Source organism: Nuphar pumila, chromosome 3 (genome assembly GCF_984573655.1).
Source record: "Nuphar pumila chromosome 3, dmNupPumi1.hap1.1, whole genome shotgun sequence".
Classification (NCBI taxonomy): domain Eukaryota; kingdom Viridiplantae; phylum Streptophyta; class Magnoliopsida; order Nymphaeales; family Nymphaeaceae; genus Nuphar; species Nuphar pumila.
The window spans coordinates 40,266,200-40,338,288 of NC_143251.1; the positions used below are offsets into that span (position 1 = coordinate 40,266,200).

At 37.0% G+C, this 72,089-nt stretch overlaps 1 protein-coding gene and 2 pseudogenes across 2 annotated transcripts; 1 reads left to right on the forward strand and 2 right to left on the reverse strand.

Moving 5' to 3' along the window:
• Positions 1 to 23,173: 23,173 nt before the first annotated feature.
• On the reverse strand, positions 23,174 to 54,090 carry LOC149842668 (protein DETOXIFICATION 49-like). Its single transcript, XM_090000716.1, has 8 exons — positions 53,900 to 54,090; positions 53,760 to 53,855; positions 53,443 to 53,621; positions 52,045 to 52,268; positions 49,555 to 51,177; positions 37,548 to 37,598; positions 23,395 to 23,548; positions 23,174 to 23,328 (listed from the first exon to the last, which is right to left on the reverse strand). The coding sequence occupies exons 1-8, from the start codon at positions 54,088 to 54,090 to the stop codon at positions 23,174 to 23,176; spliced, it is 2,673 nt and encodes an 890-aa protein (XP_089856842.1).
• Positions 25,200 to 25,343, reverse strand: LOC149842669 (5.8S ribosomal RNA; annotated as a pseudogene).
• A 6,686-nt stretch (positions 54,091 to 60,776) lies between the features above and the next one.
• On the forward strand, positions 60,777 to 64,787 carry LOC149842670 (uncharacterized; annotated as a pseudogene). Its single transcript, XR_016430977.1, has 6 exons — positions 60,777 to 61,589; positions 61,711 to 61,796; positions 63,341 to 63,481; positions 63,584 to 63,722; positions 64,029 to 64,087; positions 64,192 to 64,787. The product of XR_016430977.1 is annotated as an uncharacterized LOC149842670 (transcript).
• Positions 64,788 to 72,089: the final 7,302 nt, after the last annotated feature.

The window sequence follows — 72,089 nt, forward strand, 5'->3', positions numbered from 1 at the left end:
GTTTTTGGTGCATGGCTGCTTTCTCTTTTGACCTCTTTGTCATTTAAAAATCAAGCCTTCAATGGAATTTCCGCATTGTCATCCGCTCTTTGGTGTTTTATTCAAGTTTTGTCTCTAACTCGAAATTTACATCACTCTTATTTACAGCTGGTGCTTTAGCTAACAAGGCTTGATGACTGGAGATTCTCATTAATAACGTAAACATTATAAGTGTTTTTTTTCTTCATTCACAGAAAACAAAACTGTTAAAAGCCTGAAAATAGGCACACGCGGCTCTATGCGTTACTAAAGGAATAACGCTCCTTGCTTGAAATATCTCATTTGGCAACCAACAACGGGTCGGGTACCCGATCCATTAGGGTGTACCCGAACCGTCCCAAATAATAATTTATCGGGTTCGGTTCAGGTTTGGGTTTTTCCGGGGCACTAAAATGAAATCCCAAACCCGGATCTATATAATTTCAGAAGTCTACTATTATTAAAATTACATGTAAATCCCTCGGATCGAGTCCGGTACCCAACAAAAAGATCAGGTTGGGTCGGGTATCCAGCTAAAATCATAACCAAACCTGGCCCACATATGGCTCGGGGTTCGGGTTCGGTACGGTTCAACTTGAATACTATTTGGGTCAACACTTTTTATGCCCATACCTTGTAATCGGTCGGGTCGAGTACCAGTACAAGCTCAACCCATTGACAGTGCTACTGCCAGTAGGTCGAGTTTGTCTCACGTACTCCGACTAGACCCAAACCGGTCAGGATATGGACATGAAAGACAACAACTCAAATGTAATTTGGGTCAGCCCCAACCCAGTCCAAGTAACATGTGGTGTGGGTTTGGTTTGAGCTATGATTTTTTTCACTGAATATCTGACCTAGGGGTGTAGTTGGTTTGGTATAGTTTGGGGCGGACATCTAACCAATTTCGAGTTTGTTTAATCGGGTCCAGTGAGCAGAATCAGATCTGAGTTGGACTCTGACTTGGATTCGATTGTAGCATTCTCATATATGAGTCAGAATCCAAGTCCGAGCCAAACTTAAAGTCCGACAAGATCAGGCCCGATTATATGTATACATCTGATCTTTAAGAGATACACTTTGATCGGATATGGGTTTGGTACTAGTTTTATGTATTCAAGTCGAAATACAACTACGAACTTAATTATCTTACATTCCATAAGATCCAACACAAGTCCAACTTGTTTGCATTGTTGAAGAAAAGAAGAAGTCAAAGAAACAGTTCTGCTACTAAGGGTGTCAATGGGCCTGGTTTACCGGGACTCTACCTGAACCAAACCCTATAGGGTCTGGGTATAGTGATAAATAAGAAGACCTGATTAAGACCCAGGTCCAGACCCGATGATCCGATTAATACATGGACCCGTGTATAGTTTGTGAAATTCTATACCACCCCACCTGAGTTCCAATTAAGACCCACAAATTTTCAATATAAAAAATGATAAAAAAATATGGTTTTATCAGGTATGGTCCTTGTTTGGTTCATGTAGTTTTTATCGGGTTTGGGTATAGTTTTTCTTATAATGGACCCAATTAAACCTGGGTCTGGACCTGATACCATACCCAAAAATCTAATCCAAGTCTAGTTCCACCTAGATTCTAACCAAATCGACATGTTGACACCCCCTTAGATACTATTGTGGCAAGACTAACCACTTTATAATTGTACGGAACTAAGCACCATGCAAGTTGCAACTTCCAGTTTTCAAAATGATTTAGAGAATCGACTCATATGAATCTTGAATAAGATGGAGACTAATCTACCATTTAGAAATTCATTAAAAATCAAGAAAATTATTCATAAAGTAAGAACATATTATAAAAATATTGAAATATTTTTAAAACAATATTAAAATATTAAGCATCAGCCTCAATTTTTGGGCCAATACATCATGAATAAACTGATTCACAATGATATTGACAACATGGTGCAGTTGGAGGGGCCTTGGCCACTAGACATGTGTTGAGAGTTCTATTCTCATGAATGTCAAACCCTTTGCATTAACGAGGGCAAGGGATAAGGTAATAAGAGATGGAAGATGGAGAGGAGGAAGGCGGGCAGGAAGTACAGTGAAACTCCATGAAAGGCTTCAGCCATTGAAAGCAAGGGAGGGAGCCACAGATAGAGGCACGAAGGTGATGGTGGAAGTAGAAAGTGTAGAGAGTCCAAAAGATAGGGCAAGGCCTTCTTGGGCAGAGATGGTTGGGAACACGACAGAAACACAGAGGGAAGGGGTGAGCCCAGTTCGAATAGCAGAGAGAGTTGGGAAAATCAAAGGTGATTATTTGGACGAGTCGGTATGATCAGCTCATCCAGTCAATGAGGTGGACGATGATCACTGGTTTCCCTGGGGACCTTGCTTCAGGCCTATGGAATATGATTTCATGTTTTAATATGGACTCTGATGTTGTGACTATTGCTAGCACCCATATGGAAACGATTATGCAGAGGGGCTAGTGGAATATAGCAGGAAGGATGGTGGTGGTGAATTCTTGAAAGGCCTTTAAAGTTGGAGTGGAAGTTGATGGTGCTCATATGGATTAGACACCCAAAACTTTCCCCTGAACTATGGTCATTGCAGAGGCCCTGGGAGGTGGATTACTACACCTGCTCAAAGGTGTATCGTCTGTTTGCGAGAGTAAAACTGAAGTGCCATTGGATTTCTCCCCCCTCATATATTGAAATCAAAATCAAGGAAAACAGAACTATAGATCAGAAGTCATATACAAATCTTCTATCATGCATTATGGTATTTATGGAGTCATCAACCACACAGCTAATAGGTATAGGCTAAAACCCTCTCAGGCTTGCTTAGAATCCACAAGAAGAAATCAATGGAGGATGGCAACAAGTGAAGATGGCGAGGAAACTACGAAAGAGGGAGTCAGCCATCAAGGACCCATTAGGTGCTAAAAGCGCCATTCGAATTGATGTAGTGTTTTTGCTTTTGACGAAAATTACAGGGGTCATCCTACCTAATCTTAAGAGAGAATTCAACAATTTTGAGTTGCCAAGCAATTTTGCTTGCTCAAGCATAGCAGGATTCTATTCATATGGGACCCTAGCAAGATTTTTGTGGAAATGATGTTGGTTACTGAATAGAGTGTGACAGTTGACAGTGTTAATTGATGGGGAGGGAGAAACATTGATGGCGATGGGAGTCTATGTTGTGGAAGCCCATAGACACTCTCTCCTTTGGGACTTCTTTGGCAACCACCTCAAAGATGCCTTTGACTCCTTTTGGGGGATTGGAACACTTCTTGATCTTTAGTATCTTAAATTTTTTTATAATTATTCAATAAATAAAGATGAATTTTATGTCTCAAATTTGAATTTGAGTTTGAATTTCAATGTGAAGTTGAATTTCATTTGAAATTTAATTTTAATTTGAGATTTAATTAAATTAAAATTTGAATAGAATGTGATTTTCAATTCTGAATATAATTTAAATTTGGATTTGAATTAAACATAAATTTGAATTTGAGATTTAATTGAATTTAAAATTTAATTCAATTTGGATTGGATTTAAATTTAAAATTAATTTAGGATGAAGTTGAATTTAAAATTTATTTAAACTATGTTTAAAGAAAACTTAATCCTAGAGGGTGGGATGCCCCCCCATGTGGGCCCCTCCTAATTACCTAAAACTCTCTAATTAGGCTTAAAGTCAAAACTATCCAATAGTTTCATATTTCATAATTAAATCAAGTTAGCTAAGGTGTTAATAACTTCTCTAAATGGTGTAAAAATCTTAATTAGCCTAGGATTTCACAAATTTGCATTAAAGGTAATTAAAGCTAAATGAAATTAGTTAGAATTTATATAGTTTTAAGAAAATTCTAAATTACCTAAGAGTCTTGGAGGTTTCCATATTGATTTGGGATACCTTTTGAGAAAAGGTATATAGATAGAGGCCTTCCTCCCCACACATTTTGCACCCTCCCCAATCCCTTCTCTCTATTTTCTTCATTCTTTCTCTCTTTTCCTACCTCTCTCTCTCTCTCTCTCTCTCTCTCTCTCTCTCTCTCTCTCTCTCTCTCTCTCTCTCTCTCTCTCTTCCTTCTTCTTTCCATACACCCTCCTTGGTGAAGAAGGGTTGGTCTGGTGTGGCTGCTCTATTGAAGTGGTGAGGCTGCATCTTGGTGGTGCACATACGTAGGATAATGATCGATTCATGTTTACGCTTGTGGCAGGGCCTTTTTTTTGGGTTATTTTTTTATTTTGAAGAACATACAATAACCTTACATGTGTTTATGGAGCTAGATACATGAACATGCTATGGATAATTCTCATATGTATATCAACATGCATATTAGCTCAGATCCATCTAGGAACTAATATGAGTTGGATCATAGAGGTTTTTATAAACTCAAATTTTTGTTTAAAATTAGTTTTTGAGAAAAAACATATTTTCTTATGTATAAATATTGAATCTTGTGTTTGATTCATGCAATGAATTTGATTTCTGTGTTTTCAGCATGTTTAGATAAATATATGCATGTATATGATGTGTTATGATGAATCCAAAATCATTGGATGCATGCTCTTGTTATTTTTTTATTAAAAACATAAAGTTTTTGATGTATTTCTTAAAAAATGCATGTTGTTATGCATTTTTTATTCCTACCAGCTTTAAAAATAAATCTGATTCTCTAAAATGGTGAACTCATAAATCTTGAACTTTTTTGAGGATGTTCGAGATATATGGAAGTAATCTCATAAAAAAATTATAAAATTCATTGCTTCAAAAATATCTGAGATTTATGACAGATTTTTATTTATACTAATTGGTATATTGAGGAATACATGATAAAAAATGTGTATGCTTTAAAAATTAAAAATCATGAAAGTTCGATCCAGAACCTGAAATTTTTGAAACAGAATCTGTCAAAGAACATAAATAGACTTATTGCATGATTTTTATTTCTATGTTAAAAAAAGTTTAGTTTTGATATTTTTTTGGATCTTATAACATACACACTAAGCTAACTACAATAAAAATGCTAAAATTTATTTTATTATGTGCAATACATGACTAGTAGTTCTTCGAAAATACTGAATCAAACAAAACTATTTTATGAACAAAAAACAGATTGCACTTGTAGAATTTTTAATCTCTAATCAGTAATGAGTTTGAGTCTAGGTTTTCTTCTATAGATAGCTAACACATGTGTATATCTACTATAAAAATCTTAAATTTAAATTCATTTATTCAAGTTATGGCAAAATTTCTACTGATTGAAAATTTTTATCCATACAATTCTTAATTTAGAACTTATGTTTTCTTGCATGTCATGGTTCTAGAAGTGAACTAGTTGGACATGAATTGGTTTCAAAGCTGAACTAGATGGATACACGACTTGTTAGAGTATAGTGTGTGGGCCTAATGAGACTATATGGTTGTACCCTCACTTGTGAACATGTTTTAATTTCTATGCTAAAGTTTTTTGTTACAATGCTAAAATTGACTGCATGTTATGTTAATGTGTTTGCATGATGTTATTGTCTATAACATGCTATTGTATGATATTGTTATGTGCTATAAAATATGAAATGTATGCATGTACATGTGAATGCTCAAGAATGAACTTATAATTTAAGAAATCAATATGGTGTCATAAGTGCACGAATATAATATGTTGCATATGATTATGTTATGATATGCTGCAATGCATGAAATGTGTGCATACACATTGATGAATGTGTTTGTTGTTCAAGGAATCAATGTGATGCCATGAGTGCACAAATATGCTATGTGGTGTGTGATGTGCTACAAGACATGAAAAACATGCATGCATATAGGATTGCTCATGATTGAGCAAGAAGTTAAAAGAACCCATTATGTGCTAAAAGTATACAAAGTTGTTAAATGAATATACATACACACATAATATAAAAATACCTTAAAGCGGATGCGTTGGTATGATTGCTTAAAGTCACTTCAGAACAGAGGCAAAGTGTGTACTGAGAGCATTCTAAATAAGTTATTAACATAAATGAGCAAATCAAAATGTGTAAAGATACCTTGGAACGATAAGCAAGGGTATACTAAAATACTACCTCATGGCAGTATGCAGAGGTATGATGCTCATGCCATAAAAGGTAACACCCTAGAGCGGTAAGCAAGGGTATACTAAAAAACTACTTTAGAGTAGTATGCAAAGGTAAGATGCTCATGCCATAAAAGACATTACTCTTTAGTGGTAAACAAGGGTATACTAAAAACTACCTTAGAGTGGTATGCAGGGAGTATGATATTTATATCGGAAAAGATAATGCTAAAAAGTTATCTAAAATGGTAGGTGAGAGTACTTGAACTATTGGCTAAGAAGGGCCAAATGCTTAATAGCACATGTGATAAAATGCAATGAACCTTGCTATTAATAAAGAGGGTTCAATAACTCATTTAGTCTAGGTTTATCTTAGATAGGGTAAGAAAGAGAAACATAAACCTTATATTTGAGCACATTTATTTTGTGTGAAAACTTGTATTGAAAAGATGCCATAATAATTCAAATGCATATTTATGGATATATCATGTTTTGAAATATACTGCTATTGTGTCCAATTGAAATGCATTATGAATAGCATTGCACCTGCACTGAAGATATATGCTTCATGTATGTTTGTTTCTGTAAATATATGCAATGTTATTGTGTTTCTACTGAGACTTGATGATTCAGTCTCTATATTACCGATATTCAAGTAATGAGTAAGAAGCTGAAGCGATAGCGGAATGCAGTGGGTGGTGCCAAGAAACAATTCTTAGATATGAGAATTGTTTTGAAAACCATTCATGATTTGTTAAGACTTGTTCTTTTATTTAATTATATTTTCAAACAATTAAATTAAATTCATGAATGATATTGTCTTATTGCCATCAGATTTCTGAGTTGAAACCGAAATGAGAGTTGAACCTGATCTCAAGTCCAATGGGAATTGGATCTAGTCCCATACTGAGTTATCATACATGTAACCTGTCTAAAATTTTTAACTAAAATAAAAAATAATTGTTTTTGTTGTATTTTTGTTTTCTTGATAAAGAGTTTTTGTCCTTTGTTGTCTCTTTCTCGAACCTAGTTTTAGTGGGCTATTAAATGCTAGCGCTTGCGCATAAGCTGATCCTTTAGTACTAAATTTGGTTAAAGCAGTGCTATCAATAAGGCTTTGCATAAAAAAATTTATGCATTTTCAAGTTAAAATTTTAAGGTGTTACACGATCCCTCTTAAAGAGAAAGGAATCAATGATTGAACATATAGTTATCAATTCAATAGAATGATAAATGATTGCAAGTTGATGAAAATTAACAACCCAAGTCTGAGGTTCACCTGGCATAACAATTAGGATAGGGCCCTTCACAAAGCCAAGAACCTGGATCATGTGCTTGCTAATGATCTCTTGGTATCACTCTTCCCTAATATCTCAACCGCCATTCTACTAAGACCATTTTGGATCACAATGCTTTGGTGGTCTCTAATGTTTCAGGTTTGCACAAAAAACCCTCTTTTAAATGTTTTAAATATTGGTCTACGCATGGGGAATGTGAATCAGTGGGGAAAGAGGGATGGAGGAAACCAGGGACTGCAAGATGTTTAAATTAGTACCTTGATTAGATGTGGTCAAAGAGACACCAAATGAATGAGTTAGGGGGGGGGGGATTGGGCTAATTCCTGCCTGAACCAAATGTATCAAGGAGGTCAGTCCCAAGCTGAGAAAGTAGAATATGTTGATGTCAACATAGAACTTTTCATTCGAGAGGGGCTTCATATCCTCCAGATCATAAAAGAGGCAAAAATTCCGTATGAAATGGGTTAAAGGAGACATAAACTTCGCATTTTTCACTCTCAATTCAAAAAGAATATTCAGTCAAAAAAAACATTATAAGGTTTGAAGAACCAACTGCCCAAAATCTTAAAAAAATTTCAAAGCTCAAAATATTATTCATTTCACCTAAAGAACATGATCTAGGTGTTGATTCTTTTTAAGTCTACCATGCCAAACACATCTTCAACGTTAGAATTATGAAAAAAAATATCCAAAAACTCAAAAAACCCATTCAACATGACCATCTTATATATATAGTGAAAGAGAAAGAGAGATGAGTAGTTGCTAAATAGTTTGTCATACACTGTCTTAAACGCTTCTAAAAAATATAGTTGGATGTGTTTTTTCTTATGCGCTTCACCAACGGGAGCTTCGCTTGTTTGACAAGAGCAGTTAGTGCACTTCACCATGTGATGTAACTCTGCAAGTTCCATACCCAAGGGTATATAGGTGGTTTTGTAACCATTGTAAAAGGAAGAAGCCTTAATTCTCTTAGCTTTATGGAAACAAAAACTTGTATTCCTTCATTATTACTTGGTCACTCAAAATCATGCTTTAGAGTGAGTCAATTTGACGAGAAACCTTGGTTTTTGTTTATCCAAGCTATACCATTGATTTTTCAATCACTTTAAATATGTATCTAGAAAAATGCCTAATTTAATACATGTTTTCTACTAAGTTATACAAAATACGCTTGAGTTTAGGTCAAACAAACAACTAATTAAAATTTTGATGAAGTTGTTTAGGATGGTTTAGAAGATAATACAGTTTAGAAGCTACTTTGAGAGAGAGAGAGATCTTCCAACTTATCACTAGAGTGAGTGCATTTATAATGAATGTCGTGTTTGGATGGTAACACCACTCATAAGTTGCCAATCTTATGTCACTCAAAATCATGCTTTAGATTGAGTCAATTTGATGAGAAACCGTGATTTCTGTTTCCCCAAGTTGTACCATTGATTTTTCAATCACTCTAAATATGTATCTAGAAAAATGTTTAATTTAATACATGTTTTCTACTAAGTTATACAAAATAGGCCTATGAGTTTAGGTCAAACAAACAACTATTTAAAAACTTTGATGAAGTTGTTTAGGATGGTTTAGAAGATAATACAGTTTAGAAGCTACTTTGAGAGAAAGAGAGAGAGAGATATCTTCAACTTATCACTAGAGTGAGTGCATTTATAATGAATGTCTTGTTTGGATGGTAACACCACTCACAAACTGCCAATCTTATGCCACGTACGCAAAAATATAATGATTTCAATTGTCCTCAGAGACCACCTAACACCAAAACAATATGTATTTCTGTGGTAAAGTCACCAAATGATTGAGAAGTCGCTAAAAACTCTAGCTATTTCGCAGTCCTCACAACCAACCAATGAACCTATGAACTTTGGGCACATCAGGTCATATTGTATATAACCGATCATTGGTTATATTCAACCCTTACTACACATCTATGTCACACGAACTCGGCTAGGAGGTCGACACACCCGTGTCAACACGCTCCGACACGGATGCGGCTTCAGACACGGGGCAGACTCGGTCAACAAGTGTCGAACTCGGTCAACACATTGGGGCCGAGTCTGTCCACTTTATAAACTCGGTCAACTTTGACCGAGCCAATTGTTGTCCATATTTAAAATTTATTTTAGACTCGGGTCGGGTCCGGATCCGAACCCGACCCGGATCCAAAATGTTTATCGAGGTCGGGGCTGAACCCTAAAGAGGCTACGCAGGGGGAGGGGCTTACGACAGACCCCTCCCCGCCGATTTTTCCCTCTCCCCCAGTCGTCCCTCGCTCGTCGTCCTCTTTAGTCTCGTCGGCAACCCAGACCCTGGCGACCGCAGGCGACGCCAATCACCGGTCCTCCCAGGTATGCCTTCATCCCTCTTCCGTTCTTCCTCTTCGTCCGGCAGGGGGTGGAGCCCTCTGCCTCGTTCATGTTTTTCGGTAGGGGGCAAAAGCCCCTGCTTGAGTTTATTTTTTGACAGGGGGCTCTCGTGCCTCAGATTTGTTTTTTGGCAGGGGGCTGCCCTCTGCGTCAGATCTATTTTTCGGTAGGGGGCTCTGCCCCCTTGCCTCAGTTTATTTTTTGGCAGGGGGAGGAGCCCCCTGCCTCGTTCGTGCCACCCCCTGCCACAGTTTATTTTTTGGCAGGGGGCTTCTCTGCCTCAGATCTGTTTTTCGACAAGGGGCTGCCCCCTACGTCAAATCTGTTTTTCGATAGGGGCTCCACCCTCTGCTTCAGTTTATTTTTTGACAGGAGGCGAAGCCCCTGCCTCGTTCATGTTTTTCGACAGGGGGCGGAGGCCCCTTCCTCAGTTTATTTTTCGACAGGGGGCTCCCTGCCTCAGATCTGTTTTTTCATAGGGGGTTGTACCCTGCGTCAAATATGTTTTTCGGCAGGGGCGGAGGCCCCTACCTTAGTTTAGTTTTCGACAGGGGGCTCCTCTTCCTCAGATCTATTTTCCAGTAGAAGGCTGCCCCTTGCCTCAGATCTGTTTTTCGGCTGGGGGCTCCACCCCCTACCTCGGTCATAGGTTTTCGGCAAGGGGCGGAGCCTGCCTCAGATCTGTTTTCTGATATGGGGCACTCCCCCATGCTTCAATTTATTTTTCCGGTAGGAGGCTACCCCTTGCCTCAGTCGCAGTTTTTTGGCAGGGGGTAGAGCCCCCTGCCGCTGTTATTTTCTTCCAGACACATAGTTAGAGGGTTAGAGCTCTTATTATTGCTTTTTTGAAGTGTTTATTAACTTTATTTACATATTTTCTTTTCAGTTTTTACTTTTCAGATATAATGACGAGTTCTAGTGACAATGTCAATACAGTTGGTTCAAGTTCTAACTCTGAATTAGAAGTTTCTCAACCACTTTAGAGGCTTGTGACAAAAGGGATAAAAGCTAGTGGTGGTGGTGAGAATGTGCAGTTTCATTGTAATCTATGTACATCTGTTTTCATGGGTTCTTATACGCGTCTGAAAGCACATCTTTTGCATATTCGTGGTCAAGGAATTAGGCTATATTTTGGGGTTGACAAAGACTTGTTAAAGTAATTAAAGAAAGAATAAGAGGAAGCTAAAAAGAAGAAAATTACAAAAATGAGAAGCGATTCGATTAATCTATCTTTTTCTATTGCTAGTGATAAACAAGAAGAACTTTTGAAGAAAAGAAAGATGAAATGCAATAAAACAATACAAGGATCATTCAAAAACATGGCAAGAGAAGAAATTGATAAAAAGATTGGCCGATTCTTTTACTCAAGCTTAATTCCTTTTAATGTAGCTAGAACTCCATACTGAAAAGATATGATTACATCTTTGGCTAATTATAATTTGAGTGGTCATCTGCCTCCTAGTTCAGAAAAACTAAGAACAGTCGTTCTTGCAGAGGAAAAAAATAGAATTGAAGACTTGTTAGAGACTAAAAAATTTGCATGAAAATGACATGGATTGTCTATTGTTTCTGATGGGTGGACTAATATACAAAGGCGACCACTGATAAACTTCATTGCTTACTCACTTAATGTGCCAATCTTTTTTAAGATTGTTGACGCATCTAGGAAGTATAAAGATGTTGAATATTTAAAGAGATTATTTGTTGAAGTGATAAAAAAAGTGGGTGAAGAAAGTGTGGTGCAAATCATTACTGACAACACTCCAGTTTGCAGTCATACAAGAATGAATTTGGCAAGTGAAGATACGTTTTTACATATTTTTTGGTCTCCTTGTGCAACACACAGTTTAAATTTGGCACTTAAGAGTATATGTAATCCATCAAAAGATGATGCACATGCATATGAAATGTATTTATGGATTGAGAAAATAGAGCATGATGTTCGAAATATTAGAAATTTTGTTCTAAACCATCATCATGCCCTTTCTATATTTAATAGGTATTCTGATCTCAAGTTATTGAAAGTTGCTGAAACTCGTTTTGCTTCTCTCATTGTTATGATAAAAAGAATTAAGCAACTCAAGAATGCATTGATGATAATGGTGGCTGATAAAGATTGTGATTTTTATCGTATTGAAGATGATGTTAAGGCTCAAGTTATCAAAAAATGCATCAGTGATAATTTTTTGTGGGATAAAATTATATATTTTATTGAATTTATAAAGCCTATTTGGGAAATGTTGAGAGAAGTTGACAGAGATGTACCCATGCTTCATAGAATTTATGAAATGTGGGACAATATGATTAAAAAAGTTCAAAGTATCATTTTTAAACATGAGAAGAAAGACATTGCACTTGATGATTCAGAATTTTACAATCATATACATTCAATTTTAGTGAGAAGTTGGGATAAAAGCAACACACATTTGCATTGCATGGCACACTCTCTCAATCCAAAATATTATACAAAAAAATGGTTGACAACAAGTGTTGGTCGTGTTTCTCCAAATGAAGATCCTGAGATATCAAGGAACATAATGATATATTTGGGAAGACTTTTTAATGATTCTCATATGTTTAAGATTATAAATAGTGAGTGTGAAAAGTTCTCTACTGGGAGATTTGATTCTTTAGCAGCACTCGTGACAAGGGACGAGGAAGATTCCCTAAATTGGTGGGCAACATATGGATCAGAGACACCAAATCTGCAACGTTTTGCAATGAAGTTGTTATCTCAACCTGCTACATCATCGTGTTGTGAAAGAAATTGGAGTACATATGCTCAAATTCACAACATTAAAAGAAACAAACTCACTAGTAAAAGAGCAGAGAATTTGATTTATGTTCACTATAATCTACGATTAATTTCTCTCTGCACAAAAGATGAGTATATATACTTTTTTTTTCTTTTGTACACTATAAGAAAAATGTTAATTAACGATAACAATTTGTGATAAAAATAATTCATTGCAATTTTATGGCGAATTAACGAGAAAAAAATAGTCATCCCTAAAATTGGAATTAGTTGTAGAATTAGCGACGAAAAAATCTGTCTTTAAAAAATTAGAGACAGATTAGCGACGAAAACGTTCTGTCTTAAACTCCATCGCAACTTTGCAACGGATGAGCAATAGAATTTTTTCGTCGCTATTTAGCGATGAATTTTAACACAGATTTTTTTCGTCGCTAATCCATCATTAATTTTTGATGTAAAAAAGTTCATCTAGGGCACAAAATTAACTCTGGGAACCTGCTCTCTCTCTCTCTCTCTCTCTCTTCCCTCTTCCCTCTTTTGCTGACCGCCCCCGCACTGCTCGCCATCTCCGCTTTCCAGCGACCCACCAACAGCTCTCTCTGGAGACCTCGTCGGCCACCTCCCGTTCTCCTCCCGTTCACTATGAAAGTTTTTTGACAACCTTAGAACACATATGCATGATTGAATCACTATGACAGTTTTTTGATAACCTAAGAAGACATATAAGCATGATTTCATCACTATGAAATTTTTTGACTTCATGTATGATTGAATCACTACAAATTTTTTTGACTGCCTTATAACACATATATGCATTATTGAATCACTATAAAAGTTTTTTGACAACCTTAGAACACATATGAGCATGATTTCATTACTATAAAAGTTTTTTGACTGCCTTATAACACATATACACATGATTGAATCACTATGAAAGTTTTTTTACAGCCTTAGAACACATATAAGCATGATTTCATCTCTATGAAAATTTTTGACTACCTTTTAACATATATATGCATGATTGAATCACTATGAAAGTTTTTTGACAACCTTAGAACACATATATGCATGATTGAATCACTATGAAAGTTTTTTGACAACCTAAGAACGCATATAAGCATGATTTCATCACTATGAAATTTTTTGACTACCTTATAGCACATATATGCATGATTGAATCACTATGAAAGTTTTTTGACAACCTTAGAACACATATAAGCATGATTTCATTACTATGATTTTTTTTGACTGCCTTATAACACATATATGCATGATTGAATCACTATGAAAGTTTTTTAACAACCTTAGAATACATATATGCATGATTGAATCACTATGAAAGTTTTTTGACAACCTTAAAACACATATAAGCATGATTTCATTACTATGAAATTTTGTGATTGCCTTATAACACATATATGCATGATTGAATCACTATGAAAGTTTTTTGACAACCTTATAACACATATAAGCATGATTTCATTATTACGATTTTTTTTGACTGCCTTATAACACATATATGCATGATTGAATCACTATGAAGTTTTTTAACAATCTTAGAACACATATTAGCATGATTTCATCACTATGAAAGTTTTTTTACTGCCTTATAACACATATATGCATGATTGAATCACTATAAAAGTTTTTTGACAACCTTAGAACACATATGAGCATGATTTCATCACTATGAAAGTTTTTTTACTGCCTTAGAACACATATACGCGTGATTGAATCACTATAAAAGTTTTTTGATAACCTTAGAATACATATAAGCATGATTTCATCACTGTGATTTTTTTTTACTGCCTTTTAACACATATATGCATGATTGAATCACTATGAAAGTTTTTTGACAACCTTAGAACACATATATGCATGATTGAATCACTATGAAAGTTTTTTGACAACCTTAGAATATATATAAGCATGATTTCATCACTATGAAAGTTTTTTTATTGCCTTATAACATATATATGCATGATTGTGATATATAACACATTTATTTGACAACCTTATAAACCATATATGCATGCTTGAATCACTATAACAATTTTTTTGACAACCTTAGAACACATATTTGCATGATTGAATCACTATGAATTTTTTTGTCAGCCTTAGAACACATATTTGAATTCTGTTAATGTCCTTCACTTTATTGCTAGTATATGTGTTATTCAGCCATGCTACTTTGATTGCCTTAGATTAGGTGCATTGCATATAATTTATTTCATTATATTTTATTTATCAATACTAACATTTTAGTTCTCTTATAGGATGCTGGAGATGATCAACGTAGAGGAGCTGATGGAAGCATGGATGGAGGGGTTGATCCAGACAATGAAGAAGATGATGCTCTGAATCTTGGTGAGGATTAGCTTCATGTGTTGAATTTGTTTCACATACTTGTTTCAAACAAAACTCTTTGTATATGTACACTTGTAACTAATTAGAACCTGTCGAGGATTATACTGGGTTGTTAAATTTGTTTCACTTATATCTTGTGTTAAATTTGTTACACTTGCTTTGTATATATATATTTTTATGTGTACTTTATTTTTTTTACACAGGTTATATAAATTATATAACAAGATTTTTTTTTGATATTTATTATATTTTAAATAATTTTTTTTATTTTATTTAAATTTTGTGATGGATTAGCAACAGATAATATCCATCGCTAATTTAGCGACGAATTATCTGTCTCAAAAACTGAATTAGCCAATGTTTTACAATAGAATGTAATTCATCGCTAATCCGTCGCTAAATTGGTGATAGATATTAGAGATGGATACGTATTCATCGTTAAATTTTAGCGACAGATTAGCAATGAATATGTATCTGTCATAAAACTAAACAAGTCTTTATTTAGCGACGGAGCATGACATTCACTAATCTGTCGCTAATTAGCGATGAAAGTTGTGACAGATCATATCTGTCGCTAATTAGCAACTAGAAAATTGTGACAGATGCTATCCATCATTAAGCCATCGCCAATCCATCGCTAAACAGATTAGCGATGAATTATCGTCGGATAGCGTCCATCGCTAATCCACATAATTCTTGTAGTGGTATTCAAAGTTCGTATTTAAATATTTGTATTCAAAGTTTAAAGTTAGATACTAAGTTAGTCATATTTTGATGCAGTTGTAGACCATCCAAGTATTGGGATGTAAATCTAGAAGATTTTGACTTGGAGGGAGAACATGATTTGCATACTCTCGACATGGACTACCTCGATCATATTCTTCCATCTACATCATTTTCTGGTAAGTTCGTGTTGTTACTTCAATAGAATTACTTTTTTATTTTTGCTTTAAAATTTACAATCTTATTATTAATTTATTGTTATATATATATATATATACCGTGTCCAAAAATTTTGAAATTGTGTTGCACTGTGTCACACCCGTACCCGTACCGAAACCCATGTGACATAGCTGCACATCCAACCTAGGAACCATGCATTTCACTTGGGAACTACGAGAGTGAGACAAGTAAGATGTGTAGTGGGGATTGAATATAACTGTTGAATTTATGACCTTATATGCCTTATGGTTTATAAGGCAAGTCATCAAGTAGTGACTTAGGCTGAACAGGGATCCAGAGAGAGAGCGAGTAAGTGCCATGACTATTCGACGCAGCCAATCACATGACAGCATTTCATGTGGGGCCAGCACTTTGTAGTTGTGGGCCCCATACAATGTTGTCATGTGATTGTCTGCATTCATGGCACTTACCCGCTCCTTTGATCTCACTCTGATGAGGCATGGTTAAGTGATCAGCCTGAGTAGGGGCACACAAAACACAGAAAATTGCTACTACATGGCGGTTTTATGTGTAAAACACAAACACAAAATCTTTAGGTGTTCAGAGATTTTTTTGTGTAAAATACAAAATATAGAAAATTGCTACAGGTACAGCAATTTTCTGTATTCTATATGGCCCGAGTAATTTGTAAAATACTCGGTCTTGATCACAAAATCTGCTCCACTGATTTCCTCATCAGCTGCACATAGCACCAAGGGTGACATGGTTGATTTTTTTTTACTAGGCCAAGGGTGACATGGTTGTAAGCCGTTGATTTCTAAACCTCCAAAAGATCAGATATGCACATCAGGAAACCAATCATGTGAAACACATCTGGAGGGTCAGATCGATGTGCAAAAAGAATAAAAAAAATACAAATTTTCACTAGAAGGTTCCTTATCCAGGAGGATAGCAAAGATTACCCCATTATAATATGCCTATTACTTTTTTTGTTGGTTTTACAAAGGAATAACTTTTCTTGTGTGATATAGCGTCACTTTGCTCTCTCTCTCTCTCTCTCTCTCTCCAGAAAAGAGAAAGAAAGCCAATAAACCAATCTTATTAATTATCATAATTCAATAAAGTAACATGATTTCTTCGCAATACTTTCGAATGCAGATACATTCTCATCTTCTCATGAAAGCTTTGGCCTTTCTCAAGGGGTTTTGAGCCTCTTTATACAAAGTCTTTGTGTCACTAGTTCAATGAAATATGGTTAATGTATCAAAATGCTGATATATAAAGAGAATGAATATGGATCGAGATACAATACACATTCATTACATTAAATAGTCTACATTGCTTGTAGTTATTGTCAGCGAAAAACAGCATGGAGAACGAAAACATACTGGAAGCCTCCATAAGCATGCATAGATGCGGGTGCTCAACGTTCTCCTCAGCCTATCGACACCCACAATGAGCTATTAAGTCAAAAAGTGAGCCTGAACCCAAATGAGAGGGAGAGCTCCTTGGTTGCTCTCATCAAGCAATCATGCCGCTTTTTATATAGGAGGGAAAGAGTGAGGGTTACATTCATGGCATTTATGCATGTGAACCCTTCACGTGCCCTTATTAAATGTGAACTATTCACATTCACGTAACCCTCTCCCCCACTTATGCTTATCATTGAGTGTGCCTTGTGACAAACCGAGTCACTTCGGGTTGGACCTGATCCAAAAATGTCCAACAATTATAACTTATGTCACCCATGGCTCATTGGCAGGCTTCCACTTGGTAAAAGTGGTCGAGGTCCTCTGCCATAAAACCTATTGAGGAGGTTCCAAACGATTTACTCTGGTCAGTGCCATGAGGTATCTCAAACTACTGATCCCTCTATTGACTTCCTTAGTCTTCATAATCTACCAAACAAACTTTATGCACTGAACTCACTGGTCCAGTGAGTTGCTCTCATATAGGGCAAGTGTATGGAGTGGTAAACTTCAGCACATGAATGTTTAGTGAGGTTGCAAAGCGGCTCACTAAAGACACTCAAATGCTCTGGTTTGTATGGTGTCTCGAGCAATGTTGTCAATATCGGTGCTTATGGTATCGGCAGAAAATCGCATCACCCCTAATCAGCTATTTTTTGATAAATATAAAAATACTATTTTTTAAATATTATTTTAATGGTTTTAACACGTGTCACGTTCTGATTGACATGTAATGTTTTTTAATTGTTTTTTGGGTGATACACAACGATTCACTTGAGTATCGGTATCGGCCGATACGGCTGAATAGTTGGCCAAACGATTCAGAGCATATACCGATACTGACAACATTGGTCTCGAGTCCACTTCATGAACTGAAAATTCAGATTGCCAAACTCTTAATCTGGTGACTAATCATAAAGTGAAATCACCTCTGATTTCATATACAGTTCACACTGGGCGATGAATTGCTGTGAAAATTAAGTCGATAATCAGTTTGACAAGCTTTGTTTAGTTACACAATTTCACCAATTTTTTTCGGAAAATGTGAGATGAGATTTTTGTTGTAATTTATGTGAATCTGTGAAATGTTTTTAGCACCAAGTTTTCAAGCTTTCCAGTGTCTTTCTTTTAATGAAAGTTAGGGCGCGACTATACAAAATTTGTATTAATTAATTGGTAAAAAATATAGCTTTGATAGTTTTATATATAAAAATTTATTTATCGTTACTAAAAGTATTAAAAGTTATAAAATGATATTTGCACATATCATAGTATGTCACATGGTGTGTCCACGTGTCTTGTGCCGCTAGACACGGGAACCTAAATGCCGTGTCTTTGTGACATATGCCACTGTCACTGGCAGACATGCACTTGGGTATGGGGCTTGATCACCTGATCTGATTTCGACAATTAGATTGGATTTAGTTAAACCTATATTTAAACTGAATTCAAAACATTTGTTTTGATATTTAACAAGGGAAAACCCTGGTTCAGGTGGTGGGGGCCACGTAGATTGATGCCATCGTATGGCCAGTAGTGAAGCCAGGAGTCTAAATTAGGGTGGACACAAAATCAAAACACCTAAATGCTAATTGAAAAAAAAAGTGCAAAATACCTTCAAACCTAATTAAATGCTCATGCTATTCAAAAAATCTAAATCCTAAGTCCTAACAAACATCTTTCGGATATATGCTAATTAAAAAAATAATTGTCCTAAATTCTAATTTTTTAACTAAAATCAAGGACGTGGAATCAAGTTTAATGTTGATTAAGAATAAAAATACTTTCATGAAAGTCAACGAATCATCATACATATCTATGAAATCACCAGCCTCTTGAAGGTACACCACATAATCAGGATGTATAGCAGATCTCTTAATCATTGTGGATCTCAAAATAGATTGTTCTTCAAGCTCAAATTGAACCTAATCATCATGTTCGTGCTCTTATGCATTATCCACAATAGGTTCACTTTGGATTTGTGCATTAACAACCGAATGATCAACCACATCATCATTAGGAATAATAATGTGGTATCTTTCAATGTTTTCCTTAACAGGTGATGAAACTGCATCATGTACTTCCTCAAAACCAAGGCTCTGAAGTACACTTAATCCTACTGAATCATCTTTTAGGAATTATGCCTTATCCGTTTCAATAATCTGTGGTGAGTGAGATGGGCAATAAAACATGTACCCTTTTGATCTTTCTGGATAATCAATGAAATATCCACTGATTGTTCTTGAATCAAAGGTTTTAATGTGGGGGTTATACAACTTAGCCTCTACAGGATATCCCCATATGTGCATATAAGACAGTGATAATTTCCTACTTATCCACAACTCATAAGGAGTTTTAGGCACATATTTCGTAAGAACTGTATTCAAAATATGCACAGCAGTCCTTAAGGCTTCACCCCACAACTTTATGGGAAGTGTTGAATAATTCAACATAGCTCTGACCATTTTCTTAAGCGTACAATTTCTCCTTTCAGCTACATCATTCTGATAGGCACTATCAGGCATGGTATATTGAGGCACAATGCCTTCCTCTTTGAGAAATCACGCTAATGGTCATTCCCTTTGTCTCATCTCAGTAAATCTACCATAATATTCACCACCTCTATCAGACCTAACTATCTTAATAACATTATCGGTTTGTTTCTCTACTTCTTTCTTAAATTTCTTAAACATCTGAAAAACATCAAATTTTTTAAAGATCAAGTAGAGATACATATACCGAGAATAGTCATCAATAAATGTGACAAAATATTTTTTGCCTGTGTAACAAGGGAAAAATGGTTCACATACATCCGTATGGACTATCTCTAATATCTCACTGTTGCGTTTGACACCCTCTTTATATGTGTTTGTATGCTTAGCCTTTATGCAATCAACACATGGGTCATTGTCGATAAAATCTAGAGATCTCAAGATCCCTTCATTTATGAGTCTCTTTATTCTCTTTTCAGAGATATGACCCAACCTTCGATGCCAAAGCATGTAAGATTTATCATTTATCAAGCTACGTTTATTTCCAACCAATGCGTATTCAAAAGTCAGAGACTCCTAAGTTTGGATCTTCACATTCAATCTATATAAACCATCATAAACTGATGCAAAACCAATTTCAATTGAATTTCTATAAATGAACAATTTGAAAATTTCAAACTTAAAACAATATCCAAATTTATCCAACTTCGAAATTGAAATTAAGTTTCTACTATATGATGAAATATAAAAGACATCATGAAGATCTAAAACTACACCTGTATCTAGATTAATCATGCAGGTTCCAACACCCTTCACATGTGAACACATCTTGTTTCCTGAATAGATGCTCTTCTCATGCATTGTTGCTTTCCTTTTGCTCAGGAACATCTGTATAGAGTTGAAAATATGAAAAGTAGCACTAGAATCAATCCACCAATTATTTTTAGAAATTTGTAATAAATTACATTCATGATAAACAAATGACAAATTACCTCTCTTTTTCAACCACTTTTTGTGTTTTATGCAATTTGCCTTTCTGTGTCCTTTCTTCTTGCAAAAGAAGCACCTTATGGGAGTAGAGTCAGATTGCTTGTCTTGGGATGACTTATCCCCAGTTGAATTCTTCTTAGCATTTCTCTTAAATGCATTCTTCCTCGGTCCTACCTTGGATGTATGAGAAGCCATATGTGTGCTCTGCACCTTCTCTCTTTTCAACCTCTCTTCTTCTTCAACACACTTGGACATAAGTTCATTGAATGTCCCTTCATCATTATGTGTATTTTTAGAGATTTTGAAAGGTCCGTATTCCAAAGGTAAGGACGTTAGAACTAAATGCACTAGGAAAGAAACAAAGATGGTGAGCTTCATGTAATTTAGCTGAGACGTTATGTTTCTCATCTCCAAAATGTGCTGGCGAATGTTTTCCCCTCCAGAATATTTCATATATATGAGTTTTTACATTAGGGTACTGGCTCTGGTCTTGTTTGAACTCACAAATTGTGCCTCAATGGCACTCAAGAATTCTCTCACTGTTCTGCATTGTGGGATAGCACTGCGAATATTCTTAGCCACTTTAGATTGCAAAAGCAACAAGCTAAACCTATTTGAGCGCTCCCACTTCTCAAAAGCAATCTTTTGATCAACAGTGCTTTGATCAGTGAAGGCAGTGGGTTTATCTATCCTTAGGGCCAGATCTAAATTCATATACCCTAATGTAAAAAGAACAATTTCTTTCCAATCACTAAAGTTAGATCCATCAAAAAAAAATATAGAGCTAGAGCCATCTAAAATCATAGAACTAGAAACTATACTATAAAAGACACGTATCAAGAAGCATTCGTACGAGACAAACTTTAGTGAAAAAAGCAAAAGAATAAAGACCCTTAATATGCTTATTTTCAGGCAAGTGAAGGGAGTCATCATAGTCCTACTTTGGTAAGAGCTCCGACACGCGAAACCACTTTGCCTACCGACCATATTTGGTAAAACTAAGGTTCTTGTGAAGTTAGACCATCGACACAAGCTACCTTTGGATACACATGTGTGATGTATCTCGACGCATTTACCTTATTCTACCCTACTTAAATTCCAAACACAATAAAACTACCTTTGGATCATTTATTGTTTCATAAATATAAGTACAACAGTAATATTGGCTAAAACCATATGATAGTATAATATTTTGACAACATATGTGTATTCAGTCACTTTGGTGACATGAATTCACTAAGTTATCTAGCTATCCATAATGCCAATACTATACACACATCATTCGCGCATAATTACAAATAAATGCATAAAAATAACCCAAGTCAAGCTTAAATGGGTAAAACCCTGGGTCCTCAAGAAGGAACCAGTTTGAAAGCACTCTGAACCAGCCTGAAATAGCCCCGAACCGGTCATCCAAGGGTCTAAACCAGTTCTAAACTTTATGAACCGATGTCAAGTATGAACAAAAGTCCATAAAAACCCTATAAATGTATGCCAAAATCAATGTATTTTCTTATATTTAAGAAAACATGGTCTTAGCATCTCAGAACCGGTGAGAAATTAGAAGAAACCGGTTAAAAATGGCTCTGAACCGGTTTCGAAAAGGAGCCAAATCAATCCCTGATCCAGTTCAGGCCAAATAGTGCCTGGACCCTACTGGATCCGAGTCGGACCTGGCTGTAAACTAGATTCGGGTCGGACCCGGTACAAACTGGATCCGGGTCAGACCCAGTATGAACTAGATCTGGGTCAGACCCGGTATGAACCGGATCCGGGTCAGACCCGCCATTAACTGGATCCGGGTCGAGCCCGATTTTAACTGGATCTGGGTCGGACCCGATATAAGCTAGAGTCGGGTCAAACCCGGTACAAACCGAATCTGTGTCAGACCCGATATTAACCAGATCCGGGTCTGACCCGGGGTTTAACCGGATCTGGGTCTGACCCGGGGTTTAACTGGAACCGGGCCAGACCAGAGTGGGTCCCCACCTGAATCCCGGATTCGATCCAGAGGAGCCTTATGGATCAGTTTGAGTGGGGCTGGTCCGGATCCAAACCAGGACCTGAAAATCCAAAACATGTTTAAAAGAACCTGAAACACAAAATAGGGTTTCAGAAAACCCTATTTTGCTCTTTCTCCTCCAGGTGCAGATGAAGATGGCGGTCGTCGACCGCGACGATCCAACAATCCAACGATTGTCGGCGGTCTGAAGACAAGGGTGGGGCTGCTGCCATCGTCAATGACCCAATGTCACTAGCTTTCGATGGTGGGGCGAAACTAGCCATTACAGACCCCGCTGTCATGCTTCGACGACTCGACAGTCACCGACGATAGCATCATCGGCTCTGCAGAAACCCTAATGGCGGAGAAAAATAGCAGGAGCAGCCGGCATGCCGTTTCTGATTGAAAATCCCCAAACCTGGAGGTAAGCCGATCATTTTTTTTTTGGTCCTGTCACCCAACGACGACAGTCGCCGGCTGCCAGCGACCAGCTGCAGTGTTGCCCCAGGGCGACCTGCATTGCTGGACGACTGGAAAACACACCCCGCAGTGAAAGTGGGGTGTGGGCCCATAACCCATTGTTGGGTCAGTTTCCGGGATCGCCTCTTCTGTGACAGGGAAAAACCAAAAACTGTTATTTAAAACAGTAAATCACATAGGAGAGAACTGCTTACTTGAGGCAGTCATTGGCGCACTGCTATGGTCACCGGAGATGGAGGTCACTGGAGGTTCTCTGCTCAGCCGGGCTGCAACTACCACAAGCGCAAGCTTCCTCAGGCAGCCGGTGAGTAGACTTGTATTCCACGTCGCAGGGTCACTCATGATACCCTATATTTATAAAGCATAGGGTGGGAACAGTTTGCGTAATCGTTCCCCCTTATCGTATGCTTATTTATCGGATGGATCATCTTTGATGTGGGGATGTATCCACATAGTGGATAACCACCACGTCAATCATGGTGATTAATCCAACATTTAGTGCACCAAACAACTTAAGGGATGTACTGCAAAAGTTTATCTTTGTTTGGCGTTGCTTCATACTCGTCCGATGGTGTCTCATTTGGTTGTAGTGAAACCATAAAGTACACACAGAAGGATATCATCACCACAGCATAATCTCCAAGACAACTCATCCTGAAATGCCTACTAGATGCAAATTCAAATGGTTAGATTCGAATGCTCAGTTTTTACCGGACCTTCGGTCCCTCTAATCTTTTTCGAGTGATACCTCGTCACTCCCTGTTATAATTCTTGCTATCTATGAATACAAGTTAATATTTTTCCTTAAAAAAAATAAATTTGCTTCTTGGCATAACATCACATGGTTAGTGTAGTTGCAAAATTATCATATATGCTTAAAAGTCCAGGAAAAAATTCTTTTGGACACAATAATCCTAGAAATTCTGTCATTCTGCTTATTCAACTGAAAATTATTCATGCAATAAATTTGCATGTATGTACCTACCAACAAATTATGAGCAAAGTATATTCTGTTGCATCTACCTCATTGCCTCCTATTAAGATAGTGCTTTAGAATTTGAAGAAGCGGCATAAATCTAGGAAGAAATAAGTAGAAATGTTGAACGCCAGCCGAATGGGGAGCTTGCAGGCTGGTGCCACAGGCACGCAGGTGTTGCGAACAACCTGCCACAAGGGTGTTTGTCGTGCATCCTTAGTCGCGGTGATGATGGTCCACAACCATAACAACCACCTGGGCTTCAGCCACCGCCGCAACCCACACTGATCCATGCCTCGAGCTGATCGGCGGTCCAGCTGAGAGACATTCCACATACGACCGAGGCGCATGGCCGACCCCCATCAGCTTTGCTTGTAATTTCAAGCACTCTTTGACTCTCTTTTCAAAGTCCTTTTCATCTTTTCCTCACGGTACTTGTTCGCTATTGGTCTCCCACTCGTATTTAGCCTTGGACGAAATTTACCGTCTGATTAGGGTTGCATTCCCAAACAACATGACTCATTGACAACACCTCGTGGTGTGACAGGGTCTGGACACGACGAGGCTATCATCCTCTCTGGCGCCCCCTTCCAGGGGACTTGGGTCCAGTCCGTCATTGAAGACACTTCTCCATACTATAATTCAGAAGGTGAAGCCGATTCTCATGCTGGGCTATTCCCAGTTCGCTCGCTGTTACTAGGAGAATCCTTGCTTCTTTTCCTCTGCTTATTGATATACTTAAACTCAGTGAGTGGCCTCACCTGACCTGGGGTCGCTAAGCTGAGACAAGATATCGCTTTTAGAGTTCCAACAAGCTTCCAACACTTCATGCGAGGTGCAACAATTCACTGCACACAAAGTGCATGGGTGGACGGCTATGGTAATCCACCTCTTGCCGCACCACATCGTGCCTTAAGCCAACATTTCAGCCGATGGCACCATAAAAAGGCACCAAAGACCAATCCTCCACTCCTCCTTCATCCATTACGAACTCGGAGAGGGGAGCGGGAGCGACACATAGTGTGATGCCTAAGCAGATGTGCCCTCAGCCAAATGGCCTCAGGCGCAACTTACGATGATTCACAGGATTCTGCAATTCACATCAAGTATCGCATTTTGCTACGTTCTTCATCATGGTGGGAGCCAAGATATCCATCGCCGAGAGTTGTTTTGTCAAAGGCAAAGGGTCATCCCCACTATTCATCGCAGCAGGGTGCCCATTCCTCTACTTAAGTTCCTTGATGCATGCAGTGCCATTTTGTGCTGTTTCAGCCACAAGTAATTTTGCTCAAGGAATTGTGGGCAGGCCGTTTAAATGGCATCTTGATACATTTTTTATGAATCTTAGGCTAATTGGGTGATTGTTAGCCCCTTGATCGGTGTAAAAACAGTCTTTAATAAAATTTTCTTTCATTAAAAAATCACAGAATAATTTTCAGGAAAAAAAAAACTCCCTCTACTAACAAGTGAACATCTACAAATCATCTAATAATACACTAATATGGCATGCCATTTTTTAGCAGTCCTTTTCTGCTTCATTTTGAAAAGTTTGTGAATCAAGAGTTTTCAAACAATGAATCTTTAGCTTGGAAAACTTGCTAGAGTATAACATAGTTTATTAGTGTGGCATGACCGGGACCATACACTTTTCTAAATAGCAAACTTGATCTAATGTGTTGTACTTTTGAGTTTCATTTTTGGGACCATATATACTTTTGATTTTCTTACTTCAATTATTCTATTGTTCTTTTTGAATTCAATAAAGTTATGAGCCAATTGCTGCACTCAACTACCATCTCATTTACGTCACGCAAATCCTATTCCCTTATGGTATTGTGCTCATTTTCTTCATGTTTTTATTGGATTGACTTCATACATGACAATAGCTAGCACCATTGTTGAAGATGAAGGTGGGTAAATATGCTTTTCAGCAGCCAATATGCCATCCATTGAAAAGATAGACTTATTTTCTAGGTGGCAAAAGAAAAGAAGGTATTCTTGCAGAAATTCTAGAAAGAAAACAACTAGATAATACTCTTATGATTTTTTGTCAGAGTTTGGGATATTGGATCTTCCTAGTGTGAAAAATTTGTGCAAATGACTAACAAATTGTAGGCAATTTGAAATGGTGCTTTAAGCTTGTGTAGAATTTGTTTGAGTATTGACCCATGGGGTTTTGCCTAGTGGGATGGGGCCTAGACCGTTTGACTGACAGTCTAAGTTCAAATCCCATGAGTGTCACCCCCTTGTGTAAGCGGACGACTCCCTTGGGTTGAGGGGTAAGCCCTTGGAGTTTTAAGCTCAGGACAACAACTGTAAGTATACAGCAGGCTGAGCCAGTGTGGCTAGCTCTCTGTGCTTGGGGCGGTTCTCCGAGTAAAAAAATAATTGTATGAGCATTTTTCTAGTTATTTTCTAATGATGCATTAATTATATTCTAAGGACCCATTAACACTTGGTACCATTAATGTGACAATTTGCCCTCATTTGATGTACTTGGCAATTCATATTGATCAATTCAAGAATCTAACATTCTTTTATATCCAATTCTAAAAGAATTCATATTATAGTTCAACCTTGATCCGCTAGTTCCCTTTTTAGACTAGACTCTTCAAGGACCCTAGCAGTTTTTCTCTTACTCCAATGGATACATGTAGCATATGTCCAAACAAACACAACATAGTTACTTACTTGTATTATTATTATTTATAACGAACTTGGCTCACCCAATACGTCCTATTTAAACATCACCAAGCTGAAGAGACCTCATGAGTTTTTTTTTTCCAAAATTTGTCAGAGTTAGTGAGGTGGTTTCAATTAGTTGTCCAAAAAAAAGTGTCCCCAACCACTAAAAGGATACTTTTCCATCCATGAGATCTTTGTGAATCTGACCACACAAATTGCAAAGTGGGTGAGGCAGAAAAGTACTTGCAATAAAATAAGCAAATCCATAGCCTTGGTAAGGAATCTAGCAGCATTAAAAATGCCTTATTTATGATGGTATCCAAACATGCTTCACACAAAATACTCCAATTAGTTTACTTTAGATAGAGGACCGTCCAAAGTGATCAAAAAAAGAGAAAGTATAAGCACAAGACAAACTAGAAATATTATAAATATTGCATGCGAAAAGGATTTCCACCACTGTTATGATATGGCTTTGAAAGCGACCAGATAGCTAATTGACAACATTGTTAGCTATAGCAATTAAGCAGTAAGTGTTGCCAAAAATGAACGTCATGGATGCATTCATCTGCAATAAGTTCAGGCTTTCTGCATCAGCTTACGTCTAATCCTGCAGCTTTTTTTCTCCTTCTAGTTTGTGAACAAGAGGCGTGCAAGCTTCACATCCATTTCTCTATCCAATAATAAATTAACTATTAATGTGTTTGTTAAGCAAAGTTTTAGCATGCGTGCATGAGTATGATCTATGTTGCATATCTTGTGCCTTTAGCATGATCCTACTTTTTTGACCAGCTTAGTAAACTATAGTTAAAGATTAAGCTAATTAACAAAACCATTGGCCATCTTACAATGTATTATCTCATCATGTGCATGAAGTCAAGAAGGTTACATCGATTCACCTCGATTATCGTTCTCAACAACCAATAGGTGCATTTGAATGTTGTGGATCTCAGATCTATGTATTGAATGTGGCAAGAGGTCTATGCTAAGATTCAAATAAACACCTGATCAGAAATTCATACTTCAATAGAGATTCATGGTATACTTGCCCATGTCAAATATATGTGTTTCTAATACTTGGATCTCAAGTCTGAGTTTGAGATATGAGCAATCAAACACGTCGTAAATGTTTCTCTAAATGGCCATTGGGCTAAATCTTTCAAAGGTGATCATATATGATCAAGACCAAATCCATTCAATTTCTAAAAATGATTACTAATCTTTAAACTTTTCTTTTGTTCCATTGGGCTAATCTTTAAAAATTATTACTAATCTTTAAAAATGATTACAAATCCATTGGGCTAAGTCTCTCCTCCGAAATTCGTTCCAAGTGGCACAAACAGCATTGGAAAAATGGAATGTTGTCTCAACTTTATCTCCCCATGTGATTTGATGCAACTCTTTGGAGGAATAGACACCTTTTATAGAACTGTAATGAATTGGCTCTGTCACATGAGTCTTGCACAGCCCTAGATGACACTCAAATTTTCACATCATCTTTTCTTTTAAGCATATTCAATCCATTTGTCTCCAACTTGGGGGTAGTTCCCCATTCTTCTTCGTAATGGGTGCTTTTGACTTTCGCATGGAGAAACCGCCGCTATAGTTCAGTATCGATGAGTATAGTGCTGTATGGGCCGATACGTTAGTATCATCAGAAAATTGATATGCATCACCCCTGAATCAGCTATTTTTTAATAAATATAAAAAATATACCAAAAATAATTTTTTATTATTTTTAAATATTATATTAATAGTTTAACAGGTGTCACGTTCTGATTGATACATAATTTTTTTTATTATTCCAAACCGTTTCAATTCCTAGTTGGTACCACCAAATCGAGATTAACAAGATCTTATATATTTCGAATATGGACTTAATCTAGACCTAATTTTATGTGTCAAATGAACCAATATGATTGGCATGATTAGGATTTAGGGGTACGTGAGCTCGTTTGAACTCCTGAAATAGGCTCAGCAACTGAACATGAACAATGAGTGTTTGGCCAAGCTCGACTCATATACACTCGTTAACTTGTAATACATGTATTTCACATATCATAGAATATAGATGGTTGAAGTGTTTGGCTTGCAAGCAATAAGTTTAGTGTTCAAATCCTCTTGCTTACAGCTTTAAAACAATGTATTTATTTTATAAATGAGTTAGTTTGAGTTTGGTTTGGTTTATAGTCAAAACTCTATTATTTTCAATTTTAAAAATGATTTTTTTTTTCTGTAAACAAGCGAGCTCTAGCTGGGCTTATTTAACATGGGGTTGCCATGAGGTTTGAGCTCAACTCAGCTCATGAGTTTACCGCAACAATGATATGAGCTTGAACACCCTCTGGTCAGTTCGTTTGACTTGTTTATGAATTCTGGGCATCATTATCACTCTTTTTCTTTTCTTTTCTTTTCTTTTTGGCTGGATTCGAATCTCAAAGCCCCATACTAAACCTGACAGCCTACTACCAAAGGGACTTTCCAACTCAACTCTCCTATCTGACCCAAAGTCCATGCAATTGACATCCCCAATTGGGCACTTAAGTTGTTAAAGAAGGCATGGCTCAAGGAATATTTAAAAAGAAGGGTTCTCATAGTCAAGGACACATAGGAGATGGCTCAATTTAGACTCATTAGGGTCCACAATAGTTGAGAGCAGTCCAATGTGGTTCGAGTAGTAAGGTGTTGGATCAGTTGTGTTTAGGAGTGTAAGTCAACTCTTTTACTTAATTTGTTATGCTTGTGTAAACTATGATTATACCAGCGGTTTTCTATGAGAGGAGATTTTTTTGGGGCTAATCAAGATTAGTCATAACCCTTGAGTCTTGCCCTTCAAACCTTGTGTTTAACCATATATGGTCAAAGCTTAGAATTTCAAGGATTGACCGGTCAAGGCTTATACAAGAATTGTCCGGGCTTCAATGGACAATAGAAAACCGTTGGGAAATCCTAGAGCCAGCAAGATTTGTTTAAATTGTTTAGTTAACCAATGCATAAGGTAAAACACTTCTTTTTGTATTTATTAATATTTGCTAGAGTTTTTTTATTGAAGGGAATGTCATGTAATTGCTTGCTTATTTTAAACATGCATGTGTGCCCTATTCTTTTGTTAAATTGGCATGCTTGCTTGCATTGTGAGAGATTTGGCTCTAGAATATTTTCAAGAAGCCAAAATTTCAAGAAAATGTAGTGCTCCCATACTAAATAGAGTTTTTTTTGGAAAAAAACTATTTGTTTTTTTAATAATTTATACTTGAATAGGGTTAAAATAATGCTTAATTACCTAGGGATCAGTTATATCGGATCATGTTTTTTTTTAGGTTCTTGGATTCTATCTATAGATCTAATGAATTAGGTATGCACCTTGCACAGTCAATGTCTTAAAACAAACAATCCTTACTTTGGTCCAAACACATAGACCTAGCAGCTAGAACCAATCAAATTGGTTTATCTTTCAAGTCTTCAGCTTTGATTGGGCATGAGATCTCAAGATATGTTAGTCAATTTGAAGCTAAAGATGAGTAGACAAGCAGTGACATAATAGGCCATTTTTCTAGGCTTTATTTAATTAATACCATATTTGTTTATTTAGATTTAGATTATCGAGAAAATTAAATAAACTTGTGCAGAATGTAATGAATAAGACATAAATACTAAATCTAATTTGAAGTGATTAAGAAGATTCATGTTGAAAACTTGGAATAAGTGATACAAAGACGAGGAAAAATTAGTGGTCTTATTATGCTTTGAACAACTTCATTAAGCATCGTGCATGTCATGATGTCACCAACATATTTATGCTTGTTGATAAGGAAAAACATGCAATTTATAATCGGCCACCATGGTGATTTGACTTTCTCAAATATGTATTTCAGATTCGACCTATTTGCCCAATTTTCACCGACTCATTTCACGTCAGGAGTCACATACCAAAATCTAGTATTTTTGGTTCATTTTAAAGTTATTTTAACTTTAACTTTATTTTTAACCTCCAAAATAACATTCACAAATTTTTTTTTAAATTTAAATTAAACTAGAGGATCTTATCTTTCAAACAAAATAAAAATTAGGTCAATCTGACATGGGAGTTCAAAGTTATGACCAAAACAAGGTGCCTTGTTCCATAAAAATCTTGTTTTTTTAGCTAGAGCCTATTTTGAGTGAATTTGTGATGAAAAAAATTTAATTTGTTTTTTCACTTAAAAGGAAAATTATATTAGAAGATGTTAGCTTTCCAAATCACAAAAGCATTCTTTGATCTAATATCCAAATAAAAAGTTATGGCCAAAACAAATAAACATGTTGGGTCTATTTTAGCCAGTTTTCTAACAACATTAGGGATTGTCATTAGAAAACTACTAATGACAATTCAATCCAATTGTCATTAGTAGGTTTTAGATTATCATTAGCATTTTTAATATGTTATTAGGAGGGTCCAAAAAACATGAATTATCATTAGCAAATCCCAATGCATCATTAGCACTTCCATAGTGTCGTTAGCAGCATGTGTCGTTAGTGATTCATTTGGTCTTGAATAATGTGCCAACTAGAGATAAGCCTCTAGAAGTCAATTTCCCCTATCTCTGAGACTCAAAAATTGTATTCATTGAACCTAGACTATATTTTGGAGTCTCAAATAATCTATCATGTCTATCTTCTTATCCTAGAAGCCTTAGTGCTCAAGCAACATAACTCTAGCCAATCAGAAAAAGACCTTCAAACTTTCAACCAATAAGATCGTGCCACATCATCCATGAGCAAATCTAAATCTTTGGATTTTGGATATATGAAATTAGGATCCATACCCACTAGAAAAACTATAAATAAGAACCCTCTCTCCCTAGTTCGACGTCTAAAATTTAAGTAAAGAAGATAAAACCCTCCTTTTGATTTTCAAAATTTGGGGATCTACACTCACATGTGGCGATACATGATTGTTTGTTTTCTCCTAGACATCTTACAATCAATTCCTTGTATGTTTACTTATGCTAAAGCTTGGAACCATCTTCTTAGTGAAAAAGGGGCCAATCCCAAAGTTTTATTGTTTAAGCAAAGAGCACATTTATGTGTCTTTGGTACCCACCTAAAATAGTTTGACACTCTAGATAGATTTCCTCGTTATAAAAGAAAATGATGGTTTGGCTCAATAGATCCCCATGTCAATCGAACTTTTACCAAAAATTTATTGTGATCTTTTTGTTCAAATAACAACTAAAGTGAAGCTGGGTCAAGAACAATAAATCTCTTTATGATAAACAAATACATTTTGTAAACTCCTTATTATGAGTAGTTCCTATAAGGTATCAGACTAATGACACATACAATATTTAAATTAGTGATGTAGATGCTATTATAAAATTATGCAACTTAACTGAATACATTAGATTTAACGTGGTTTGGCACAATGTTTACTTGCATCCATAGCCTCAACACCTCTTAGTAAATTTTTTTATTCATGCTCAATTAAGGCTACAAGGCCGATATAAATTGATTTTCACATTACATGTGAGGCTGCATGTTGCTTTTTATTGTGGTTCCCCTCTCCTTTTTTAATTCTTCATCTTATCTTATTAGGATTCTTTTGATTCCACAAACTAGGATTCTTAGACTCCTTGGCTTGAGAGTTCACCTTTGAGTTGTATACATGCAACTCCTTTGGGTTAGAGTCTTTCTTCCTTTGAGACTCTTGCTTTTTATTGTGGTCCCCCTCTCCTTTTTTAATTCTTCTTCTTGTCTTATTAGGATTCTTTTGATTCCACAAACTAGGATTCTTAGACTCCTTGGCTTGAGAGTTCACTTTTGAGTTGTATACATGCAACTCCTTTGGGTTAGAGTTTTTCGTCCTTTGAGACTCTTTCTTTGTGTTGAAATCATGTTCTCTCTTTGAGTTGGACTTGGACTCTTCTATACCCAACCAGATAGGTGTTCCAAAAGCCTCCCTTAAGCTTAATGGCCCTGAGAAGATATTGAGCTTGCCGCATAAGTCTGATTTTTCATGAGTGAATCATGTTCTACTTGCATAGCCTCACATTACTTACATTCTTGATATGCTTGCTCGAAGTTGACAGGTTCATCTTGAAATAGGGCAGTAAAGCCATAGGAATAAAATGTTTTGTGTCCAAGTCTTGGGTTTTAGGATTCTATCTTGGAATCTTGCAACCATAGGATGAGTTCTACCAGGTTGAGGATGCATGGTTTGAGGTAAAGGACCAAGAACAACTACTAATGGAACTTTTGAGTCAGTTGACCCAGATGAACTAAGAGAACTTGTGCTTAAGGGAGAATCCCTAATGAGCGACTTGGGTGTACTTGGTAAGATAGCCTAGTCATGACTATTTGTATTAGTTTCACTGTTATGAGGTCGAGTTACTGAGAGTGGTGGAGGTAAAAGAACAACATGACTTTAGGAAACTAGAGTTTTAGGAACGTCTTGATTTTGGTTAAATAAGAAAATATTCTCATCAAACACTACATGGCATGAGGTATAGATTTTTCAAGACTTTTCATACAAACAACAGTATCCTCTATGCTGAGGAACATAACACAAAAAAATGCATTTTTTGAATGAAAATCAAATTTATGCTTTTGATAAGCTCAAAGACAAGAAAAACATACACGCCCAAATACTTTCAATGATTTATAATCAGGTTCAACACTAAACAATACTTCTAAAGGATACCGATTTTTTAGAACTTTGTTGGACAATTGATTTATAAAAAGAACTGCAATAGAAAAAGCAAATCTCCAAGATTTTAAAAGAATATTTGCTTAAGCCATTAAAGCTAAGTTTGTCTCAACAATGTGCCTATTTCTATGCTTCGCAATACCATTCTATTCATGAGTGTGAGGACAAAGAATGTGATGTCCAATACCACACTCAATGAGATATTTTGCAACAGATTGATATTCTCTTCCCCAATCTGAGTGTAAGAATTTAATTTTTTTACTAGTAATTTTCTCAACAAAGACTTTAAAATTCTTAAAATACTTAAAAAATGATGAGTATCCAATAAGGGATCCAAAACCATTTTTTGAGAATATTCAACATTAAGAAAAAGTGCAATTCGAATTAAAAATCTAAGCTTGATAATTTGATAAATAACATTGTAAAAGTATTTTATTAAAATTATATTTTGAAATCTTTTATCATATTTTTATGAAAAATTCCATAAGATCTTAGTAGAACTTTGGATCCTCAATGGTTAATTGCATAGGCTACGCTATGGGTTTGACAATAATTTTTTATTCCTAATAGGCATATGGTGTATTGAAAGAATGCTTTTGAAAATAATTTTTTAAGAAATGACTTAATAAAATTATCTATCATTTTTAACGTGTTAAGTATCCCACCTAGGGAGTACGTTCATAAGAATGAAACTCAAAGGAATTGATGGGGGTCCGCACAAGTGGTGGAGCATGTGGTTTAATTTGATGCAAAGTGAAAAACCTTACCAGGGCTTGACATGTCATGAATCCTCTTGAAAGAGAGGGGTGCCTTCAGAAACACAGACACAAGTGCTGCATGGTTGTCGTCAGCTTGTGTCGTAAGGTGTTGGATTAAGTCCCACAATGAGCGCAACCCTCATGTTTAGTTGCCACCATTGAGTTTGGAACCCTTTCCAATAGATAAGCCTAAAAGAAAGATAAACTAAATGCAATGTACAACTAACATCTCTCTAAAATCTAACTAGATATGATAAAAGCCCTACTAATAAAGGTGGTTGTGGGAGAGAGGTACTTTTCAAGATAATCATAGTTCATTCTCATCATTGAGAGGCTATGATTGAGAGGAATAGCCACAAAAAAACTTTGGAAAAAGACAAAGGAAGCCCTTATTGGGTCAAAAGCTCAATTTGAGGTATATTTTCATCACTTTTTTTCTAATTGTTTGGTTGTATAATAACACACTTTTATATCTATTTTTTGGCTTAATGCTTTAAACTCGTATATATATAGGAGGACTAACCAACCAAAAAAAATCCAAAATCTACAACCAATGATAATCGACGGCATTTCTTCTCTAACAATCGAGTTTTTCATTGATTGGACTTTACATATTGGATTTTTATTATTCATTTTTTGAGCAACATGTTTTGGATTATGAATTTTTAATGTTTAGATTTGTTTTGTAAAAGGGCTAAAAATCAACGTCCTACAATACTATGTATTGTAAAGTTTTAAATGCATTATGAGCCATCAATTTTTCATGTTTAAAAAACATGTCTATGTGTTGTAAAGTCTTTGTGTAAACTATATTTTTTACTAAATAAATTGTAAAGAACAAATATATGAAGTCTGATCAATGAGATGTTCAATCATTAGAGAAGGAAAGTCATATGATCATCATTGTTTGTAGATTTTGGACCTTTCTTTGGTTGGACGGTTCCCCTTTCCTATATATATATATTATGCCCAAGTTTTGATGTGGCCTCATGTGCCTCTGCCCTAAATTGCTCAATCAAATGGTTAAAGTGCATATATGATCTACATGATTTGTTTAATAAAATACATGTTTTAATTTGATCATATAATTGCAATGCGTAAGAAGGATTTTGAAAGCCTGAAAAATTGATAGCTCATAATGCACCAAAATTTTACCACTTGAAAATTCATGATCTTATTTCCAAAAAACACATTCCAAGGTATGATTCCTACCAAACAAACCATGCTTAACACATCTATAGGGTTATATTGCATGAAAGAGGTGTGCTTGACCTTGGGTCACGAGTGTACACCAAAACTTGGGGCACACCATCTAATCTAATCTCTCTCTCTCTCTCTCTCTCTCTCTCTCTCTCTCTCTCTCTCTCTCTCTCTCTCTCTCTATATATATATATATATATATATATATATATATATATATATATATATATATATATATATATATATATAACATTAAACTAGTTATGTTAAACATTAAAAGGATTCAACCTTATGAAAATAACTAAAACACTCTTAAAATAATAACATTTATAAAATACAAGGTAACTTTTTGAAGACAAAAAGATAACTTTGATAGCTTCATAAAGCTACTTTTTTTGGAAAAAGGTGTTGGACTTTTTAATTCTCTTTAAGTTTAAAAGATAATTTTCAAAAAATTAACCTTGCATTTTAAAAAATACCATTATTTTGAGGGTGTTTTAGTTATTTTTATAAGGTTGAATTCATCTAATATTAAATACAACTAGTTTAATGTAAGATTAACTCAATATATAGAGAAAGTAAAAAAAATGGATGTGCATGTACTACTGATCGTGCATGTAGTTAAAAGAGGACCTTTAGCAATAGTCTTGATTGCTGCTAAAAGACTTTTTTCCCTACACTTGGCACGTGATGCGTGCATCCTATTTGCACCCTATTTTTTTGTATTTGACGGTACACTCAACCGCGTGTGTGTGTATATATATATATATATATATATATATATATATATATATATAGAGAGAGAGAGAGAGAGAGAGAGAGAGGGAAGAGGGACCATCCAAGCCAAGGATGGTCAACACCATTCAAACCACTTTAAAAATGCAATTCTAGGTGTTTTTTTTTTAATTTAAGTGCATGGATGTAATCTACATGATCAAAAACCTAAGAACAAACTCTTGAATCAAGTTTTCTTATGTATATGATTTTTTTAGTCTAAAAAAAAAATCAACCTGATCTTTATCATATTATAAAATCTTATTTACACATCAAAAAAACTTGATCCAAGTGTTGGTTCTTAGTTTTTTGACCATGTGGATCACTTTCGTGCACTTAGATTTGCAAAAAAGTACATCTAGAATTGACTTTTGAAAGTAGTTTGGAAGGTTTGAACCTTCCTTGGCTTAGACGGTTCTTTATATATATATATATATATATATATATAGTTGTATATATATATATATAGAGAGAGAGAGAGAGAATCACATTCCTTTCATATTTTTTAGATATTTTTGCAAATCAGACCATATAGATATGTTTCTCCATGCAAACGGGCTTTTGTATCTTTTTTAACATGTCAATGCTTTTTTGGGGTTGAAAATTACACTACTACAAAATATATCTATAGCGCAGTCAAAACTGCCGCTATAGCCTCGTAAAACTGCCACTAAACCAAACAGCGGCAATTCACCACATGCCGCTGTAGGTGCTGTGGCTGTTGGCAGTTCTGCAATCTCCAGTGGCAAGTACAACTGAGGTTGTATTAACAGCAGTTTAATAATTGCGCTGTTAGCCTACAGTGGCATTTAAAACTGCCACTACAGGTCCTACTTGAGACCCGTCACTAGGCCCAACAGCGACAATTTAAACTGCCTATAGGTACCCTATAGTAGCCGCTACAAACTGCCACTGTTTATTTCATAGTGGAAGTTGCAGATTGCCACTAATGGCAGACAAACAGTGGCAATGAAAACTGCCACTATTTCCACCCAAACATTCTTTTAACAATAGTTACTGTAAAATCAGAATAACTCTTCAAAACAAACTGTCACTGAATAAGGGTAACAAACGAATTGTGGTTCCTTCCTAAGAAGCCACAACAGAAAATAAAGAACTAACATACAATTTTAGATTAAAGCACAACAAAGAAAAAAATCAAGGAATTGAGATGCACATTACAAATATGCTTTGTAAAAGTTGTTGCATAAATTGTTAGAACTTAAACTCAAGTGCTTGCCACAAATATTAGACATGCAACAGTCTAACCCAAAGCTCCTTTGCAAGAGCAATCGCCTCATCCAAGTTAGCGTTTGATTCCTGAGAAAAAAAATGAGAATTAAATTAGATGTGGCATGCACCAATAATCTAATGGCAAAAGAAAATAACATAATGAACTGAAGAACAAAAGCCAATGATAGTAAACATAGTTTTCCTTGTATAAAGGTAGAAATGAGCTACCATCAACACTAGGAAACTTCAAGATTCCAAAAAGGATATATGAAAATGAAACATATAAGAAAGATATCGACTAGTTAAAATACAAAAAGTATCACAGTAGGGTTTGACACACATCTCCAGCTCCCAAGTATTCTGTCCAAAATAATTGAGTACTTTGAAACTTTGGATGCATCGGAAGCTAACCTATGGCTACTTCCTACGTACCTGAGAACGAATAGCATGCTACAACTAGCATAGGCTAAAATCTGACCTTATGGGAGGATCTTTCAAATCCAGAACTCAAAAATAGAAAGTTGGATGCCGTTAATCATGCACTTTTATCACTTCTCGCAGGAGGTCTTAACCATCACAAAAATTCTGGCAGATTATTTTAGTTTGGACTCTGCTTTGAGATTTTGATGGTATTCATTTTTGCTGGTTGTTTTGTTAGCTGTATGTGTGTGCATGAGATTATTATGGATTTGTGACTTCTACTTACACCCTATCAGTCACAACAGTCAAAGGGTACCCTAAACAATTTATTAAAAGATACATGATGAAAGAAGGCACGATGACAAGAAAGGAATTCAATTCATTCATCATTCTAAGTAGGCATGTTTCTTATATAATACAATGCTAAGCTAACTCCTATAAAGAAGAGAAAAAGTTACAAAGAAGTTCAAAAAAAAAAATTTTACAACAGTAAAAGAGATCTGATAAAGCTATCTCATAATGAGAGAACTATATATGGCTGTTGCTACAGCACCAATGTAGCAACTGCCCATCTGCACGATAATAGGTATCGACTATGAGTGAGCACAAATGTAGCAACTGCACGATAAAGGTGAATGAAGCAAAGCCCATCAGCATGATAATAGGGATAGATATCCAAGATAAGTGAAATGAATTACATGGATAGCCATTCACGATAAGTGGATGGAATGAATCACATTTGCACGATACATGGGATAACGCCCACGATAAGTGGAATGAATCCAGCAATGATTAACACTCCCCCTTAAGTTGGTGCATGAGGGTCAATCACGCCCAACTTGCCAAGTAAATAGCAAAGTTGATCTCGGTGAAGTGCCTTGGTGAAGATGTCAGCATGTTGATCTTTGCTAGAGATGAACGGAATAGTAAGGATGCGTTGCTCAAGTTTTTCTCTGATAAAATGACAAGCGAGCTCAATGTGCTTGGTATGCTCATGAAAGACTGAATTTACCATAATGTGTAAAGCAGACTGATTATCGCAATATAGAGTGACAGGTGCATAGGGGGGAAACCAAGATCACGTAGTAAATATCTTGACCAAATAATTTCGATGGTGGCCATGGCCATGAATTTGTATTCGGCCTCAGGAGATGAACGGGATACATTATTTTGTTTCTTGGTTTTCCAAGAAATATGATTGTCACCCAAGAAAGTACAATATCCTATGGTAGAGTGCCTTGTAATAGAACAATCAGCCCAATCTGAATCTATATAGCAGGAGAGGTGCATAGGGCTGTTAGCACACAATAAAATTCATTTTTCAGAGTTTTTCTTCAAATATTTGAGCAATTTTATGGTTGCATCCCAATGAAGTTAGAGAGGTTCCTGCATAAGCTGGCTAAGAATGTGAACAAAATATATGATGTCAGGCCGTGTAATAGTTAAATATATAAGCCTTCCCACAAGTCGTTGGTAGGAAGTTGGATCTTTAAGTATTTCGACATTATGATCCAACTTTAGGTGTTGCTCCATTGAAATATCACTGGGTTTGGATCCAAGATACCCAACATCTTTCAATAGATCCAAAACATATTTTTTTTTGTTCAAGAAAATCCATTGTCGGGAGCGAGCAACCTCAATGCCTAGAAAATATTTTAATTTTCCTAGATCTTTAATGTGAAATTGCTCATGAAGTAGGGCCTTTACTTTGGATATGAGAAAATCATCATTCCCAATAATGATGATATCATTCACATAGACAAGAACAAATAGCATTTTTGTTTTCATTATAAAAAAAAATAAGGAATAGTCAGCCAAAGATTGCTTGAAACCTGCATGCTTGAGGGCTTGAGAGAATTTGGCAAACTATTGATGAGACGCCTGTTTAAGTCCATAAAGAGGCTTGTTGAGATGACGAACCAGTTTTCCCCCCTTTGTGGTATATTCGGGTGGTAGCTTCATGTATATTTCTTTCTCCAGATCCCCATGTAAGAAGACATTGTTGACATCTAGTTGATATAAGGGCCAATCTGAAATAACTGCGAAAGTTTGGCAACTGGGGCGAAGGTATCATGGTAGTCCAGACCTTCTTGTTGTGTATACCTCTTTGCCACCAAACATGCATTATACCTTTCAATGGAGCCAGCAAAATTATACTTGATCTTGAAAACCCACTTATTTTCAATCGCCTTCTTTCTTGGGGGCAAGGTAGTAATAGTCCAAATATTGTTTTCTTCCAATGCCTTGACCTCAGCTCTCATGGCCTCACACCATTTCTTATCTTTCATGGTAGCGTTTGTTGGTTCATCATGACAGGATATAGAAACCAAGAAAGTTACATGTTCTTCAGAGAATTGAGAAAAAGATAGATATTATGAAAGTGAAAAGGGGGACTTCTTTACCTTAGAGTCAGATGTGTATGCGTAAAGTACAACATGTGAACATTGGTAGTCATTGAGGTACACGGGTCTACTTTTGGTTCTGGTAGATCTCTTGCATCGATCCGGTGGGTTCATAGGAACTGTGAGCGGGGCAGTTTTAGGTAAGTGTGCAAGATCAAGTGGATTGGACGAGATGGTTTTTGGATCTTGGTATTGGTCATCTAAAATAGGAAGAGGTAAGACATTATTACGAAGGGTTTTCTCAATGTGTGAATAAAAGGGAAATACCTTCTCATGAAAAATGATATCACGACTCATGAAGATTTCTTGTTTATCAAGATCGAAAACTTTATATCCCATTTGCCCATGAGGATATCCAACGAAAATACACTTGTGCGCATAGGCATCAAATTTATGTTTATAATTAGTATTCTGTGCAAAACACAAACAACCAAAAACTTTTAAATGTTGATATTTTGGTTTAGATTTGTATAATATCTCATACGGCATTTTACAAAATTCTTTATACAATCTCGAAGTGGGTATATAATCTGTTTATCAAATAAGCTGCCATGAGAATACATTCACCCCAAAATTTGATAGGTAAGTTTGCTTGAAATCTTAAGGCTCTTGCAACTTCTAGAAAGTGTTTATGTCTGCGTTTAAGTACTCCATTTTGTTGAGGTATTGAAATATAAGAATGTTGTTGCAAAATGTCATTGATAGAAAAAAAATCGCATATCATGAGAAAAAAATTCAGAACCATTATCAGATCTAATGCATTTAACCTGTAAGTTAAACTGCACTTTAATCATATTGATAAATGTCTGAAGTAATTTCTTAGTTTGAGATTTGAAATGCATCAAAAATAGCCAAGTGGCACGTGAAAAATCATCCATAATAGTGAAAAAATAATATGTGCCAGTAATGGAAGGAATGGGATATCCTCCCCAAATATCAACATGAATTAAATCAAACACAGAAGAAGAAGGTGAGTCACTATCAGAGAAAGGTAAACGAGTTTGTTTTGCTAACTGACATATATTGCATTGGCAATTGTTAGAGGAAAACATCTCATTGTGTTGAGATAAATGTTGCTAGTGTTGAGATGATGGATGACCTAATCGCCAATGCCATAGGTTGAATGATTCTATTTGGTCGGTGGAGGTTGCAGCAGTATGATGTGGCTCCATCTCTAGGTAGTATAGTCTTGCATGCACTTTACTCATACCAATCATCCTCTTCGATCGGTGGTCCTGGATTTCACAATGAGCATGAAAGAAGTGAACCTCACAATTTAAAGATTCAATAAGCTTGCTAACAAATATTAAATTGAATTTAAAAAATGGTACGTGGAAGCCATGATCTAGTGCAATGTCGGGATAAATGATAGTTTTCCCAATATGGGTTACATAAGAAAGTGTACAATTTGAAAGTCTAATAGGTTATGAATAATGAGGTTGGACTGAAGAAAGTGTGTTTAGTGAGCAACACATATGATTGCTAGTTTTAGAGTCAATAATCCACACACTAGAAAGGGAATGAGTTAAGTTGGCAAAGTGATTACCTGTCATGTTCATAATTGGTTCTTTACCTTCTGATATGAGAGATAAGAATTTGTTGTATTGGTACATGGTGAGTTGAGGGGCAAGGCTATTGGTCGAATGTGCTGGTTCGGATTAGACTTGCGCTGCAAAGGTTTGAGAGTGCTGACTTTCTACATTTGAGATTTCAACTCGTTGACTATTAAAGCTGGAGGGTTTTGTTGGAAACCAGTGAATGTGATAGCAGTGATCCTTAGTGTGCCCCAACTTTCTACAATAATCATATTTTGGTCATTCTCTTTGCCTTTTACTCTTGAAGCAGAGATTGTTTGGTGAGAATCGATTTTTCCGCCCATCATGATCAACAACAGTAGTCATATTATTTTTGACTATTGGCATTATTCTAAGTTTTTTTTGTCCTTCTTCTTGCAACGATAAGTTGTAGTCTTTATTGACATTTGACAATGGATCCTTGATTAAAATTTGACTCCTTGTGGGAACATAAGATTCATTGAGACCCATTAAAAAATCTATAAGTCTCTCTTGTTGAAGTAAATTCGAGATAGATTTAGAAGCCTCGCAAACACATGTAGGGATGGTCAGTTGTATTGACAACTCGTCTCATAGAATTTTCATCTTTGTGTAATAATTAGAGATAAATAGATTTTCATGGTGAAGGGTCATAACGGAGCGACAAATCTAAAAAATTCATGGTCCCTTGGTTTGAGAAAAATGTTCATGAAGTTCTTTTCATACCTCGACTACCGTTTCTCCATAAATCACACTCTCCATCAAATCCCTTGATAATGAATTTAATCCCCATGAGAGAATCATGTTGTTGCATTTGGTCTATTGGGTAAATGTGGGTGAAGATATGTTTGGTTTCACAACTAAGCCATCAACGAAGCCCATTTTATTTTTTGATGATAGGGCTACGGTCATGGCTCGACTCCATGACGCATAGTTGTCACCCGTGAGAGGGCCCGGTGGCCAATATTTGTCAGGAGTTATCTGAATGATGTAAAAAATATGAATTATCATTCGACTCACCAATAGTTGATTCTGGTTCATGCCTACCAAATCCACTACTCTGAATTAATTGAGCACCTCCATCCGCCATCATGAAAGGGAAACGGGAAAAGGAAAAAGTTACAACAGTAAAAGAGACGTGATAAGGCTATTCGATAATGAGAGGACTATGGCAGTTGCTACCACACCAATGTAGCAACTGCCCATCTACCCGTCGACTATTAGTGGCCACAAATATAGCATCTGCGTGATAAAGGCGAATGAAGCAAAGCCCATCCGCATGATAATAAGGATAGCTATCCACGATAAGTGGAATGAATCACGTAGATAGTCGTCCACGATAAGTGGATGAAATGAATCACATTTGCATGATACCTGGGATAACGTTCACCATAAGTGGAATGAATCCAGCGAAGATTAACACAATTATAAACCATGAACTCAGTTTCTCAGCATGAAATTAAACCCCAAACAAAGACAACAAGAAAAACAAAGGAAAAAGAAGAAAGAAAGAAAGATTCATAAATCATATTAAAACCATAGCATTATACACAAATTAAAACTATATTCCATCATAAATAGATTAACCGTAAACCCAAAAAACTCATCAGGAGGGCAATGGGGAGTTATTGTTGCATTGTTATTTGGGTGGGGGTCATCATAAAGGTTTGACTATCTATAAGACTGGTATCCAAGGGTCCCTGTCTCAAGTTTAATTTTGTGCCAATTTTTTCAACCAAAAACGCAAAAAAAAAAATGGTATCCAATATTTTCAGGATCTTTTTTTTTAATAACAAAGAAAAGGCACGAATATAGCTCGAGAGCGGTTCAAGTGCAATCACGTTGCACACTTTGAGTTTGCCGCTGCACTTGATGCCATCCATCTCTGTCACACAGTGGAGCCCAACATAGGATGGAGGGTGAATCTGGTGCAGTAGCACGCTAAAGTGTGAAATGTGATTGCGCTTGATGGTCCGGATGTCCCGTCTGGACAAAAAGGTGCCACGTTGACCTGTCAAAAAACCATTGTGGGGCATATTCCCATTAGATGGCCTGCAAACATCTGAACTCATCTTCTATGTGGTTAGGGCCAATTATGTGTAGGGGTGGCAAAACCTGACAAGAACCGCCAACCCGCCTCTTAAACGGGTTCGGGTTTGGAAAAAATGAACCCGTTTAATAAATGGGTCGACCCGCCTAACCCGTTTATTAAACGGGTCAGGTTCGTGTTAGGGGTATGCCAACCCGCGAACCCGGCTGACCCGTTTAATAAATGGGTTAGGTGGGTGGGTCAACCCGTCAACCCGCCAACCTGACCCATGAACCTGAGAACCCGTTTACCCGCCTCAACCCATTTATTAAATGGGTTGGTGGGTCATGTCGGGTTACCCGTTTATTAAACAGGCCGGGTTCATGTTTGCCACAGCCGACCCGTTTAATAAACGGGTCGGGTTCGGGTTGAGGTATGCTGACCCGCCAACCCGACACGATTGCCACCCCTAATTATGTGACAGTATTTTGAGTGGGCCCCGTGTTCCCTTGCTTTGGCAACCAGCGTTGACTGTTTGATTGTGTTATTTAAGTAAAATATGTTTTTTTAGTCAAAAACATAAAAAATGGTGAGATTGATTCAAAAACCTGCTTATGTTCTTAAGCATACGATTTTTTTTTATTATTAGGATAAACCACTCCAGGTCATAGACCTAGTTGCGCTGGCTCTGCCTACCATACTTACCCTCGATGACTTACCCCTCACCCTGGGCGTAAACATATGATTTAATTTAATACATGAAGTAATTATTTATGAAAATGTGAGTTTAAGAACACCCTAGATGTGATCTATAGGTTTTGTTTAGTAAGAACAGGCTTTTGGACCTGTATACTGGTTGTTTCAGTAATCCAAAATCAATGGCTATGAAGGTATCAGTTATTATCGGCTCATAAAAACATGTTTTTCTACATGATTCAAGAGTCAGATTCTCACTAAATTGAGCATGCTAACACATCTAACGGTTCAGATCTATCATAAAACACTTAAAATCTATGGGGCAGAACAAGAAATGGGGCCTAATATGTTGAGTTATATATACAGGAAAATGAAAACCTTCCTAATGGAAAACCCTCTCAAACCTCCTCAATAGACTTTTTATTGGATTTTTGGTGTTTTTTCAAAGTTTTGACCATACAGATGTGATCTATATGCTTGTTTTTATCGGAATCAGTTCTTCAACATTTGATTCCGATGCATGGATAGGTTTTTATAAGTTTCAAAATCAGCCGTACAATTTTCATAAAATTTAGAGGCTCCAAATACCATTTTTTTATCCAAAATTCATGATCCAAGTGTCCATTTATTATAAATCAATCATGCTTAGCACATCTATATGGTCAAAATTTTGAAAAAATAACAAAAAAAATCTATAGGTGAGGTTTACATTCTCCTATCTATATATATATATATATATATATATATATATATATATATATATATATATATATATATATATATATATTATAAATGGGTACATGCTAAATGAAACGTTCTAAATGGGTTATTCTGCTCTTTTGGTATTTTTTTTACAATTTTGAACCCATAAATGTATTGGGCATGATCAATTAACGAGGAATCCACACCTGGATCAGATGAAAAAAATGATATTTGGAGCCTTGAAAATTTACAAAGATTTTGGACCATTGATTTTTTGAACGTTATAAAAACTCACCCATGTGTCGGAATCAAACACTTTAAGAGATCATCCCATAAAATCAAGTACATAGATCACTGTCAAAATTTAAAAATGAAACTAAAAAACCTGAAAAACTCATTTATCACATTTTATTTAGCATATTTCATTACTCTTATATATAATATATATATGGTAAATATTTGTTACTAATGAAGGTAAGAAACTAATGAGTAGAAATCACTCTTTCCTTCAAAAATTTCAATTTTTTGTAGATCAAATATTATGAATGTAATCTACATGTTTTGTTTAGTAAGAAATGTGCTTTGAATCATGTGATTATGACAAGTAATTAAGCTTTTAAAAAGCATCCAAAATCAATAGTTCATACTGTACCAAAATTTCATAACTCAAAAGATCATAATTTTACATTAGAAAAGCATGATCCAAGGCTTGATCCTCAGCAAACAAACCATATTGAACACATCTGTGTGATTAGATTGAGTCCATACAACTTGCACCTGTCATTTTTAGCTCATTATTTCTTTTACTTCATTAGTAGCAAATATTTTCTTATGTATATATAGTGTAAATGTTGGATACAAATTAAGGTAAGAATCTAATGAGTAAAAATAAATTGCTTTTTTTTCAAAAAATTTATTTTTTTGTAAATCAAATGTTACTATGCGATCTACATGGTTTTTTTAGTAGGAAACTTATTTTGAATAATGTGATTATGACAAGTGATTAAGCTTTTAAAAGAGTCTAAAAATCAACAGTCTACAATCTTTCAAAATTTCATAACTCAAAATGTCACATTTTTACATAAGAAAAGCATAATCTAATGCTTGATCCTTAGCAAACAAATCATGTTGAACACATCTTAATAGATTGAGTGCACCTATGATTTCTCTAATTCATTAGTTCCTTACATTCATTAATAGTCAATATTTACCCATATATATATATATATATATATATATATATATATATATATATATATATATATATATATATATATATATATATATATATATATATATATATATAACTGAACATATTAGGCCCCATTTCTGGTTCTGCCTATAGGTTTTAAGTGCTTTTTTGATATATCTGAACCGTTAGATGTGTTTAGCATAATCGTCTTAGTGAGAATCGACTCTTGGATCACGGTTTTTTAACGAAAAATATTTGTTTTTATCAGCCGAAAAAACTGGTTCCTTCATAGCCATTGATTTTGAATCACTGAAAAAACTTGTATACAGGTCAGATTTCAGCAATCCAAGAGCCGGTTTTCACTAAACAAAACTTATAGATCACATCTAAGTTGTTAGACGTGCGAAAAAAATACTTAAAACTACGGTTTTTGAAGCGGCCTAACCAGTCCTAACAAAAAAAAAAGGTCTAAGGAACGTATTACTTATATATACCACAGCAATGGTCGCCGGCATGGCCAGCGGCGTGGTTGTGAGGAGCGTTGAAACTAAGACGTCGGATCAAACCCTTTGGCCACGGGTGTCGTAGCTTTTAGAGGTGCGCACTGAATGCAGGGTGGTCGTGGACATCACTTGGGGTTTTTCTCCTTTGAAAATTATTTTTATATTTTTTATTATTTAATACATGGCGTAATTATTCAAGAGCTGAGCTCAACAGAGGAAGAAAAAGAGAATAGTCTTGGCCTTGAACAAAGACAAAAATGCATTGAATACCGAAATATGGCTTTGGAGGCCCAATAGTTTGTGGGAGTAGGACGGCTGGTCAAGACACGCTTCTCTCCTGCATGGGGAGGAAGGTGGCCGACGGTTGGAGAGACTGAGAGGAAGAAAAAAAATTGGATCAAATGTTCACTTAACTCATCCTCAATGTTATCGGGACTAATTTTATATATATATATATGATAAAATTCTATGGCAAATGGTCCATGCACATGAACACATTTGTAGGGCTTGATTTGAAACACATACCTGAGAATATCTAAATCATGATTATTTGAACCTTACGGACATACGTGCCTCTCTTTCAATATCTTTTTCTTTATATATATAGGGAAAAAAATGCTACTAATGAACTAGAAATCATAGATACAGGTTGTGTCGATTCAATCTAACTACATAGATGTGTTCACCATGGTTTGTTTGCTAAAGATCAAGCTTTGGATCATGCTTTTCTGATGTAAAAATATGATCTTTTGAGTTATGAAATTTTGGTACATTGTGGACAGTTGATTTTTTGAACCCTTTTAAAAACCTAATTGCTTGTCATAGTCAAGTTATTCAAAAAAGTTTCCTACTAAACCAATCATACATCACATGTGTAACATTTGATGTACAAACAATTAGAAACTTTTGTAAAAAGAGTGATTTATACTCATTAGTAGCAAATATTTACTCATATATATATATATATATATATATATATATATATATATATATATATATGTGTGTGTGTGTGTGACATAGCATTTGCTACCCTAGTGAGTGAGTAAAGATGCAAATGGGTTGGATCCAGGATGAAGGTTTTGCAATTTTTTGCTATTTTAGATCTAATTCTGATCTAAATCCCCATGTGTTTAGCAATTCTAGATCCATTGTTTACATCCTTACTCGTGGGTAAGGAACCCTCTAGTTCCAACTCTCTAGGGAGGGTCGTTTTGACAGAAGCTAACCTCATGGATGTGTTGAGTATGGACAAAATAGGAGTCACCCCCCGTAAATCATAGTTTTTCAATGTAAAAACATATTTTTTTGAGGTTGAAAATTTTGATATTTGTAGGATATTGATTTTTTCAAAAATCATAAAATCTGAGATATCCATCAGAAAAAACATATTCCAAAGGTCAGTTTCTACTAAACAATAATATATAAATCACATCTGGAGGGTCCATGTGCAAAAAAACTGAAAAACATAATATTATATTTTTCACTAAGATTTTCTTATGATGGTAGGAAATATTATCCTATATATGAGAGAGAGGGAGAAAGAGCTCATAACGTTTGTTGGGCACTAAGCTTGTGTGGTGGTAGCTAAGGATATGTATGATACAAACAGGGGTAGTGATTATAACTAAAAGTAAATGGTGCTCAATGCTCTAAGCTTACACGCAATAGAATTGCATCCTTGCTGGGAGCCTCCAACATGACGTTGCATTTTTCCTTTAAATAAACACAAGCATATATAGAAAAATCTTTGTTCAACGTGTAATCTTGTGGTGGTTGTGACTTCGACTCAGAACAGAGACCTTTTCGTAGAGATGCAGTAAAAAGAAGAATTCTGGTCAAAATAATGCATGTTAATCAAAAGGGCCGACCATTTCCATCTTTTGTCATCTTCATATGGCTTAGACAAAGTCTTATTCAGGCTCCGCCGGTTGCTGATCTCTCTCTCTCTCTCTCTCTCTCCTCTCTCTCTCTCTCTCTCTCTTTCTATATCTATATATAAAACGAAGAAAACCCTCACCGAAATCGGGTCAAACCCGCCACCCTGCAAAATAAATCTCAGATCAGGACACAACCACCCAGCCTTACGTGCCCCCAACCGTGATAAAGCAAAGGGAACCTCCATGCACCAGCAGGATTCATTCGTGAGCCTTCAGCTCGACACAGGAACCGGCTGACCACATGGGTAACCTCTGCGGTGGTTGTCACTCTATTAATTTATCATGTCCATTAATGGCATCCGTTGGATAAGAAATAAACTTAATGCAGGAGAAAAAGCGAGACATTCTCATTTACCAACACTAGTTGCTACACATTGCCTTTATATTCAAAAACCAAAATATAACATTTAGCCTATAACCAATTGGCCCAAAAAAAGCAAAAACAATGAAACACACCTATCTCTTGTATTGTTTAAGAAAAAAAAGAGAAAGAAAAGAACATCTACGTATAAAATGCAAGAGGCCGACTCTCACCGATATATGTAACAACAAAGTTTTTTTAAAGAAGGGACTAATTCGTCATTGGTCCTGCACAATTTCTATACTCACAAGTTTGTCCGAGTCCCCACTGTCCCTAACCGACCTGTGCCCCTCGCCACCATAGCACCCGGTCAGCACCTTGGCCCTCTCGGCCTGGACGATCCAGTCCGTACGCCAAATGACCACCATCGTGGCCACCACGCAGGAGCCCTGCGCGGCCATGAGCCCGAGCCACAACCCCTCGAAGTTGAACCCCAATAAGAAGGCCGCCACCACGGCCACGGGCATCCCCACCAAGTAGAAGCACCCCAAGTTTATGTTAGCCCCTGTCTTGGGCCTGGCCGTACCCCTCAGTACCCCACAGCCCGTTGTTTGTGGGCAGTTCCCCAACTCACACAGCCCTATAATGGGCAGCACACTAGAAGTGATCCTTATGATATCTTGGTCACTAGTGTACATTTTGGCCCAGCTTTTCCTGACCATGGTAGTGAAGAACAAGGCTGTGAACCCCAAAATGAAGCTGCAAGATAGTCCTACAACGACCGATCTCTTGGCCTTCTTTGGGTTGTTAGCCCCCAACTCATTGCTGACCCTTGTGGACACACCAAAGCTCAATGAGGAAGGGAAGATATAGATCAAAGAAGTGGTTTGAATGAGAATCCCCATTGATGCCACAGTTGCTTTAGGATTCAAGAGCAGCCCACATAGCAATATCATGATTTCGTACCACCACCACTCCAAACAAACTGAAACGCAGCTGGGTATGGTCAGGTCGAGAAGTGAGCGACACCCTTTTAAGCACTCCCTTGATAGGCTCACCCTTGAAGCTTTGCAAGAGCTTGAAAGTAAGGTGTAACAAAGCAAGCATAGGGCTATGTTGATACTGGTCCATGCTGCACCTAGGGCAACCCCACGAATGCCCATCTTTAGGACGGTTACTAAGAGGTAGGTGATGGGCAAGTGGAGGGCAATGCCTGCTAGTGCACAGTAGGTGATGGGCATGGTGATAGTCTGGGTCCGGAGGTAGATCCGAAGTGGGTGCAACCACGCTTGCGCAAATAGGTCCGGGAGGGAGTAGGTAATGTAGGATTGGGCTGCTTTCACTATCGCAGGGTCTTGACCACAAATGAAAAGGATTTTATGCATGTTGAGCCATAAGAGAGAGAGGGGGATGCAGATGAATAGTAGTGCTAGGATGGCTCTTTGGAGAGTTAGGCCGAGTAAGGAGTGCTTCTTGGCACCAAATGCTTGGCCGCAAATGGGTTCCATCCCCATTGCTAGGCCGGAGAGGATGGAGTAACCGGTGATGTTTGCGAAGCCAACAGCAAGGGAGCCGCCGGCGAGCTCAAGCTCACCGAGGCGGCCGAGGAAGAGCATGGAGACCATGGTGCGAGAGTAGAGGAGGAGGCCCATGAGGACCATGGGGACTGCTATCTGGCCTAGGTCTAGTAGCTCTTTGACATAGCTGGAAAGGTTATAAGGCTCAGAGTGGTGCAGTCCACCTTCTTCCAAGTGTGTGAGGTCCTTACAGGAGGAGGTGTTGATGAAGGGGATGAGGATGGTGGGTTCGGATTCCTCATATTGGTGACGGTCGTGGTCGGTTGGTGGCTCTTGGTGGTCTGGTTTTAGAAGGCTGAGAGTTTCTACGGGGTGGAGGCCTGGGTCGCACATGATGGTTGGTGAGATAAGGACCTTTAATTTCAGGCCGAAAAAGGACTAGAAATCTAAGGAATTAGATTTGAGAGAGAGAGAGGTTTTGGTGGAGAAAGAGCAATCAAAGTACTGAAATTCCTTTTATGTCTTCTTACGTAGCGAACCTTTCTTTCTCCAGCAGAGTGCTGTTACGACCTGCTCAGAAGGAGAGAGCAATGAAGGGGGGAGCTTTGGATAGCTGGCGCTTTGTCTATTTATAAAGAAAAAAAGTGGACCTTTACCTTATATGCCAAAGTTACAAATGTATCCTTTAGACTTCGCTTGTGGGGCCGCAGGCAACACAGAGGGCATACTTGGAAGCATGATCCCCACAGAGACCAAACAGGGCCACACTAGCTCCCCTCCAGTTTTTCTGGCATTTGCTGTCAAGAATTGATTCACTTTGTGGCTTGTCATGAATTCCTCTCTGCAGTTCATGTCCTGAAGGCTGAAGAGAGCTGGAGAATTGCAGGTGACCCTCATGAACCCCTTCAAGCCATTAAGTTATTTTGCTGCTCATTGTTTGAGATGTGACATCTGATGACTAGATTGTGGCTATCATTTTGCAATAGTTTTTATATTCTTGCAAAAAAGGATAAAAAAACTGTTGCAACTATCAATATATTCTTGATGATCAACAAACAAAAAAACTAACTAACAATATAATCTTGCATACCGAGTTGGTCATTGAGCTTATAAAACAGAATCACATGGACCAATCCAACTGTATCTATGATTCAAAGTTTCACACAACTTTGTCTTGGCGTTACTGCATAACAAATCTATACAGTTTAGGAGGAGAGAGATAGTAGAGAGAGGATAGGAGGAAGAAGAACGGGCAGATCCATGAATAAGGCACGCTGGGACCAGACCAGGAGTAGAGGGACCTATCCAAGAGGCCATCGAGGAGAACAGCCTGCGCTTTGTGGTGTCCACTGTAGCCGCTTCAGAAGGCAAAACAGTGCATCCATCAAGCAACTTTCTGGTTGGTTTCGGAAGTGGGTTCTCAATGACAATCACAGCGATGATGCGCAGATCAACCAGAGTTACCTTATCATCCTTGCCAGGACTCTCTAAGGCATGTTTGATGGCTTGTCCATGAAATTACAGTACAGAACAGAAGAACGAAACTAACAGAACATTGGTTCTATTGTACCAACTCTAACTTTCGTTTGAACCATACTCAGATGTTGTGATTCAAATGTTTGTTGTTTGATGATGATGGGCCAACTTGGACAATCATGGATAATGGGTCAGATTACTTTATTTTGGATTGATCCGTCCGTCCATCATTTTATGCGTTCTAACAAGTTTATTATGGATTACTTCCATGTATAGAATCATGAACAAGTGACATTCTCAATCTACATATCAAAATAATGAAGACAGTCATAGTGATTAAAAAAATAAATTCTTTAGGAGTCATTATACTTTTGCATACACAAATATAAGAATTATATATAACATGTAATATGTAATACTCTGATAACAGTAATGCAAACACAATCATTGCATATGCTTATTCATATACACATATAATCATGTAATAAACATAAATAACATCACTACAAAATAAAAAGGTAATAGATACGGAGTATTAATTATGATTGTCGAAAACCGTAGTTAAAAATACTTATCAACTATGATTTTGTCAAAAAACTATAATTAATAATGGATCGTGGGACTTTTAACTACGGCTTTAGGCCATAGTTAATACTTTCTCAAAACTTTTGATGAAACGGATAAAAATAATGTATTTACTATAGCTTTCAAAAGCCATACTTAAAAGTCAAGAGGCCATAGTTAATACTCTCGCCAAACTTTTAACTAAAGCCTTTTGAAGTATTAACTACGATCAACTCCACCAAATTTTTTAGAGGCAGGTAAAAAAACATCTCTCTTCTTCCTTTCTTTCTCCCTCTCTCTCTCTGGTTCTCCTTTTCTTGTCGAGCTTGTTCCCAACCCGCATCGCCAAGAAATTACTATGAGAAAAAAAAGGCTTTGTCTTTGCATGTGCCTGTGTTCGCCCTCATCCCTCATCTATGCGCATTTTGTTGGATATTTTGAGTTTGAGTTCAACTCATTAGGTGACCCAGTTTGACACTGTTAGAGAAGAGTTAATAGGAGTTAGTGGGCGAAGGTTACGTAAATGTGGAGAGACAACAGCCACCTAACACTCCTATTGCCCACATTCGCACCCACATGTACTCATTTGCATTTCAGCTTTTTACGAATATGTCAACATTGGGTCATGGCCCCACTTGCCGTGCAATTCTGTTGTGCATGTGGGTGCATCGCGGGCATTTGGTTTACACTCAGTAGATGTTGGTGTATCTTCGCAGCCCTGTTGTAGCATTCCCGTGCCGCCGACAGTTGCAGTCACCAGGCAGGTAGCAGAATCGGCCCCGGCATATGTGTATGCCCGTTCAGTTACTGGTGACCGGCTGCATTCTCGATTCGGTCCCCAGCGATAAAGGTGTTGTTTCCCCTGTTACTGTTCTTTTTTCGAACTGCAAGGGGAAATCTGGCCTCCCCCTTCGTAGAAATGGCTTTCGTTGGGAAGGAAGGGGGATGATGCTCACTTGCAGGTAGAAAAAGGGCTTTGCCGCTGATTGGGGATCCAGTCAGTCCCGGCCTTGCCGACAACGACGATCGGTTGGTCGCCTGTGGCGACAGATCTGTATTTAAAAATAAATAAATAAATCAGAGGTAACCCTTTTACCTGCCAATGGCATTTTTGTTGGGAAGTTGAATGGGGAGGGAGGGCCAAAGAAAGCCAGTGGTCTCGCCGACGTCGCTAGATGTGTTTATGCCCTCGCCGGTGGAGACTTTCACTGAGTCACCGACAGCCTCGCCGATGACATGTCCTGCAACTGGGAGGCCGAATGGGCATGTTCCCTTATCGATGGCCATCCAACCTGATGCCGCAGTCGCCGAGTTGCTGGAGGTGCCCTCGATGGGGAGCAAGAGTTGGATGTTGTCGGGGGTCGCCGCCTCACCGGCAACATCACCAGCAACGTCCCCTATAACCTACAAGGTCGAAAGGGTTTTTTTCTGCTATGGTCGGTCATCCGGCCGTCGTCGCCAAAAATCATAGGGGGGGCATTCTCTTTTGATGGTAGACGTGGGTTGACTGAAGGCATTATTTTTTCTGAGAAACTGAAATGGTTAATCAGAAACCGAATGCATTATTCGGTTTCTGTTTTATCGTGGCTACGGTTCTAGTACGGGCCAGTTTCGGACACAACCCAATATGAAATAATGCCCCGATCCAAACTCAATCACCGTGAATCGGGTATTGGATCTGGGTCTGCATCGGTCTGATCCAGACCTGGATATATTGCAGGTGAATCGAGTTTTCCACCCGTTTCGGTGAGGACACCATCCAGATCTGAATTTGTGATGGATCCAGTGGATCACATCGGTACCCGATCCATGGCTCAGACCTAGGGTCTTGGATTGGACCCAGACCCATTTGAGTTCAAGGTCTGATCTGGTTTTACTGGACCCAAGATCCAAATCTTGACCCATCTAGCTTTCAGGTCTGGGTCTGATCCAAAAGGTTTGGATCAGATACTCCCAATCCATCGGATCAAAATTGGACCCATTTGGGTTTCGGGGCTGGTTCGATCTGGATGTACTAGGTCATGATCTAGAATATGTTTGGATCGGGTTTGACCCAGGTCCAGATGGATCGGGTCAGACTCATATCCTATTTGGATGAGGTTAAACCCAGATCCTATTTGAATGAGGTAAGACCCATATCCTGTTTGGACCAGATAGGATTTGTAACAAGGTCTAGACACTATTTAAACCTGAACCGGATCAGTGATCGATACAGCCCTTTTCAAGACCAGTTCAGAATCATTTTTTACTAGTTCCTTTCAGTTTTTCACCGGTTCTGAAATGTAGAGACCCTGTTTTTATGAATCCATGAAAAGACAAGGATTTTCTCTTTCGATTATAGAGTTTTATGAGCTTTTGTTCATATATTATACTGATTCATTAGATCCAAAACTGATTTAAACCCTTAGATGATTAGTTTGAAGTCGTTTCAGACCGGTTTATGGTATTTTCATACTGGTTTCAGCTTAAAGACCTTGGGTTTTACCCATATGAGTTTGCTTTTGTTATTTTTCATGCTTTATAAGTGTTCATTGTTAAGAAAATATGTCTTATGCACATTAATTTATGTGTTTTATATTTGTTAAGTTATACATAATATTTTTAAGCATGAATTATGACTAAATTCATGACATTTTATTATCAAAATTTGTTTATGCATATAAGTTGAAGTATGAACTTGTATTTTAATGATATAATATATATTTTGTTATGATTATACATGTATTAACATGTGTGCATGTGCATGCTCTATAATACAAATATATTTTCAGTAAAAGATTTTGATTGACCGATTTATGCAATCATAAAAGTAATCTGAGTTGTGTTGATTAAGGATTCTTTGAACCGTATTAAGATTCGATATTATGATTGTGTGTAACTTTATGAAATAATGAGTATATCCAAAGGTAGGTTATTGTATTTCAAATTCATACAGGGTGTAATAGTGGATGTGTATTCTAGTCCATGAAGCATGTTCGTACCCAAAGGTACAATGCTGAATTGTCTCTGGTTTCATGATCTGCTAGTTTCACAAACTAAAGTCAATTCCTTGTGAATTGAAGAGACAGAACAACTATGAGTATTGTGGTTTTTACTAAAGTGAAACGATAATGGCTCAACTATGCTTGTCTCAGAAAAGGTGAATAATAAAGGGTCTCAATATTTACCTTTTCATCATAAGTTTCGTCTAAGTAATAATAAAGTTTTATCTTTCGTTCATTGTTTTATCAGGTTCTTTCCTTATCGTCGATTCTAGTAGCATTCTCCTTCTAGACGAATCTAATTTTTCAGACTGAAAAAAAAAATAGTATTGTTCACTTTGGGTTACATTGACCTTGATTTGGCCCTTAAAACCTATGAACATCCTACTCTTACAGAGCAGAGCACAACACAACTGAATAGAAGGTTGCCTCTGAGAAGTGGGAGCGCTTGAACAGACTTAGCCTATTGCTTTTGCAATCTCGAGTGGCTAAGAATATTTGAGGCGTCATTCCTCACTGCAGGACTGTGAAGGAATTTCTAAGAGCCATTGAGGCTAAATTTGTCAGTTCTAATAAGGCAAGGGCCAGTACGCTTATATCCAAATTAGTATCTATGAAATATATTGGCCATAATCACATTCGACAACATATTTTGGAAATGAGAAATATTGCATCTCAGCTTAATGATATGAAGTTTACCATTTTTTATTCTTTCTTGGTCCATTTGATTTTGACTTCATTGCCTACTAAATATGAACCCTTCAAAATCTCCTACAATACACATAACAATGAATGATCTTTTAATGACCTCTTGTTTAAGTGTATTGAAGAAGAGGAAAGACTGAAGGGTGAAAGGGTGCCAAGTACACATATGACCTCTTATAAGGAAAAATAGAGGTCGGGGTCAAAAATAAGTTTCTTTAAAAGAAAAAATAAGGCCTCTGGAAAGAGTTTTAACTCTCAAGCGAAAGCTAAATCCCAGGCAGAAGGCTTTTCTATAAAGTATTTCTTCTACAAGAAGAAGGGGCATAAGAAGGTGTGGATTGCTTGAAGCATAAGAAATTGTTCGAGAATAAAGGTAATAAGTCATTCGTTTCTCATGAGTGCAATTTGATTCATGCTTCATTGCATAATTGGTGGATTGATTTGGGTGCCACGATACACATTGTCAACTCTTTGCCGGCATTTCTTAACAAAAGGGAACCAACTGAGCATGAAAGAAACACCTTCTCAGGAAGTAAGATGTGTTCACATGTCAAAAATATTGGAACCTGCAGAGTTGCGTTGAAATCAGGATTTATTTTGGATTTGGTTGATACATTTTATGTTTTATCCTATAGTTGAAATCTGATTTTAATTTTAAAACTTGATAAGTTTGGTTTTAGTTTTAAATTTGAAAACTCCAAGCTTCTTATTATCAAAAAATTTGTTAATATAGGTTCTGCATATATGTGTGATGGTTTGTATCTGTTAGAATCTGAATTCCAAATTCATGAATCTCATTCTATTGAGAACACATTGATTAACAATAAATGTGGTCTAAAGAAAAATCAATCCTATTTGCTTTGGCATTGAAGGTTAGGACATATCTCGAAAGAGAGAGTCCAAAGACTTGTGAAAGAAGGAATCATTGAATCCCTTGATTTCATAGATATAGAGCCATGCGTTGACTGCATAAAGGCTAAACAGTCTAATACGTATAAGAAAGATGTTAAATACATTAATGAAAAGTTGAAGATAGTACATACATATATTTGTGGCCCTTTTTCATCATGTTATGCGGGTGAAAAGTATTTTGTCACATTTATAGACAATTACTCACGGTATATGTATCTCTACTTATTATTTGAAAAATCAGAAGTCTTTAAGGTTTTTAAGGACTTCAAGAAAGAAGTAGAGAAACAAACTGATGAAGTTATTAAGGTTGTCAGGTTTGATAGATGTGGCAAATATTATGATTGTTTAACTGAGATGGGACAAAAGAAAGGGCTATTAGCACGATTTTTAAAAGAGAAAGACATTGTACCTCACTCAGTATACCATACCTGGTAGTGCCTACCAGAATAGTGTAGCTGAAAGAAGAAAGTGTATGCTTAAAGAAATGGTTCAAGCGATGTTGAATCACTTAAACCTTTTCTTGATCTTGTAGGGTAAAGTTCTTAGGACAATAGTGCATATTTTGAATATGATTCCTATGAAGGTTGTTCAGAAGACTTCTTACGAGTTATGGACATGTATAATACCTTCTTTATCATATATGAGCATATTGGGATGTCGAGAAGAAGCTAAATTATATAACCCACATATAAAAGCCTTTGATTCTAGGATGACTAATGGATTTTTCATTGGTTATCTAGAAAGGTCAAAAGGCTTTAGGTTTTATTGTCCATGTCATACACCACAAATAGTGGAAACAGATAAAGTGAGATTTCTTCAAAATGATTCTATTGGGATAGATGCATCTCAAAATATTGATTTTGAGGAAATCAGGATTTAGGTTTTATACCTACGAAGGAGAAAGACCTAGTTTTTTCTATCATTGTCTCTTTGGATAATATCAAAGAAAGTCTGATTAATGAACATCAATCTCAAATAGTGTCAGTTGTTGATGAGGATATACAATAACAATAGGATACAGAAGATCATTTTGAACCACCTGTAACACTTGGATGGAGGTCTACGAGGACCAAAAAATCTGCTATCCATCTGGACTATGTGATGTATTTGCAAGAGTCTAATAATTTCATAGATATTGATGATGATCCCTTCACCTTTGTAGAAGTCATTAAAAGTGAAAGATCAACACATTGGATTAATGTCATGAAAGAAGAGTTTGACTCTATAGCAAAGAACCAAGTGTGAGATCTTGTGCCTCAACCTGATGGAGTTAGACCTGTTAGTTGTAAGTAGGTCTATAAGACCAAAACATACTCTAAAGGTAAAGTGAAGAAGTATAAGACTAGTCTTGTTACAAAAGGTTTCACACAAATGAAGGGCATTGATTATAACGAGACTTTTTCTTCTGTCTCAACTAAGAAATCATTGAGGATAATCATGACCCTCACAGCTTATTTTAATTTAGAGCTACATCAAATGGATGCAAAAATTGTCTTCCTAAATGATGATCTGAAAGAGGAGGTATACATGCAACAACCTCCTGGTTTCAATTTAGATGACTCAAATCATTTAGTTTGCAAATTGAAGAAGTCAATTTATGGACTTAAACAGACCTTCCGCCAGTGATATAAAAAGTTCAATAAGGTAATTATGAACTTTGGATTCACTGAAAACATTGTTGATCATTGCATTTACATTAAGACTTGTGGAAGTAAGTTCATAATTTTTGGTTTTATATATTGACAATATTCTTCCTGCAACTAATGATTTGAGTCTATTACATGAGACAAAAGATTTTTTTTCTCTCATTTCGATATAAAGGACATGGGTGAGGCCATATATGTTTTTGAAATTGAGATCCATCGTGACAGAACTAAGGGTGTCCTTGGTCTATCCTAGAAATCCTATATCATTAAGGTTCTTAAAAGATACGAGATGAAAAATTGTTCTCCTGGTTCGGCACCCATAGTGAAAGAGAATAAATTGAGCTTAAAGGATTGTCCTCAAGATGATAATGAAAAGGCTCAAATGACAACTGTCCCATATGCTTCAACGGTTGGGAGTTTGCAGTACGCGCAGACCTGCACACAATCTGATATAACATTTGTTGTGAGAATGCCTAGTAGATATCAGTCAAATCTAAACATTATGCACTGAAAGACAGCAAAGAAGGATAATCACTATTTACAAGGAACGGATGACTACGTGTTGACCTACATAAAAGTTGACCACCTAGAGGTCATTGGATACTCTGATGCGGACTTAGGAGGATGTCTCGACAGTAAAAAATTCACTACTGGATACATTTTTCTATTGGCAGGTGGTGTTGTCTTATGGAGAAGTGAAAAACAGTTTACAATTGTTGCTTATACCATGGAGGTGAAATTTATTGCTCTATACGAGACTTTATCTTAGGCTATTTGGATAAGAAACTTCATTATGGATTTTGGTATTGTGAACTCTATTGAAAGATCACTAAAGACCTTTTGTGATAATGAAGCACGCATGCCTTTTTCAAATAACAACAAGAGCTTAATCATGTGTCGACACATGAAGTTAAAATATTTTGTTGTTAAAGAAATGACTGAGAATTATCTGATATGTATTGATACAATTGAGACAAAGAAAATGGCTGCGGATCCTCTTACTAAAAAGTTAACACCGAGATTGTATTCTCAACATGTAAAGGAGATGAGTATTTTTTATTTATTTTGATGTATGACAATGCATTATATGTGATCACATTTATGAAAATGAATTGATTATTTATGACTTTATGTATTTTTGATTTTGCATAAAGAATCTCTCGTATAGTTAGAGAGAATAGTAGAATAACAATATTAATGAGATTTTGTATTGTTGATTTTTATATAAAGGATCTCTCGTGCGATTAAAAAGAATAGCAGAATAACAATATTAAAAAATGAGAGCGGTTTGATAAAAAGTTAATAAGAATCAGTTGGTAAAGGTTACATGAACGTGGTATTATTATAAAAAGAGAAAGTTGGGGTTGTACGTACGATGAGAGTCATTAGCCACCAACACTCTTATTGCCCTGAAAATTTCTTTGAGTTCAAGATCATTTTCGGGACTGATCGTGGGGATCAACCGCACACAGCTTCACGCAGGTTCTCATTTGCCAACACGTGTGCCTTCTTTACGCCATCTATGATCAAAAGAAAGAGCTACTTCTATTGATCGTCTTCTTTGCAGAGATTGGGTGAGATTCTTCTTCGATTTCTTGTTCCTCTTTCTCGGACTCGTCATCAACATCATCTGCGTTTTTTTTTCCTCATCCTCCTCTTTCTCCTTATTCTCCTCGTCTTCTTCTTTTTTTCCTCCTTTTTTATTAACATTTTTCTTTTTCTCCCTCTCATGTTTCCTGCGTCAGGCTCGATCCTGCATCATGAGGGCCTCGCCTGCCTCTACAGGGGCTTCGGCACCTCCCTTATGGGGACCATCTTGGCCTGGGCTCTCTACATGACCTCCCTAGAGATCACCAAGAGCAATGCCGTGGCCGGGACGAGCATTGCCGTGGCGGCGCAGCTCGTGTGGACACCGATGGACGTCATGAGCCAGCGGCTGATGGTCCAGAGCGAGAAAGGGTTGAAGACCAAGTACAGGGGAGGGATCAATGCCTTCTGGATGATCCTGTGTACGAACGGATCGAGGGTCTTTACAGAGGGTTCGGGATGTCGATCCTCACCTACTCCCCTTCCAACGCGCTGTGGTTGGCATCCTACTTGGTGACGCAGAGAGGGATCTTGGGAGACGTTAATTTCTTGGACAGTAAGGAGGAGAAGGGAGGAGGAGGAGCAGGGTGGAAGCCTGGTTCGAAGGCGGTAGTGGTGGTGCAGGGGATGAGCGCAGCCGTGGCAGGAGGGGTAGCCGCGCTCATTACCACGCCCCTCGACACCATAAAGACGAGGCTGCAGGTGTTGGATGGGGAAGAGAATAGGATGGTGACGGTGGGGCAGACGCTCAGGAACCTGGTGAAGGAAGGTAGATGGACTGCCAGTTACAAAGGGTTAGGGCCGAGGTGGGCTTTAATGTCCTTGTCCGCCACCACCATGATCACTACCTACAAGTTTCTCAAGCGTCTATTGGCTAAGAATCTGGAGAGATCGACTTAATGAGAGGATTAGGATAGGAGCAAGAAAAAAGAAAGAAGTGAAAGAAGAGTTTTATGTAAGTTCTTCCCTTTTTTTGGTGTTTGCATCGCATGCTTCATTTATGCTTCTCCTCATCTGTTAATGTAAATACCAAAGCATCTCATTTTCCTCTTTCTCTTTGTGTTTTGCAACTTAAGCGGGGATTCCCCATGAAAATGTTCCCCAACCTCCACCAAAGCATGCTTTTGTGTGGGTCAATTCAAGTCGGATGCAGCTAGAAGCGGTAAATTCCTTGCTTCCTCTTCAATTCTTTATTTACTAATTGCATATGTTTAGTTTTCTTGTTGATCTAATCTGCTTGTGAACCGTTATATTTTGTGCTTAAGTCTCTCATTTGATTAATGAAATGAAATCTTATTACTCATCCATAGAGCACCACTGTCTTTTATTGTAGACAAGCTTGCCTTTTGTTTATTTTTTTGGGAATAAGATACACAAGTTTTCTTTATTGATAAACATAGACTGAAAGAGGATGTTCATTTCTTATTTGGTGTTTACTCGTAAAAAGAAAATTGTTGCCCTCACCATCTATATGAGGCAACAAATAGCTTGGCCATTGTGTATGACTTGTTTGTTGTTTTTGTGGTTATAGCCTAGGAAAAGCATGGCGATTCCTTTTCTATCGCTCTTTCTATAATTCTATCATTATTTTGTTTATCATAGGTTTCTCTTTCCAGCATGTTTAGCAGCTTCCTCGATGACAATACTCTCTCTCTCATTGTATTTCCCCATCACTATGGCCTTGATTTACATTTAGAAATTTGGGGTTTTGCATGATTCATCTTTTTCTTTGGTTTTATGGTGTATTTGATGTGAATGACATGCGTTTTGAATTGAATATCACTGTGGCCAGATTTTTACTGATTTAGGGTTGACTTATTTCAAATTATTTCCTATAAATTTTGTGCCTTTCTTAATTGATATCAATGATGTGGTGTTTGAGCACAAATATGAATCTTCTGTTTAATATAGGTCAATTCTGTTCTGATTTTTTTTCTTTTTTGTAGTTGTACTGGAAGTGCCACTATATATATATATATATATATAGATAGATAGAGAGAGAGAGAGAGAGAGAGAGAGAGAGAGAGAGAGAGAGAGAGAGAGAGAGAGAGAGAGAGAGAGAGAGAGAGAGAGAGAGAGAGAGAGAGAGAGAGAGAGAGATTTTTCATGAACATCGACTGCTGGTGGTTTGCTCATATCCCCTGGATTATGGGTGTGCAATGTTGCATCACCCTACCATGAAGAATACAAAATTCTTTACTGTTGAATCAATTTTTTTTGCTAGATGTTTTTGCTTCTTTTTTGTTTTTGAGCTCTTTTTCACATGCACACATTGGTGTAAACTATCCAAACATGGGCCAACACTAGGCTGCAGGATTCATGTTATAGTTGTGCTTGTATTTGTAGGTTTTTGTTTTTATTTTTTCTCTTTCATAACTTGTTTTCTTTGAAAAAGACTGTGTACATATGCGACTGAAAGGTGTACGATGCCTGACCTTTTCCCTCAAGATAAATGTCTTAACCACCAGTAAGGGCCTAACCATCAGAGAAAGGAATTTGGACAAAGAGATGAGTGGTCCGACCTTGACCAGCTGAGTCTTTGATTTCTTGAACATGAATTGTTAGCTGAGTGACCAAGTCTGGACAATTTCATAACAAGCCAAGCTTATGCTGCTTGTGAACAGCTGATCTCATTTATCATCTTAGAATTGCTTACCCCCATAAGTAGGATCTAATGAATCCACTACTTTCTCTTTCTATGCATAGGGTATTGAAAACTCGGGGAAATACCCCCAAATATGGTCTTATCTTTCATTCATCTTTTATTGGTCGTGCTTCTGCTCGGAACAAGGGTCGCTTGGCTCGATACCTTGCAAATAAGTGTTCAACTGCAAGACTGCTTTTCTGGTAAGCTTTTATTTGTTGTATATTATAGTTAGCCTTGTCACTGTATAATCATAATTGTTTTTCAAGTTGTACTGGCTGACATTGATACTCCCATGTAAATAGAGACCAACACCAACATTTTTGGTGAAAAGCTCCGAGAACAGGTGAAGGAGAGGTTAGACTTTTATGACAAGGGAATTGCTGCTCGAAAGAATGTTGATGTGATGAAAGCAGCTATTGAGAGTGCACTCAACCAAAACAGGTTATGTTACTCATGCAGGTTATGGTTGTAATAAAAGTACCATCAATTATGCTAACTGATACAAGGTCTCATATGCTACTCAAGAATTGTTAAGGGCAAAACAGGAGATGTGTTTATGTCCTCAAGGACTTGAGATAAATGCTTAAATGTACTGTAGAAATTCTGATTCGCTCCTGCTTTATTCATGTAACTTCATGGATTCTTTTGCTTAAGAACTATCTTATGACATTTGGAAATTTTAAAACCATGTCATAGACAGTTGTTATTCAGTTGAGTTCTACTTGATATTGTGTTTTTGTTTTACAGCTGTTGGGTTAAATATCCTCCGTGAAAACAATATTCTTCATCGCGATCTGAAGCCCCAGGTTGGTTGTGATGTTTTACTTATTCTATGACTTGTGACTTGATCAATCATGTGCATTATGTTACAAAAATGTTTTTCCAAGTATAATTATTGGTTAATTTGTAGTTGTTGAAACCATTGGATGCAGAATCTTCTCCTTTCTTCTAATGATAATCACACTAGTTTAAAGATAGCTGATTTTGGATTTGCAAGGTGAGTTTTAATGATATTTACAGTTTTTTATTTTTTCTTTGTTCAATATGCAAACTAGACATCGTGGAACATCTCACAAGAACTATGAGGAATTCTTGATTGGGTTTTGCTAGTGACAGTTGTATTAACTATTCTTAGCTGATCTAGCAATGTTGTTGATATTTCTAAATCTTGTTTATGCTATTCTCATGGACATATCTACCTTGCGCTCTCATGATTTTTGATGTACCATTTTTAATTTGACTATAGTGATCATGTGGTATTGATGAACTATTATTTTGATGAGCATGATAGTGATATAACCTTTTTTGGGTTAACTTTCAGATGCTGGGTGAAAGTCTCTTCCCTCTTATGTGACTGGCATGCTACTTGAGATGGACCAGCCGGAGATGCTGCACTTGCTGTAGTCTCCAGAGGCCTTGAGAGAAAAAGTTGCGGAGGCAATGGAAGTCCTGCCGAGTGTTCAACAGCAGCAAGGAAACCCCCTGACTGATCAGTTGGCTGGGTTGCCTTTGAATGACTCTCCAGTTTCTTGATCATAGTAGGTTATCTTGGCTAATCTTGCATTGCAGCACTTCAATCTAGTCATCCTTGATCAGACATTTTAGTAGCTAGCTATTTAGGGATCTATTTGCTTGCTTTTGGATAATTTTTTTCCTTTCTTTTTTATCATTTTAGATAAACCTTGCAGCTGGTTGTTGCTCGAAGTTTTGGATTCAGTATCGAGAGATTTATATTTGCTGGTTATTTGGTATTCGTCTTTGTTTCTCTTTCGGGGATCTCTTTATAATTTCATAATTAAGTATTTATTTTGTTGATAATGACGACAAGTGATGTGCCATTTGGTAAATGAATAACTAAAAAAATACCAATAACTATGGCCATGGGCCGTAGTTAATAGTCATCCTAAAGTCATTAACCACAACCCCTGGTCGTACTTAATAGTCAGCACTAACTATGGCCAACGGCCATAGTTAATAGTTTTTCATTACCTAGTTTGAGTCTGCAGTGCTATGCTCATTTACTACAACCATATTCGCTACGGATACAATTGAATAAGAATAATATGAATGCTTAACTCTATTATAACATACAACATTTAAATGTTTAACACTGTTATAATAAACAATATTTCAATTGAGAAACATTTAACGTGCACAAAAGCAATATTGAACATTTAACAATGTGATAACCTTAAACAATCAGTGGAAATGCATACCTAAACATTGGGAGACAATTTATAGTACAATCAATCAACCTGACAAGATGGATCCATGCTCAGGAACGTAGTTGTGTTCTTAGAGGCTATCAATAAGTCTAATGCCTTCACACACGTGAGATGGGTAATCTCACCAGTATCCAACATTTCTTTTAATACAACATTACATTGTGTTGCCATTTTGCAGGGGTTAGTATCGTTGATTTTCTTCACATATTCACAAAGGTTGTATAGCATATCCACGACCTGATCATCATTGTGATGTTTGCGCTTTCCTTGATTTGAATGCTTGTTGAAAGATCAGGTCACATACTCACAAAGGTTGTATAGCATATCCACGACCTGATCATCATTGTGATGTTTGTGCTCTCTTTGATTTGAATGCCTGTTGAAACATAAGGTCATGCTTGGTGGTAGGCTATTCATGGGTGTCTCATCACCTGGAGCTTATGATAATGAGTTTAGTTCCTCTATGCCATGTTCGATAGGAGATGGTGTTAGTTGTACTTCGGATATGATGGTCCTATAACTGCATGTATCAGTTGATTATCCATAAATCTCTACAGCATGTTCATAATATCTCCATTTGTCTGGTTTATTATAATTCTTTTATGTTGAGTTTTTTGTTACATATTCAACTCATATTTCAGTATCTACCACAAGCATCTTTAGTTCACTATCCCATTCCAAATCCCAAAGTGTTCCATTTGGTTCATTATTGTTAAGTTGGGCCTGACCCACCTTAACTTGTTCTTGATTTTTTTCTAGATCAAATTTCTCCTTTATTTTACTCTCCACCATCCTCATAGCCTTTTATTTTAAACCCCCTAAACATTTCTTTCCAGCTATTCTTCTAGACTACTTTAACACGCAGTCGAATAAATAGTCTACCTGGAGTATACTTCATTGCATTTTTTCAGTCTGGCTAGGCTATACTACTTCTCGTGCTTTACTCAGCCATTTTGAACATTTGCATTCATAAGTATAATTTTCATCGTAACACTAACAAACACATTAGAATAATAAGTGAAGATTAATTGTGCAAATTGTCATTGAAAACAAAGAAAGAAAATATCAATCGATTTCTAAATGGGAGTACAAGAAAATAGCAAGATTTGGTAACTGTGACATATATGTGTGCACATGTACCTACGTATCTATATATGTACTATGCAAGCAACTGGAAAGAAATGAAAACCTGAAATAGCAAGACAAATATTAGTACTTCCTACCCTTAAACATATATAACAAATCATACATTTAACATGAAGTTGGCTAATGGGATACATACACCATACACCATGCATTGGGAAAAGAAAAAAGAAAAAACCATCCAAAACTCCATGGACACCTGCCTTACCTTTTGACATAAGTGAATCACCATATTACTATCTTAAAGCATTTTGGCTGAGGCAACTTAGTTATAGGTTGAAACCAAAACATGAAATTGCCCCTCTTCTGATATATAGGCATGAGACAATAGTTGTACACTTGATAAAACTGTATAAATCTCTACACCATGGTATTTTTCTGAAAAGCAAGTTTTTCAAACAAATATGCTAGTTTTTCAAAATAAATGGGAATACAAATAACTATTTAATTCTAGATAAAAGGACTCAAAACACATACCACATTTGATTTTTTGCATCAAAAAGTTGAGAGCCAAGGACTACGAGAAAAGGCAATATAAGAAGTATGAGAAATCTTCATTCATTGAAACTGTTTATGGAAGCCTAAGCAACTTCTTGAATCTTCAGAAAATGAGATTTAATCAGGTGTGCTTGCATTCCTTGTCTGGAATTTTTGCTAGAAGCTTTATCAAAAGCTTGGAAAACTAAGTTTTCACTCCTGTACTGTCACATCATGTCAAAACAGAACTTGAACTACATGGATTTTTCCATCAACCTTCCTTAGCGAGCTCGACAATACTATCACGGTGAAATGCATTCTGGGCCTGTGGGAAGCACTCATTGCCTTGTGGGCAAAAAGAAAAATGTCCAAAAAAGGAAAGAGAGCTTATCGTTCACCAACCCTAATCAATCACCAATGATTACAATACAAAACCCCTAAAAAAATTGGGGGTTTACTAACCTTAACTTGCATTCCCTCAATAGATTGAAAAAATGGAGTTTAAAATGCAAAATCAAGAGAGAGGTTTGTCGGAGGGACCGGAGAGAGAGGACCGCCAGAGGGACTAGAGAGAGAGGAGCTTGCCCTGCGCATCAACGGACAAAAGAGGTTTGCCAGAGGGTGAGAGAGACGAGATGAGAGAATGGGAGTTTGGGTCAGGGTGAGAGACCAAGAGAAATGGGGTTTTGGGGGGGGGGGGGGGGGGGGAGGGGTTTAGAGCGAGAGAGTGTGGGTGGTTAATATTTTTTTTGCTTACGTGTTTGTTCCCCGTCCCTATTCTTTTTGCAACAGGGGGCTGGAACGGTATTTGCTGCGATTTCTGGACGCGGCGGACAGTGTTCCATGCATCTGCCGTGTCCCATGTTTGTTAGAAAACATGTAACGAATGGCCATTTCGTCCCGTGCAGTGTACGGGACGTGCCCTCAAGGAATGCCTGGACTTGGGAACCCTTGATTCAAGAGAGGTGAACGCGTTCCTACGGACTATCCCCCCATACGTTGCTTGAAGCGTGTGAAGAGAGAAAGTCCTTCAGCTTCCCTTTCCTATTCATCAAACAGCCTAACGATGACACGAAGAAGCTATGAGGAGCCCTTCGACCTATTTCAATCGGCATTAGAACAACCATTAAAACCTGCTTGCGAGCCCGTTTGGAACATATCGAGCTCCAAGCCCTGGTTCCGTAATCTTGAACTGCTTCGTGAAGCTTTGGCTGCTTTGGGCATGCATCATCTAACAAACCAGACGAAGAGACTCGAGAAGTCCCCTCTCATTTTTTTTTTTTTTAAGGAAAGGTAACTCAGTTTTATATATTCACATACATAACAATACTTACAAAACTCTATACAGAATAAACAACCCTGGGCGAACACCAGATGATGAGAAGCCACTTGCTGCCCTGGTTTAGCCTCTTCCACTTTAATCATTCCCTGCTAATACCAAGTTGGGCCAGCTTGTTAGAAATCCCCCCTCTCGTTGAACAATCAATTCTTTGAAAACCTTTCATCACTGATCCAGTCATGTCTTAACGAAGGGGCCCTTTATTCCGGCGACGTGATTAAGTTCATCAAGCAGAGGATCTAGATGAGCCTGGCTGGTTGAAGGTAGAGAAACCAAGTGTGAGAAATCATGGAAGGCGCTCCTGCAAAAGGTCCGAAACTCAAAAGCTAGATCTTGTGATTACTGCATGGTGTGGCTTTTGCTGCACATTGAGCTTCTGAAGAAGAGTCATATGCAGAGCGTGTGATCTTGCCGTGACCATGAACAATCTGAACCTAACGGTTTGTGACTGGTTACGTGCAAACAAAGAAAGCGCGAGGTCGATGAACAAGCGTTTCGTAAACATGTCAATGACGAGAGGGTATCCTTCAACCCTCTGCCCTTCATCAAGGACGATCATATAGCAGCCCCACGCAGCCAGTTAAGATTGGATCCTTATGGGTTTCTTTGGTGAAGGAAAACTATAAGGAGGCGTCGTCAGTTGCGAGTAGGCCTTCGTCTTCATCAAGTCTGCCATTGAACCCCCCCTGCTAACACTGGTTCTAATAATGGGCCGGAATCCGGCCAGCCATGGAGTCATCGGCGTCAACTCTCTGGTGGAAGCCCAAGAGACTCCTTTTTCAACGCAGTTAAGGTTGTCATTATTAATGCAACTACATCTTGGAACCTAAATCTGGTTGCCCATCGTCAAAACCCAAAACCGTTCAAACGCTGTACCAGATATAGGTTGGTGTCTATTTGGGACCCAACCCAACCCACATTTAAATGTTTTTCAGGGGTCCACCCGCTGCATCTGGACCCAATAACCTTTGTGGGCAAACCAGACCACTTCACCACACTGAACCCGGCCCACCTGCTGCACCTGGACCCAGCTACCAAACCTGGTCGTTTGTTGACTCAACTATACCAGACCTGGCTCACCCGCTGCACCTGGATCCAGTCCAACCCGCTGAATCTGGACCCACCGACCTTAACGGGTCGCCTGTTGACTCAGGCAAACCAGACCACATCACCACATCGAAACTGGCCCATCTTCTGCACCTAGACCCTGCGATCGACCTAGGTTCGAGTGTGGCTGCCAAACCCCTCATGGACTGGAACCTCATGCTTAAGCCCTTGAATCCTGCATTGGAATCACACTACACCCTTCCACTAGGGATAGCTTCACTGAAGAGCGTGCAGCTTTGTTGGCTGCGAAGGGGGGATCTAGGATAGCAACCCTCCATCGTGGGCAGTAACCTTAAGCTGGATTAAGGCCATCATGACTAAAGTTGTACTCAGTCAAATCATCAGGACAGCATGAGTGGCTCTTGAAAAATCATATGTTTCTCATTCAAGTCTTAGAATCATGCAAAGATCTCTACGATGTTAGTAAAGGAGATAAGTCCATGATAGAATTTTTGAACCAATCTGATTCTTCAAGTGAAACAATTTCTGATGTTGATCTTGCTCAATATACATTGAATGGTCTCACCCATGAGTATGAAAGTTTTGTCACTACTGTGACTACTCTTGGAAGCTTTCTTCATTTTATAGATTATATGATATGTTTCTAAATCAAGAAAAGTGAATCCAACTATTAAATCAGAGATCCTCTCAAGACACTTTTGTCAATGCTTTCTTTGCTCAATAAGGAAGAGGTCATAATCAAGGATTTTCTAGTAAGTTCAGAGGAGGAAAAAATGGTGGTAGAGGCAGGGGCATGAACAATTTTATAAATTTTAGTGGTCATGGTCATGAATTTTATACAGGAAACAACCAGTGTAGGGGTAATAGTAGTTAGGATAAGAGAAATTTCAATCAGCAAGTGGTTAACTATCAGTTTCAAAAAAATTATTCAGCTAGAAATTGTTAAGATATTCTCAAAGCTTTTATTACGATTTTAAATATGTCATCAGGTACCCAAATACAAGAGCAACTCACCATATGACCCTAGAGTAAGGAGATATGTCAAAAAATAATAATATCAAGGTCCACAAACAGTTATGCTAGGTAATGGTGCTAATCTTTTCATAACCACATCATGTACTATTACTCTTCCTTCTAAGGATAGATCTTTTGTTTTAAAGAATATGTTTCTCATTCCTCAAATTAAGAAAAACCTTATGTTCACTAGCTCATTTCACTCATGATAATAATTGCATATTTGAGTTTCACCCTACATGTTTCCATGTTAAGGATATGTTGAACTGGTCTACCCTCCTAAAGGGTCAAAGTGAGGGAGGTCTATATGTTTAGAGCAAAGGAAATGAGGAGTTTAGGATCTCTTTGCTCAGAATGATACCTCACCAAAAACATGACACTGCAAACTTGGACATCTTAGTTGGGGTGTCATGGATATATTTCATTCTAGATAGTTTTTGTCTCATGATAATAACTTGCATTTATCTACTTTATGTTTTAGTTGTGTAATTGGGAAGACATCTAAATTACCATTCGGATTAGCTAAGACTATTGTGTCTTGTCTTCTTTAGATTTTGCATGTTGATTTGTGGGGTCCTGCACTTGTGATATCTAGAGAGAGACATAGATTTTATTTATTACTTGTGGATGATTATTCATGTTTTTCTTGGTTATTTTCATTGGTGAGGAAATAAGATACTTTGAGTTGCTTTGAAATATTTAAAAATACTATGAAAAACAAATTGGTTTCCCAATCAAAATTTTTTATAGTGATGGTGGGGGCGAGTTCATGAGTCATGCATTTTCAAATTTTTTAAATCATCATGGCATTAAGCATTGAATATCATGCCCTTACATTCCTCAACAAAATGCAGTCGTTGAGAAAAAACATAGACATGTGGAGATAGGGTTGAGTATATTGTCATATGCTTCTATAAGTACCGGGTTATGAGTAGATGCCTTTAGAATATCCATACATCTTATAAACATTTTCTACAGTATTTTTTGGGCATAGAAGTTGTTTATACATTGAATGGGTTGGTTCTTTCTCAAAAGAAATATATTTTGGATGTCTTAAAATGTGTTCATATGCTTGAAGCTAAACATATGACCACACCAACATCAGTCAATGTAACTCTTTTCAAGTTTGAAGGAAAACCCTTTGAAGATGTGACACATTATTGAAGTATTATTGGTGTTCTACAGTATATTACATTCACTCGTCCAGATATATCTTATGCAATGATTAAAGCCTTCCAATTCGTGCATACATCAACTCAAGATCACTGAAATCATGTTAAAAGGATTCTCAAGTATCTTAAGGGAACTGTTATGTTTGGGTTAGTTATACATAGAAGTAACTCCTTCCAACTTTCAGGATACGTAGATGCTGACTAGGCAAGATGATCAGCTGACAGGCATTCCATAGGTGGCTATCTTACTTTTTTTGTTCTAATCCGCTTTCCTGAAACTCATCCAAACAACAAACCATTGCTAAGTACAGTATTGGAGCAGAATATAAAGCATTGACAAGAGTTATTTCTGAGCTCACATGGTTGACCT

Excerpts from the sequence above, each read along its gene's own strand:
- LOC149842668 (XM_090000716.1), bottom strand. The coding sequence starts at position 54,090 with ATGGCCATCGATAAGGGAACATGCCCATTCGGCCTCCCAGTTGCAGGA. Across the intron at positions 23,549-37,547 it reads CTCTTGCAAAGGAGCTTTGG|GGTATCATGAGTGACCCTGC; the intron begins GTTAGACTGTTG and ends TTATAAATATAG. Across the intron at positions 23,329-23,394 it reads TGCGCCAATGACTGCCTCAA|AAGAGGCGATCCCGGAAACT; the intron begins GTAAGCAGTTCT and ends TCCCTGTCACAG.